At 44.0% G+C, this 53675-nt stretch overlaps 1 protein-coding gene across 2 annotated transcripts; it reads right to left on the reverse strand.

The window, feature by feature from the left end:
* Window positions 1-8956: 8956 nt before the first annotated feature.
* Window positions 8957-52311, reverse strand: SLC22A4 (solute carrier family 22 member 4). 2 transcript variants are annotated; one of them, XR_011567584.1, is made up of 10 exons: window positions 51228-52311; window positions 36694-36797; window positions 35011-35165; window positions 27347-27518; window positions 23123-23249; window positions 19053-19153; window positions 16540-16656; window positions 15117-15299; window positions 12815-12950; window positions 8957-9340 (listed from the first exon to the last, which is right to left on the reverse strand). XR_011567584.1 is itself a non-coding variant. In XM_070793201.1 (10 exons), the coding sequence occupies exons 1-10, from the start codon at window positions 51618-51620 to the stop codon at window positions 9265-9267; spliced, it is 1662 nt and encodes a 553-aa protein (XP_070649302.1). In that variant the 5' UTR covers window positions 51621-52306; the 3' UTR covers window positions 8957-9264. The 2 variants fall into 2 exon arrangements, 1 of the variants encoding a protein (XP_070649302.1); XM_070793201.1 differs by having other exon boundaries at window positions 16540-16754; window positions 51228-52306.
* Between the last annotated feature and the right edge of the window lie 1364 nt (window positions 52312-53675).

Here is a 53675-nt window from a genome sequence, read left to right on the forward strand (position 1 = left end):
GTTGCCTTTTTGTTCTGGTGTATCCTTTGACACTCGGAAGTTTTAAATTATGATGCAATCCCGTCTGTCTGTTTTTGCTTTTGTTGCCAGTGCTTCAATGTCATAGCCAAGAAATCATTGACAAATTCAAAGTCCTGAAGCTTTTCTTCTCAGAGTTTATAGTTTTAGGTCTTACAGTTAAGTCTGTTTTGAGCTCATTTTTATATATGATGTAAGGTATGGGTCCAATTTCATTGTTTTGCACATGAATGTACAGTTTTTTTAAAAAATACGTTGATGGGATTGTCCTTTTACCATTGTGAGGTCATGGCATGCTTGTGAAAATCGTTTGGCTGTATGTGCAAGAGTTTGTTTCTGGTATCTCTACTCTGTTCCATTGGTTCATGCTTCCATGTATCTTGCTTTATTCCAGTATCAAACTATCTTGATTGCTGTTGCTCTTTAGTATTACTTTTGAAAATGGGAAGTGAGAGGCCTATAATTCTTTTCTTCTGTTTCAAAATTGTTTTGGCTCTTCAGAGTTCCTTAAGATTCCACATGAATTTTAGGATGATTCTTTTTCCTAGTTCTGCAAAAATGCCATTGAGATTATGATAATGATGACATTGAATCTGTAGATCAGTTTGGTTAGTATGGACATTTCACTGGTATCTGAGACTTCCAGTCCATATGCACAGCATGTCTTTCCGTCTGTTTCTAACTTCTCTTAGCAGTGCTTCATATTTTCAGTGCACAAGTCTTTTACCTCCTTTGCTAGGCCATGTTGTTGCTATTTAGTCACTAAATCGTGTCTGACACTCTTGCGACCTCATGAACTGTAGCCTGCCAGGCTCCTCTATCCATGGGATTTCCCAGGCAAGAATACTGGCATGGGTTGCCATGTCCTTCTTCAGGGGATCTTCCCAACCCGGAAACTGAACCTATATCTCCCACATTGGCAGGCCGATTCCTTACCACTGAGCCACCAGGAAAGTCCCTTATTAGGCCATACTCAATTTTTTAAGATTGCAAATAATGCTTTGATAAACATCTATGTTCATAAATATTTCATGTATCTCTGATTATTTCTTAGTTGTTGAGTTACTATATAAAAAAAAAACAGGCATTTTAAGACTCGATACACTTTGCCATTTTCTTTCTAGAAAAAATAAACCAGTTTACATTTCCACCAGAAGAGTATGAATGTGTATCTCATCATACTCAATATTGACACAGTCGTTTTGTAATCTTTGTTAAAGTGTTACATGGAAAATGGAATCACATTGTCACTTCACTTGTGAAGCAGGAACACCTTTTTTTTTTCTTTAAGGCATATGAAATCTTAGTTCCCCAATCAGGGATTGAACCTGGCCCCTGGGCAGTGAAAGCTCAGAATCCTAACCACAAGACCACTGGATCAGTGGGGAATTCCCAAGCACACTTTTTTTTTTTTTTTGGTATATTTATTGGCCAGCCAATGTTTTCTTCTTTGAAAATTAATAATTTCTTTTATCCATTTAACTATAATAATGATAACAGTAACACATGCATTCACAAACATTTATTGAGCACTACTCTTTGGAAGGAATGATGCTAAAGCTGAAACTCCAGTACTTTGGCCACCTCATGCAAAGAGTTGACTCATTGGAAAAGACTCTGATGCTGGGAGGGATTGGGGGCAGGAGGAGAAGGGGATGACAGAGGATGAGATGGCTGGATGGCATCACCGACTCGATGGACATGAGTCTGGGTGAACTCTGGGAGTTGGTGATGGACAGGGAGGCCTGGCGTGCTGGGATTCATGGGGTTGCAGAGTCGGACACAACTGAGCAACTGAACTGAACTATGTGCTAAGCACTATTTTAACTGCTGAGGAGACAAATGTATTCCTCATGGGATGTAAGTTCCATGAGAAAAGAGAAGAATGCAAAGTGAAGAAGAAGTAAATAGTTAGGATGTCAGGGAGTGATATGGAGAAACATGAAGCAGGAACAGATAAGTTTAGGTGAAGAGAGAACAGGCTATAATTTTAAATAGGGTCTTCAAGGAAGGATTGATTAGGCAGGTGACATTTGAGCAAAGACATAAAGGAAATAGGGACCCAGCCACGTAGATACCTGGGAAGAGCATTCCCAAGAAGAGGGAATATGCAGAAGCACACGTTATAAACAACAAGGTCCTACTGTACAGCACAGGGAACTAGAATCAGTATCCTGTGAGAAACCACAATGGAAAAGAACATGAAAAAGGGTGCGTATATATACACAACTGAGTCACTTTGCTGTATAGCAGAGATTAAACATAACATTGTAAATTAACTATATTTCAGTAAAATGAAGAAGCATGTTCAAAGAAGAACAAGGCCTGAGTAACCTGAATAAAGACAGCAAAGGAGAGAGTAATAGGAGATGAAGTCGGGGAACTGAAGTGGGGACACATGGAGGAGGGTCCTACAATTTGCGTGACCATATACAATTTATTATCCAAGTTGGGACATTTTTAGAGGGAAAGGTGGGAGGTATTAGTAGGTATTGCTAAGTGTGTGAAAGTGTTAGTCGCTCAGTTGTGTTTGACTCTTTGCAACCCCATGGACTGTAGCCCACCAGGCTCCTCTGTCCATGGGATCTTCCAGGTAAGAATACTGTAGTGGGTTGCCATTTCCTTCTCCAGGGAATCTTCCTGACCCAGGCATCAAGCCTGGGTCTCTTGCATTGCAGGCAGATTCTTTACTGTCTGAGCCACCGGGGAGGGCTATTAATAGGTATTACACTTCTATAGATAGAAGCTGCAAGTGTCCTGGGAAAACTGGGACATGGGATCATCCTACTTATAGACTACTGTAAAGACTTTAGCTTTTAAGAACTCTGACTGAGGTGGAAATCTACAGAAAGATTTTGAGCAGAAACAAGATATGATCTGATTTAGATAACTCATATTGCTATGCTAAGAACAGACTGAGGGAAAGCAGGAGCAGGATTAAGGAGGGGGGACCAGTTAGGAAGCTAACAGAAGCTAGATTCTAGGTCTTAAAACTCAGCATTCAAAAAACTAAGATCACAGCATCCGGTCCCATCACTTCATGGCAAATAGATGGGGAAACAATGAAAACAGTGAGAGTCTTTATTTTCTTGGGGTTCCAGAATCATGGCAGATGGTGACTGCAGCCATGAAATTAAAAGATGCTTGCTTTTTGGAAGAAAAGCTATGAGAAACCTAGACAGCATAGTAACAAGTAGAGACATTACTTTGCCAACAACGGTCTGAATCGTTAAAGCTATGGTTTTTCCAGTGGTCATGTATGGATGTGAGAGTTGGACCGTAAAGAAAGCTGAGTGCCCGAAGAATTGATGCTTTTGAACTGTGGTGTTGGAGAAGACTCCTGAAAGTCCCTTGGACTGCAAGGAGATCAAACCAATCAATCCTAAAGGAAATCAGTCCTGAATATTTATTGGAATGACTTGATGCTGAAACTGAAGCTCCAATTCTTTGGACACCTGATGCGAAGAACTGACTCACGGAAAAGACCCTGATGCTGGGAAAGATTGAAGGCAGGAGAAGAAGCAGACGACAGAGGATGAGATGTTCAGATGGCATCACTGACTGGATGGACATGAGACTCCCGAGCAAGCTCTGGGAGTTGGTAGAAAAGACAGGGAGGCCTTGTGTGCTGCAGTCCATGGGGTTGCAGAGAGTCAGACACGACTGAGCGACTAAACTGAACTGAACTGTGTAGGGAGTTTTGACCATAATAGTAATTAGGCAAGAAGAAGAAATAAAAAGTAACCAAATTGAGAAGAATAAAATGAAGCTACAGTAATGAAAACACTGTGGTACTGGCAGAAAGACAGATATACAGACCAATGAGACAGAACAGGAAAAGCAGATTTGGGACGGAAGTGGGGGAGAGTAAGAGTACAAAATAAACGGGCGTGTTGAGTTTAAGATTCCCGTTAGACGTCTGTGAGGATAGAGAATTGGTGTGTGAGCCTGACGTTAAGTTCCCTCTGTGTTTGGTGGTTGTTAATATAGAAGTGGTATTTAAAACTGTAAGACTGGTTTTTTAGAAAAGGAAGAAGACCAAAGACTAAGTTCTGGGCGCAATAATGGTTAGCAGTAGAGGAGATGAGAAAGGACCAGTGAAGGAAATGGTGAAGGAACAGTCAACAAAGCAAGAGGAAAACCAAGCAAATGTGATATCCAGAAAACGTTTCACGGAGAGAGAAATCAGTTTGTCTGATCCCTTCAGAGGGGCGATAAGATAAGGACTATGAATTGACCATTCAGTTCAGAAACATATAGGCCATTGGGGACCTTGAAGGTTGCTCTGGTGAAGAGGTGGGGGCTAAAACTTAACTGTAGTGGGCTCAAGAGAAAACTGGAAGGAAAAACCTGGAAGTAGCAAATATAGAGCTATCTATATCTACTGAGAAGTTATGCTGTAAAGGGATAGGGAGAGACAGGGCAGTAGTTGAAGGCAGAAGTGGGGTCAAGGGAGAGCTTTTTCAGTATCGTAGAAATAATAACGTTTGCATGCTGAATGATAAAGATCCAGTAGGGAGAGAAAAGATTGATAGATCAATCATAGAGCAGACAGGATAATTAACTGCTGGAGCAATGTCCTTGAGTAGGTAAGGAGGGGATGGGGGCACCAGGTACAGAAACACACGCATACAGAGGGAGAGAGAGAGAGAGAGAATTCTCCGCTAGGAGCAGAGACCATTTATCTCAAATAATAGAAAAGACAGAGTGTGTGGATACAAATGCAGTTAGATTGGTAGATTAAGACATAAGAGCTTAAGTGAAATAGGAAGAAAAGGCACAGCTGAGGGTGAGCATGGGGGAGGAGATATTAGAGTTCCGAAGACAAAGGTCACTGAGGATAGAGAATGGACCAGGGCAGTGGAGCATGACTGTCAGTCAGCATTAAAGTTCCTCTTGATGACTGATGATTAATTTTAAATGAAACCAGTCAGCATGTTTGCATATTTTTTTCCCCAGCGCTGTCTAGCTGTGCAGGTGCTGGTGGAAGGAGGAGGGGGGCTGGATTTAACCAGATTGCAGTTTGCCCAGGAGAGTAAGGTGGATTAAGAAAGGGGCAAGGAAGTTGATTATAATGATTAACTGTTGAGTACAGTGAGATGTGAGATAGAGGAAAACATCTAAGTTTGCTAGGTAAGGGGCTAAATATGTGCATTATCTCATGTACTCCTCAGAGTCACCCCATGGAACTGCTTGGCTTCCTTCAGAGATGAAGAGGCTGAGATTTAGGAAGACTCAAGAATATCAGAGATACCAAGCATATCTCAGAGATACTGCAAGTCCAGTTCCAGACCACCATCATATCACAATAAAGTGAGCCACATGAATCTTTTAGTTTCCCAGTGCACATAAAAATTATGTTTACACCATACCACAGTCTGTTAAGTGTGTAATAGCATGGTGTCTTAAAAAAATGTTCAAACCTTAATTTAAAAATACTTTATTGCTAAAAAATGCTAACCATCATCTGAAAATGTAAGGTTGCACAAAACTTTGTAAAAAAAAAATGCAGTATCAGTGAAGCACAATAAAGCAAAGCACAATAAAATGAGGTGTTCCTGTATAACTTGCTCAAGGCTACCCAACCAGTAAATGACAGACCCTGCGCTAGGCCCAGGAACACCAGTCTCCAAAGATGCACTTAACCTTCCTACTATTTGCTTCAACTAGAGTATTAGCTGGTGCTTTTAAATTGATGAATAAACAGAAAGGACTTTGTCCAATATATTTTTGTTAACATTTTTCAAATTTGAGTTAATTTAAAAATTTTTGGTGTACAGAAAATTTTTAAAGTTTATAGCAAAATCTGTTTATTTTACCTTATTTTTAATTCCTTATCCATCCTGAGAGTAAACAATCACCTGTATTTTCTTTCATCTTATTTATTACTTTTGAATCTTTAATCCGTCAAGAATTAATTTGGTATGTGTTTTATGGTAAGATGCTGTTTTTCCCACAGCTTATCTGTTGTCTCAGAACTAGTTTTGAATAGTTTATCTTTTTCTTGATAGTTTGTAATGCACTTTATCATATGTTATAATTTTTAAACATTTGGGTCTGTTTCTGGCCTTCCTATTTATCTTTGTATTTTTAAATCTGAAGAATGTTTTACTTTACAACTCTTCTTTCCCTAAAATTTCTTAGTCTTGCCTATTGTTCTTTCAGATGCCCTTTAAAATTATTTTTTGAGTTCCTAAAATCTGTCACTGAAATATTAATTTTAGTGAGTTAATTTGGTAAGAATGGTAGGTCCACAACATTCATTTTACACACAGCATGTCTCTACTCAACTCTTAATAAAATGGAATAATTTTTTCACTTAGACTTTATATGTTTGTTTAGAGATTATTTGTAGGTATTTTATGTTTTTATGACTATTAAGAATGGAATTTGTTTTTTTCTAGCATATTTTCTAGCTGATTATTTCTAGTACATAAATAGTTACTGATTTTGGAACACTTCTTATATGCCTCCACTTAAGCTGAAACTCCTAAATATTAGAATTTTTAGTTAATTCTCTTGGATTTTAAAAATAAAATAGAATATGACTTTAGAATCCTTGTAATATTGACAATTTTGCCTATTTTCTAATAGTTTTTTTTTTTTTAACCTATATTTTATACTATGACTATAGTTACTAAAACCCAAAAATGTTGAAAAGGTGCTAAAACACATATCCATAAAATTACTGTTAATGGGATGTCTCCAATATTTCATTCTAACATACAGTGTAATACTGGCGGTCAGTCTGAGACTGATATTCATAAGCCAGTTCAGGTCATTGCCTTGTAGGCCTAATTTTAAAAGTTGTTTTTAAAAATCAGGAATACATCTATTTTGGCATGTATTGATCTATTTGGGCTTTGAACTACCAAAGAGATAATGCATTTGTGTACTCGTTGCTTTTTTATAAATAGATTTTAAAAAGTCATGTTTTTACAGTTATAAAATATAATTATAAAGCACCCGTATAATCTGCATATAATCATTGCAGTAAAAGGCAGTGATCATATCCTTTGTTTTTACATTAAAAAGAAAAGCTTTAAGAGCATTTTATACTTCAGCATTTAAAAATTTGAATGTCTATGTTTCAAACATTTTCACCAAGCTAGCATTACAAAGTATTTTAATTGAAAGGAATATCATCAAATGCCTGTTACATGCTAGAAAGCACTACAGTAGGGATAAAAAGATAAGCAAGGTGAGGTCCCTGGCCTCCCAGAGGCTTATAGACATGTAGGGTAGGGGAAGGGTGTGGGCAACTAGACAAGAACCCAACAGAGGCAAGGTATAAAATCAAGTACCAAAAGAGCACAGAGGAGTGAACACCATTGCTGGTGGGAAGGAAGTTGAAGGGGCGTTTCCTGGAAGGCAGCAGGACCTGCTCTTTGCATGACAGGCAGCTAGTATCCAGCAGGGTAGGTAGAAAGGCGATCCAGACAGGTCGTACCAGTGGGGGAGATAAAGGTGCCAGGTAGATGAAGCTGTGTACCTGAGTCCCCAGTGAGAAAGTGTAAACTATCTCAAGAATTCTAGTGGGTTTTAAGGTAACACTCACATGTGGGATCAGTGTGTCAGTAGGGATATAAATATGTGTTAGAAATATGGCAATATAAAGAAAAACTTCTGAGATAATCTGAAAAGTTCAAGATAAGGGTCTTGAAGCAATAAGGATTGTTTACCAAGATGTTTCATCAAAGGTTCCTTTGAAAAATATTTAGATAGTGAATATTTATATTTGGGGATAATTAATTTTAGGAGATGATGCCAATGAGCAGCATGTTAAAAACCAGAGGCTGCCTGTACTGTAAGCACACCATTGCCCTGGTAGTGTTAAAGGGTTAGTAGCTTGTCTCTCGGAGAAGGCAATGGCACCCCACTCCAGTACTTTGCCTGGAAAATCCCATGGATAGAGGAGCCTGGTAGGCTGCAGTCCACGGGGTCGCTAAGAGTCGGACTCGACTGAGTGACTTCACTTTCACTTTTCACTTTCATGCATTGGAGAAGGAAATGGCAACCCAGTCCAGTGTTCTTGCCTGGAGAATCCCAGGGACAGGGGAGCCTGGTGGCTGCCGTCTATGGGGTCACACAGAGTCGGACACGACTGAAGTGACTTAGCAGCAGCAGCAGCAGCAGCTTGTCTCTTGCTGCTCAGAAAGGAGCTGCTCCTGGTGAGAGTATGGGGCCCAGGTCTTCGAGAGGAACTGTTCACTATGTTATCATCTCAGCATGCCTCAAATGTGGTGAGACACAGAGCTGACATTTATCTTCTGAGCTTATGTCAATACATTATCCCATTTGTGGTTTTTACCTTGCTCATTCCTGGAACTGAGATTCCGCTATTGCTGACCAAATGCACCCGTGGTTAAAGAGGCTACAACTGCGTATTGTATTTAGGGAGGTATGTATTAAGGGAAAGAACTGGTTTAAAAGGATCTCCAGATAGTTAGCTTGGATAGTCTTTTTCTGTGGTGCTGATTTCTCTTCGTTATGGGGCACACAAACCACCTCTACCAATCTAACTAGTTTGTGGTTTTCCTGATTTTTTTTTAACCTAAAAAAAAAAAAAAAAAGGCCCCTTAAGCCAGTCTTAGGGAACAGAAAGCTTAGTCAAGTGCTCACAAACAGCACAACAAATGTGAATCACTCGATAGCCTGTGAGCCATAGCCTCTGAAATTGTAGCCAGGAGCTGCCTTGTTTCCTTCTTGAATGCTGACAGGCCATAGAGCCAGGCTGTCTGATCTCTTGATACATTTCACTTGTAAATGCTATTAGTATCTGCCATCAATTCTTCTCAAAGGAGCGTATAAAATTTGCTGGGTAGGAATACTGCATATAATTGGTCATTTTGAATGAGCTGGTTTACTTATACACACACACACACACAAGCCTGACAGTTGAGTTAATTCAATGAATTTTTAAAAAATTTGGATAGTCTTTGTATTTGGAAATGAGTTTAATCTTTATATATGGGTTTTCCAGTCCTTGACCAACACGTTTTCTAAAAATCCGACAAACTCAATTCATCGAATTAATTAGGAAAAGTCTCTAGAAATGGTTTGTTTTTAAAAATAAGGAGTTATCTGTAAGTCTGGTCCAGAGTTTGCCATACGGCAAGCATTTCTTAATAGCAAGGTCCATTTTAGTGTTTTTTCTCCTAGTCAGTCCTTTTCATCAGGAACAGCTTTAGTTTCTTCACAGGCTTATGGATGTTTTTCAATTCACCAAATAGGATGGGAATTTTATTAGAATGAAGTTATTATAACTTTGGAATTTTCTTCTTTCTCCATTGAACCTTTTGTTTTTTTCCCATATCTGAACCTGAAAATAAGAAAAATGCCAAAGAAAATTAAATGAAAAAAAAAATGCCAAATTGACACAGAAAAACATTTCTCTAGTCAATGAACAAGTAATTACTTTAAAAAGAACCTCATGAGTATAGCTAGCACTAGTATTCACAATTTTATAGTTTCACTGAGGAAAGAATAGAGTGGTAAGCATGAAGTTCTTGGTAAGGTAAAGTTGATATTGAAGTAGTTTCATCATTAGGAGAAACAGCCTATCAAAACTGGGCATCTTTTGCTATATACATCCAGTCTGGATCACAACCCATTCACATATGGACTTATTTTTATCATGGCTCTGCACTGCAAAACCAATACAATATTGTAAAGTAAAAAAAAAATAATAATAATAAAATAAAAAAAAGTAAACAACAACAACAAAAAACACATTATCTTATATAACATCACAAAAGCCATATGAACTATTCCCATATAACAGATGGGAATACTGAGGTCTAGTGAAAACTAAGCGAATTGCCCAAGTTTGCAGTAGATTTGGGTTTTGAAGCCAGGCAGTTTCCCTCTAGAATCTAAACTTCTCTTGGACTTCCCTGGTGGCCCGGTGGTTGAGAATCCCCCTAACAATTCAGGGGACATGGATTCACCCCCTGGCTGGGGAAGCTCCCATGTGCTGCAGCGCCAATAAGTTCTAGAGCCACCACTGCTGAGCCAGCACTCTAGAGCCTGCGAGCCCCAGCTCCTGAAGCCCGCGTGCCTAGAGCCATGCTCCGCAACAAGAGAAACCACTGCAACGAGAAACCTGCATGCCACAGCGAAGAGGAGCCCTTGCTTGCCACATCTAGAGAAACCCTGCAGCCACGGAGACCCGGTGCGGACAAAAATAAATAAATAAAAATAAATGAACCTTAAACTTCTACTACCATACCACTGATCTTTTAAATGTTTGCCAGTCTGTGTTGTCATAGAAAGATATTTGATTTTTGTCCCTGGTTTCTGAATAGAGCTCCTAAAATCCCTTGTAATTTTCTGAGTGACAAGGGTAACAAGAATGTCTTGCCTCTTATTCTAATGAGGTGACTCTTGGTGAGTCCCTAGATAGCTTCACGATGGAGGCTGGTTTCCAGAAAGATCAAGCCTTGACTAGAAGCCTGGAACTTTCAGCCCACCCTCCAGCCCCCAGAGAAGGGAGAAGGGCTGAGGTTAAATTAATATTGATGATGCCGATGTGATGAAAAACCTCCATAAAATCTCCTAAACGTTTACTGGGGTCTGGAGAGCGTCTGAATTGGCAAACATATCCACGTGCCAGGATGGTGATGCTCCCCAACTCCACAGGACAGAGACTCCTGTGCTCTGGGCCCTTCCGGACCTCACGTTTTCCCCTGGCTGTTCATTTGTGTTGCTTATAACAAATGGGTAATAGTAAGTAAAATGTTTTCCTGAGTTCTGTGCATCATTCTAGCAAATTCCTGAACTTGAGGAGGGGCGTTGTGGAAACACCAGACTTTGTAGTCACGTTGGACATGTTGGAGCTCAGGGCAGGCTGCCCCCAAATATGCCACAATAGCATGTTGATTATTTTGCTTTTTGATTTTGTTTTTGCTTTTGGTCACACAGCATGTGGGATCTTAGTTCCCCAACCAGGGACTGAACCTGGGCCCTCAGCAGTGAAGGCACTGAATCCTAACCCCTGGACTGCTAGGGAAGTCCCCATTTTGATTATTTTGAATTCAAGTTGCTTGTGAAGGAGCTGATGCAGAAAGAAGCTCTGGCCTCCTCTGTGCCCCCGAAAGCAGGAAATAAATCCCTCTTGGAAAATGCTCACTCCCCACATACGGAGGTAGAAGGACACCCTTATCACCAGAGATGGAGAATTCAGGGCAGGACCAAAAAATCTGTATAAATAAACCTTGTTGCTTCTTTATAAATTACCACCCAGGCCCACACTTTATTTAAATTCCTTACTAATTAAGTACCCAAGTTCATGTCTTCGGCAAACTCTGGAAGATGGTGAGGGACAGGGAAGCCTGGCTTGCTGAAGTCCATGGGGTCGCAGAGTCTGACACTACTTGGCGACTGAACAACAGCAATTAAGCACTCAAACCTAAGTTTCTTTGTCCTATCAATTCCTCTCAGTTTTATTGTTTCTTTGTCTAAAAAGTGTAAAAGCTGCCTGCTTTGGCCATGTCTGCAGTCCTCTTTCTGAGAGATCTCTGTATGCATGAATTCAAATGTGTTTTTCTGCTCTTGACTTGACTTGTGTCAATTTTATTATTAGTTCAGCCACAAGAACTTAAAGGGGTAAGGGAGTAAATTTCCCCCTCCCCAACAGCCAGAAATGTGGATAACCTTGGGGACCCATTACTTTACTTGTGACTGGCAGCTGAAGAGTAAGCTGTCTTATGGGACTGAGCCTTTAACCTGTAGAGGATGATACTAGTCCTGGGTAATTAGTGTCATAATTGAATGTCATTACAGGACACTTCATTGGTGTCAGAATTGGTTGATATCAAGAAGAAAACTCTCACACAATCTCATAGGCCAAAAAATGATATTGCATTAAAAATTCTTTTTATTAATGTGGACAGGTATTTCCTTTTCATAAATATATTTGCCCCTGAAATGTTCTTTTCTATAAACTGCTTGTTCATGACCTTTACCAGTTTTCTTACTGAGTTGTTGGTCTTTTTCCCACTGACCTCTAAGAGCTTCTTGTATCTTAAGTTTATTAACTCTGTCTGGTGTGTTGCAAATATTTTCCCCCTGGTTTGTCGACCTTTGTTCTAATTTATGGTTTCACTTTTGCTCTACTGACAATATCTAAACTTGCTTAATCAAATATGTTGATCTTTTCCTTTATGTCTTTTTGTTTTTCATATCATGCTCAGAAAGGCCTTCTTTAAGGTTATAAAATATTTATGTTTTCTTCTGGTGCATTTATGACTTTATATTTTTAGGCCTCAATTTTTAATCTTCCTGGAATTTATCATGATATATTTTGAAGTAGGATTTCAGCTTTTGATGTAGCCAAAATGACTAGTTGAATATTCTACCACTTTTTACTGAATAATCTAACTTTTCCCCACTGATTTTGAAGTGCTACTTATTATCTCACACCAAATTCTCTTATTTTATTCAGTTTAATTTTGAACCCTATCCCATCCCGGTAATTTATTTTTCTATACTGTTATCATACTGTTTTAATTGCCGTTGCTTAATAATATGCTTTATTATCTGATAGTGCTACTCTCCACTGTTACTCTTCCTTTTCAGAAGCTTCCTATTTATTCTATCATGTTTATTCTTTTTTTATACATATAATTTGGGATGACCCAGAGGGATGGTATGGGGAGGCAGGTGGGAGGAGGGGGTTAGGATTGGGAACATGTGTACACCCGTGGCGGATGCATGTTGATATATGGCAAAACCAATACAATATTGCAAAGTAAAAAAAAATAATAATAATAAAAAAAAATAAAGTTCCACTTACCCTTTCACTTTCTGCATCTGCTCTAGGGTCTCTGGTAGAGTTCTCCCAAAACTTTCAGGGAAAAAAAGAGTGATGATTCCGATCAGGACCGTCAGGCTACCCATGAGGATGTAGGGCAGAACTCTGTTGTAAGCACCTGTAAGACACAGGACGTAAGGACATCAGTTAGATAGAGGGACTCTCCAGATGCTCTTGAGAATCACTTTGTAATGGTGGCACACAGTTTTAAATCTGAATACTTACAGAAGAAAAAAGTGTGCAAAATACACAGTTTCTGTTTGGCAGATGTCATTGCCTCTGAATTTCCATAATTATTCACCCTTGATCTTGCATTATCAAAAAGTCTTTCATGTCAACTGGTATTCTCTCAGCTGCTACTTAATCAGGTGTGATAGATGTTCTTTTGATAGAAATCTTTGCCTACCAAAGTTCTCTTAAGGTAAAAGTCACTGGAGATGGGGGATGGGAGGACACCACAGGGAAAGAGGTGGACCAGGATGTTGCAGGGACAGGTACTGGCTGTGATGACTGATATGATCTTTGCACTTGCCCAGACCAGTAGGCTGCTGTAGAAAGCTAGGTCCACAGAGCTGTGAGACTCTCAAAGAAAATCTAAGTAATATATTCAATCCAATTTAAATCAATAAATGTCAGGCACTGTGGTTTCTTTCTGCAGTATTTATATGTCTTGGTTTTATATGTAATTGGAAGAACCACTCCACCTCTTCTTTATCTGGTGTTACTTGGACAGGAGAATAATAGATCTTCATCTTGCTTCCCTTCTACATACAGAGATTACAGAGGAATAACACAACAAAGAATTTTATTTGACAAAAAAAATATAAATCTTGAAGCTTCTCTAAGGCCTCTGTTGTCAACAACAGGAGCTGCTACTGTGGAACAGAAAGCTCTTTCTCAGACTCCTGCATTTCTTATGTAAGTGGTCCCCCATTAGACCACATGAGCATGGTTTGAAAGTATAGGGAAGATGAAAAGACACCATTCTACATAATAATGTATTTCTCAGGTATTCAGGGCAGCTGTGTGGAAAATGTCTCTCTTTCTCTGTAAGGTTTTAGAGTGTACCTTGTCTGAGAATTCACATATGTCTTTGGGGATGTATTTGTGTGTGTTTGAACCAGTAGGTAACCAATGAATAACTAGGAAGAATAAGGAACTGTGTCTCCATCTCTCACCAGTAAAGTTCTTATGAGGTTTAGGCTTCGAGTGCTAGCTCCTACATACATGGAACATCTCATGAAAGCCCTTCTGATGAATAAATATGATCACATAAAAGCTAAAGTTCCTGCACTGCAAAAAAAGTCATGAAGTCAAAAGGGAAATGATAAACTAGGAAAAAATATTTACAATATATATATAGAGGGCTAATTTTTTCAATTACAAAAAGCTCCCCCCTCAAAATATAAAGTTGAATAAACCATTAGAAAGATGGGAAAAGACATGGACAGTCAGATATCTTAAAAATAAATAGAATGTCAGTAAATACATGAAAAAATGTTCAACCTCATTCATAGTTGAAAAAGAAATGAAAGCAACAATGATATCCATTTTTCACACAACAGATTATCAATAATTAAAAAATTGGATGATTCCCATTGTTGTGAGGATGTGGAGAAACAGACACTCTCATATATTGATAGTTGGATTGTAAACTGGTATAGTATTCAGAAGTCAATTTGGCAATATCTATGAAATTTTTAAATTGCTCCAGCAATCCATTGATCCATATATACAAAGGCTGTGGGGGTGTAGGGGAATGTTCACTGTAATGTTATTTGCAATAACAAAAACTTGGAAATGGCCTAAATATCCATCCATGAACCTAGTTAAATAAATTATGTGTACACATATATTAGAAGTCTATGTACTAACTAAATAGAAGATAAAAGAACTACATATATACCAATTAGACCACATGAGCATGGTATGAAAGTATAGGGAAGATGAAAGGCAAAGATGAAAACTATATATATACCAATCAGGAAAGATATTCTGATACAATGTTAAGTTTAAAAAAAGTCATGAAACAATATTTATGATATAATTTTGTGTATTTAAAAATGTGTGTGTGTGTTGTACAAAACGAAATGTCTGGAGGGCTACTCACCAAAGGTTAGTGTTAGTTTCTCTGAGAGCTGTGATTTGAGGAACTGAGAGAGTACAGGTGACCTTGTACAGGAGTCTAGCACTTGCTGTGCTGTTTGCATTTTTCACAACAGAAAGTCTATTACTTATAGATATATTAAAAAAAAAAAGGATAGACTGATAAGATGCATCTCACCTAGGTAAACAAAGTAGGGAGCGATGATGCTGCCCACTCTGGAGGCCATGGAGGCAACCCCCACTGCCATGTTCCTGACCAGGGTTGGGTAGAGTTCTGCAGTGAAGACATACAGCATGGCAAAGGCAGACGTGATCCCAAACTTTCCCAACATGGCCAGACCAATGGACAAGAAGTTGTAACCTGGAGAAGACACCCAGTGTAAACAGAGGTGCTTGTAGAAACAATACTTTCTTAATAGTTGCTTGTTTTGTCCCTATTGCTTGTATAGGAATGTTTTATGTTTCATATATAAATATTTTCTACTATAAAGATATTCCCCAAATTACACTTCTTCTTCAAAGGCTTACTAATTGGACGTAGAAAAAGATGGAGAGTGAAGGGTGCTTTGAGCTTCACTCTTCTGTCATTCTAGATCATTTATGCATTCCGTGACCTTATCTACACTTTAATTACAACAGTTTCATAGTCAATTGTTAGCTTGTTAATGCAGTTAAGTTTAATCTTTGAACAGAAGAACCAATCCTTTTATCCTACTTATTATTCTTGAGATATATACTTCTATATATAATACTATATATCAATAATCTGTTGACTTAATGTTGTAACAATATGAGAAACTTGGACATAAGAGGAAAAGAGAAGCATGTATCTTTTCATGTGCTTTCTAACTACTTAAAGATTACAGACGATAAAAATCACTGAATTTATACTGGAACTGGCATGTACTACCAACTCTTAACACTTGTATATATACATCAATCAGAGAGAAGGTTTGAAAGTACCAAGAAATTAGCACTCAGGTTTATGCCTCAAAGGTTTGAGGGATTAGGTGAAAGCTTCTATGAAGGGGATGCACTGGGAGTGTTACTCTTCTTCTGGTGGTGATTTCTGACTCCGATACTAACCCTTCTGTTTGAAGGGACTAATTTTGAACAAAGGAAATCACAGAGTTAGCTATCTCTTGTGTAACTGACTTATGAATGGTTTATTATGTAAAAGCTACATAAATAGGGAAGTGACTAATAATTAGGGCTTCCCTCAGTGTTCTTGCCTGGAGAATCCCAGAGACGGGGGAGCCTGATGGGCTGCCGTCTATGGGGTCGCACAGAGTCAGACACGACTGAAGCGACTTGCAGCAGCAGCAGCAGCAGCAGTAACTCTGATGGTAAAGCACATGCCTGCAATGCAGGAGACCCAGGTTTGATCCCTGGGTCAGGAAGACCCCCTGGAGAAGGGAATGGCCACCCACTCCAGTATTCTTGTCCATCCTTGCCATGGACAGAGGAGCCTGGTGGGCTACAGTCTATGGGGTCGCAAAGAATCGGACACGACTGAACGACTAAGCACACACGACTAATAACTAGCCTGGTCGAGGTGTGGATCTTTTCTGGTAAGTTGCTAATACTGGCTAGCTTCTTACCTGCAGGTACCAACTGAATTAAGAGAAGCACACTTCCTCCAAAGAACAGTACTCCAGCTATGACATAACGTCTGGGTAGGGTTCGAAGTAGCAGCCAGGCTGCAATGTAAGCTGGAACTTCAATCAAAGCAGAGAAGAAACAGTTCAGGTAGGGATCTCCATGTAAATTAGGAGTGTTGAGAGACAGAGCAAAGTAACCCACTGAGGTCAACATCCTGGAAATCGAAAGACAGAAACGACAAAAGGATGGCTTGAGTCACTTTACAATTTCACGATGGATAGGAAGTTGTCCATATCTTGGTACCTTACAAGTAGTGACTAGCCACATAGGGTTATTTAAAAGTAAAAAGTAAAGTTAAGTAAAACTTAAAATTTCATCCCTCACTTTGGCACTAGCCACACTTCAATTCCTTAGTAGCCACATGGAGCTAGTGGCTACTATAATGGACAACAGAGATGTGAAATGTTTTTATCATTGCAGAAAGTGGACAGCACTAAGTCTAAATATACAAATATTCAACAATTACCTATCCTAAGCTAGCTAATTTCAGGTTTCAGTAGAATAGCTTGTACAACACATTCTCATCCCCTTAGAGGTATTATTTGAAGAAAGACTGTCACATCAGTGAACATAAAATCCATATTTCATTCTCCTCCCCTCCCCCCAAAAAGAAAAAGATACATAGGTAATACTGTGGGATCCACTTACAGTAAATTCCAATTGACTTAGTAAAACTCACTTTAGGGGAAAAAAATGAGTCTCATAATGCTTCAGGGTATCACAGAATGCACATTGCATATCCCGCCATTATAGTTAACTTCCACATAAAAGCTTTTCTGTGGAAAAAACACTAAGTTATATATAACACTATGCAGACTCCTCTGTGGAGAAACTTGCTTATTATCAACATGACTGAAAAGCAGAGAACATCTGAAAAATATTTTCAGGAACACTGTTGGATCTTTTTTACACATACTGTACTAGGTTGGAGGAGAAGGCAATGGCACCCCACTCCAGTACTCTTGCCTGGAAAATCCCATGGATGGAGGAGCCTGGTGGGCTATAGTCCATGGGGTCGCTAAGAGTCGGACACGACTGAGCGACTTCCTTTTCACTTTTCACTTTCATGCACTGGAGAAGGAAATGGCAACCCACTCCAGTGTTCTTGCCTGGAGAATCCCAGGGACGGGGGAGCCTGGTGGGCTGCCGTCTATGGGGTCGCACAGAGTCGGACAAGACTGAAACGACTTAGCAGCAGCTACTAGGTTGGATAGCACAAGGGCTAATTCAAAACAAAACAAAAAATGAAACTTTATTCCTCTAGGATCTTAGTGATTTTCACATTTGATAATAAGAGCAGCATGAATAAAACTAACGACTACTTTATTGTTAGCCCAGGAGTGCCCCTTCTCAAGATTCATTTGCATCAGTGATACCTGCTGACATTTAAGAACTAAGTAGGTCCATTGTGCGGGAAAGCCACGTGTCCAGGACACACTTGCTTAATTCAGGGGCATAAACTCTGTTATTGATGACTTCTAATTTAATACAAGGCGGCTCTAAAATTAGACTAGCTGCAGCGTGAGCCTGGTAGTTCTGATTACCATCGTTTTTTGTGCTGCCATCATGGAGTAGGCATGTTCTTTCCTTTCTGTCTTCTTCCTAATTTCTTGGCAGATATATTATTAAATCTTGCCTACAAAGTCAGTTCATTATTTATGTGTCTTAAAAATCACTCAGTAAATTGCTATTCACAAGAATAATAAGCTTGTCAAAACTCCAAGTCAGGCAGTGGGGACTCAGCATATTCTAAGCTCACTGATTAATTGCCTGTACAACTTCTGGAAGCAGGAGGTGAGTTAGCATCTCAGCTTTGGGCATCCAGGATATCATTAGTTTTAATCCCAGTAACTTTAGGAGGGGCAGGGGACCCTTTCCATGTGGGTCAAAGTTCTCTTTGACATTTTTTTCAGTATCCAGTTCCATAAATTAAGTTGAAAGTGCAAGTCGCTCAGTTGTGTCCAACTCTTTGCCACCCCATGGACTATACAGTTTATGGAATTCTCCAGGGCAGAATACTTGAATGGGTAGCCTTTCCCTTCTCCAGGGGATCTTCCCAACCCAGGGATCAAACCCAGGTCTCCCGCATTGCAGGTGGATTCTTTACCAGCTGAGCCACAAGGGAAGTCCAAGAATACTGGAGTGGGTAGCTTATCCCTTCTCCAGGGGATCTTCCCAATCCAGGACTTGAACCTGCGTCTCCTCCATTGCAGGCCGAGAGCAATGCAGTTTTACCAACTGAGCTATCAGGGAAGCCCTTAAATTAAGTTAAGGGCTTTCCAAATAACTTAGATTCTAAACTTTTAATTTTGTCTCAGGAGGACCCAGGCCTTGACCCTGTCCCTTGAATACAATATTGTAAAGTTAAATAAAATAAAATAAAATAAAAAAAAGAAAATCAGCTCTATATTTACATGCTATATGTCACATTTCCAGATCTGTTATTACTTACCATAGCAGCAAAGACATAATAGTTATTGTAGCAATGTTCCGAGTCCTAAACAGGTCCAAAATGAAAACTTTCTGCTGCTTCAGGGGGAGTTGCTCCTGTTGCTAAAGTAATGTACACAACTATGAGATTAAGAAACGATGAGGAAGTATCTTTGGCTACGATAGTATATTCTTATGCATGTAACTCACTTCACTTTGAATATGCTTAGAAGTCTGGAATTTGCTATATAGTCCATGGAATTCTCCAGGCCAGGATACTGAAGTGGGTAGCCATTCCCTTCTCCAGGGCATCTTCCCAATGCAGGGATAGAACCCAGGTCTCCCTCATTGCAGGCAGACGCTTTACCCTCTGAGCCACCAGGGAAGCCCTTGCATACAATAAGGGCATCTAAATAAAGGATGCTTATTCTAACATTTAAAAATGTTTGTGGCCCATTTTAGACAGAAACCTTTAAAATATAAAAATTGGCTTCACTATCTCTTTATGTAAAGCCTGACTGCTAACATAGATTTGCCTTGACTCATGGGCATCACCATGGGTGACCTTAATCACACTGAACCTTAGGGCCTTTTGAGTGGGTAGGGCCATATAGCCCCAAACTACCTTGAGGTTCATATCTGCTTTTTATACTTTTCCTGTTTTTGTCTCAGTGTCAGAACACACTTGGGTTAACCAGGGGACCTTGAAAATGTTACTATTTATCCTCTGTGAGCCTCAGTTTATCTCTCTGTAAAATGGGTCTAATAATTAAGCATTGAGAAGTTTAAGTGAGGTCATATATATAAATCTTAACATAGTATTTGAACCATTGTTAACACCCCATACATTTTAACTCTTATTTTAATTATTGCACCATTGAGGAAAACACGTAAGCTGTCAATGGTTGGTGGTATTCTTACTACTGTTAATGGGCTTCCTCCCTTTACTTTTAATTTACTGAAGTTAACTTTTCATGTGTTAGGAATCTAGATAATCAAGCTTATTAGAATTGAAACTATACTATTTACATTAGCCAAGACATTAGCCAAGACAACAACCCAAGTGACAATCATCAACAAATGATTGGCTCAAGATACTATGGTATATACACAATGGAATGTTGGTCGTAAGAAAGAATGAAATATTGCCATTTGCAACAGGAGAATATTTCACTTAGTGAAGTAAGTCAGAGGGAGAAAGACAAATATTATAAGTCATTTATATATGTAATACAAATGCAAATGAATCTATATAAAAAACAGAAATAGATTCACAGACATAGAAAACAAACATGGTTATCAAAGGCAAGAGGAAGGAGGGTCGGAGGGATAAACTAGATGTATGGGATTAACAGATACAAGCCACTATACATAAAATAGATAAGCAACAGGGATTATTTACTATACAGCATAGGGAAATATATTCAATATCTTTTCATAACCTATAATGGAAAATAATCTGAAAGAATAACTGAATCACTTTCTTGTACACCTGAAACTAATACAATATTATAAATCAACTATACTTCAATTAAAAAAAAAGGAATTGAAACTAAAAAAGCTACAAGGCTCTGAGGTGGAGAATCTCTTCAGGATAAAGTTAAACTCTGTGACTCTGTGCGTGTATTCAGTAAGAGGCCAAGGAAAGAATTTCCACAATGAAGGAAGGAAGAGTGCCAGACCCGGCCTTGTAGCTGCTTCCCAAATATTAGCATCTTTCTTTTTGAGAACAATCAGGCACCTCCTCATGCAACTCACAGTCATGTTACCTTTCTGCTTCTGCACTATCTGGAGTGAAAACCTCCAGAACATGCCTCTGGCAGTATTACCCAATTATCACAAGGAAGAAAGTCCCTGCGTAAACTGCTGGGACTAGCAGTCCTTCTGAAAGTTTTATGGGCATGGGACCAAGCACAGACAGGACCTGGGGATCAGGCCTATGCTGACAATTGGCACTTCCACAGGGTCCTTGTGAAAATGCAGATTTCCAGGTCCCACCTTGGGTTTGCTTAGTCTGAATCTTTCCTAGGACTCAAGGGCCTGGGAATCTGTAATTTTTAAAAGCTCTTTGGGTGGTGGTGATAAGCAGCCAGATTTGGAAACCTCAGGACAAGAACATTTCCGTATCCAGTGCTTATCTCTGGCTTGTATGGAGCCGCCGAAATGCCTTTGGACTGGGCACCATGAGAAGGCTGAAGGTGCTTCAGAAAGGAAGCCGCAGAAGCCCAAGATTGTGTTTGAAGATGGTATGACATGGTTTTTCTTCCTGTCCAAGTTAATGCCACTGCCCTTAACATGAGGCACCAGAGTGAGACGTTTATCTGTGTAATCCTGGGCAAATAATTTAACTTTTAAACTAAGAAGAACTGTGCCTGTTAGCCCTCCTGTGAAAAGGCCTATAATAATATGTACTAGCAACGATTGGCATGAGCATCAGATGAGCTGAACAATGTGCCTGGCATCTGGTGGGCTCTTTATTACCATTCCGAGCAGTTTGCATTTGTTGGCACAGGGCCCTATATATCCTCCTTCAGAGGACCCTACCTGGGAGGTGAATAGGGAGAGATGACTTGGCCTCAGGAAAGCACAAGCTCCCTTTTCCTCCTCGGGTTTGTTCAGCTGAGGTTCAGTATGCCTCATGGCAGGAAGAAAGCATGTGTTTTGACATTGGACTTTGTTCTCATTTGTCTATATAACTATGTATCTCTGAAATGTTTTATGATTGCTTTCATCCACATAAGCTTTATCTCTACTACTAGACTCTAAGGTCCTCAAAACAGAAGTCAGACCATTTATCCATTAAACATCAAAAAAAAAAAACAAAACATTCAGCACAGCTCTGAGATCCAGAAGTGTTAGACACTCCCAATGTTATTTTTGCATCCAGTTAAATTGACCAAGGCTGGGAACGGAATTCTTGATCCGAAGAGCAAAGGATTAAGACATATTTTTCTTGGCAGCTCTCTGAAAGCTTGGGTTCATGGCCACTGTAATTAAACCTCCAGCCATCACCAAGGTATCTGCTTCTGTAAAAGGTTCCAAAGGCCAAGAAGGATAGAGTACTGGCACACTCGTCACCATCCAAAGTCCTGGGGTGGCCAGGGGCACAGATGTGAGCGTGGAGGCAAGCATACAGACTAAGAAGTATATAGTCTTCTTGGGGTGTCCTGAGCAGTCCCTGACCCTTCTGGCCATGAATGCCCTTGCCCTATCAGTTAAGCCTCCTCACTGGTTTGGACCAGCCCTGAATCACTTTGCTGTCTTTGCTGGCTCACCCTGTTTGCTCCTTGGGGACTTCCTCACCTCATCACTTATCTTCCATCTAATTCTCTTAACACTCTGGGTTATATTCTATGCTCCTCATGTGTCTAATTTTTCTTGTTTTCTCTGGGAGTTGGCATGAGGTATGGCCAAGGACACGGTGAGTCCTTACTGACTGTCAGGAAGTGAGTATGCCTCCACTAAATATTTGCTTTTTCCCATGGCCTCCTTCCTGCAGGTGTGAATCCACCAGCCTATGCTCTCAGGCCTTAGGGTCCTAGACACGATATAGCAAGACTAAAGACAGGTACAGCTTCCCCAGCAGACTTTGGTAAGGTTCAGAATACAGTGGGGAACCCATGGGTGGAATATCTCTCAAACACATTTTTTTCCCACTTAATATAGATATTAAAAAATCACCAGTATGTAGCTGCATCCGTGGTACAGAGCAAGAACTAATATTTAATCTACACTTGCTGTATGCTCCCTGGAGAAAGGAATGGCTACCCACTCCAGTATTCTTGCCTAGAGAATTCCATGGACAGAGGAGCCTGGTGGGCTGCAGTCCGTGGAGTTGCAAAAAGTCGGACATGACTGAGCAACTAACACTTTCACTGCTATTTGCTAAGCAATTTATATATATTATTATATTTAATTGGTCCACAGCCCTTTGAGATGGGTTTTATCTCAGAACTTCATCATCATTTTGTCTCTAAGGTCTTGAACAGTGCCTGGTACATAGTAGGCACTCAAAAATCTATTGAATCAAATTAAATTCCATAATCAAGAATGCACAGCTGATCTCAAGAGAAAACATTTGCAAATCCTTACCTCCACAGGATCAAAAACTACCACTGGGGCAGTTACGTTGTTTATTTTTGCAGCTTTTTGGATAATATCTTCAGCTTCTTTAAATCTTCTCTGGGATATCAGCCATCGGGGAGATTCAGGAATAAACCTAAAATTCATTTTGGATGTTTCATAATTTTTCACAGTAGCAAGTTTTGATGCTATCAACTGTTAAGTTGCCCCCGAATGATTTTTATTTTGTAAAATTCTAGTTTGTCTTTTTAAAGAACATCAGGAGGGAGGCTTCATAAGAACTCAGTTATTTGTAGGAATAAGTAAAAGTACCTTCACATTTGAAGGTTCTGATCAAATCATAAGACCAATCGTTAGTTGTACTTGAAGCCAGGGCCCGCCTACAAGGAGTAACATTAACTATGGGCATGTTGAAACCAGGGCAGCTGGAGAATACCACCCAAAACTTCATAGCCAGCATGGCTCATTACAGAATCAGAGTCTAGTGTCTTTTCAGTGTGTCCATCCCTAGGGGAATTCCTGGTGCCCCAGCTGGTGATGCTCACAAGTTTCCTGGGTAAAAGAAGGCACCTGTGTTCCTCGGGCTTTTCCTTAGGCAGTCAGAGGAGGAGGCGAGTGCATTGACACACCTCTGTGGGATGTCCCATGGCTTTCAACAGATTCTCAGCTCAGTGAGTACCCAAATCAGTTGTAGGGAGATAGCCAATGTGGTGTTTTTATTTTTTATTGTCTAGAAACATTTAAAATTTTTTTTATTTTATATTGGAATATAGTTGATTAACAATGTTGTGTTAGTTAGAAACTGACTTTTTATTATACAATCTACCCACATTTTTAACTGATGCTCAGACATGGCTGACTTCTATTCTTTCCTAAGTTTTCTATTTTTATTTATTTTTTATCATTCTTTCCTAATCTTTATTTCTCAGAATTGCTTAGCCATTCTTTTGCTGGCTCTTGTTTTCCTTATCTATTTGTCAGTATTAAGCTGTCCTAGAAAAGAAATTACATGTACAGATATAGTCTTCCTATAATTAACAGGCCCCTGCAAAGCCTCAACAGGAATTATCTCAGAGCAAAACACAACATATCAAATAGCTAACCCCCACCTTCCTTCCCCAGCCTACCACAAGCACACGAGTTGAAAAATGAACCCACTTGGCATTTTTTGGAATATACACTTGGTTGGTCCCTGTAGCAACTGTGATGATGTTAGGCCACTGGCCCTTGGTAATTAGAGCTGTCCTGTCCCAGGGAACTTTCTCTGGTGCTGTGTATCTGTGCTGTTCAATGCAGCAGCCACTAACCAAATGTGGTTATTGAGTTGGTGTGACTAGTGACTGAAGAATCCAATTTTATATTTACTTGTGGCCCCTGGTGGTTCATATGGTAAAGAATCTTCCTGCAATGTGGAAGACCCACGTCTGATCCCCTGGAGAAGGGACTGGCAACCCACTCCAGTATTCTTGCCTGGAGAATTCCATGGACAGAGAAGCCTGGCAGGCTACAGTCCATGGAGTGGCAAAGAGTCAGACACGACTGAGAGACTAACACTTGCACTTTCTTAATTTTCATATGTCATTGAATGTGGCTAGAGGCAACTATATTAATGAAGAACTATACAGCTTGGGCACTTCTACTTCTGAGAGGTATCTTTCCCCAACCAAGTTGTTCTTAGACATACCCTACCTTTCTTAACTATCAGCTCTGAGGGCCATCACTGGCCTCAAGTTCCAAATGCTTAGTCAGCTAGATATTGCAAAACTTCCCCCACGTTGCACCTAGGGGCTCCTCCCCCACCTACAACACTCCATTCATACTTGTGGTCACTTACTGCCAAGCCTTTTAAAGGAAACTGGGGACATTAAAAAGTCCCCAAACCACCTGCTCCAATTTTCAGCCCACTGTACTTAGGGTTGCTGCCATCTTAACTTGTGAATTGCCATGGCTTTTTGGTGCAGAAATAATCAAGTCTAGCTCATCATTTCAAGTTAGTGGAGGGCCAAATAAGGTTTACATTACAGCCTCTCTGTAGAACTTGAACAGGGGAAGAGTGTTGCTGGAGAGTCTATATCACATACTGAATAGGCAACAGAGGTCTCAGTAGCCTGAAGCCCCGTCGCCACATAATCCCAGCCCACCCCGATGGACGGGCACTGCTTCAGGAAATCCCACCCTCAAGGACGAAATGTTCAAAAGAGAGCTATTTTGTTTTTATTTTTATAGAAAACTGATAAGACTGTTAAACTTTCAGGACAAGCACTCAGCTTATTTGTCCTGGCCCCGGGCTGTGCTCTGTCTGGGGCAGTCCTGTCCTGGGTACAATGTGCCCACAGCCAGGAGCACCCATGGAGCAGCCCATGGGCAACATAGAAACAACTCTCCTCAGGGCAAGAGTAAGGCAGCTCCTTGTGGGATGGACCTTCTGTGCTAGAAACCCAAGAGGCTGACCTGTCAGAGTTGTTCCTTGCTGTGGTATTTGGTTCCGAGGCAAAGATCCAAGCCCCGCAAATTAAAATCCGTACTAATCTCTTACAGTCAGGGCCCTTCTATTTTTGTTCTCTCTCTCTGATAGAATCATATAGTACTACAGTTGACTATAACATATTTTGAAAGTACTAGTCTCTTATGCTGAAATGACAACTAGAACCAATGAACACAGATTACCAAAATCATTCAACTGAAGAGGCAGTAAGTAACCTCTGAATAATCTTGGCTTGTGACTTGAGAGACTGTCTGGTCACCAGCACCTTTTACAATAAATTCAGTTAGCAGGGCGTGTTGTGGAGAGAGGGTGTGATGCTGATGTGATGTGATGATGATGGTGATGATGGTGATTCTCATTCAAGAAAGTTGCCCTACTCTCAGACTGGGTCAGGAAATCAGAATAGTATCTAACACGCTGTTTCTCAAATTCTAGGGAAATAAGAAAAAAAAAGTGCTTTCTTTTTCCCATGCACACTCATGCCAAGGATTTGCATTGGTAAATCATAGCAGCCTTAGAGATCATAAAAGGACAGTAGTTTGGAGTGGTCTAACCACAGCTACCAGGTCTAACAAGGCCAAGAAGTACTACTGTCAGCCTCTATGGCTGCCTAACAGTTGCAGCAAGATGAAGGTCCTTCTGGGAAACTTCCTAAGGCACACTTCCTAAGTATGTCCATAGGACAGGGCAACCATGAGGGCTAGTCTAACCTGTGAGCCCCCACACATGATCAAAAATACTTTCATTGTTTGTAAGCAGAGAGAGGTCAAGCAATTCAGTAAAACCAGTCACTGCTAGGAGATTTGATTTTGATATCATGAAACTAAATCAAGACTAATCAATGAGAGAGAGAGAGGGAGAGAGAGAGTACCGAACTCAGTAATGGGAAAAATCCCCTTTGCTCTTGTTTAAATATGGAAAAACCAAAGAAATGAGAAGTCTCCCCTAAATAAAACATATGGCTGGGACCTTATTCCATTATTGTCATTCTGTTCTCTCACATAAAGTCTTCCCCATAGCTGTACTCAGTAAAATTGGGGTCAGCATCTCAACACTTTGTTATTCCCACATTAACGTGTCAAAATTTGGTTGAAGGGTTGTGGGAGGAGTGAAGAGAATATTTTCTCTAACAATTAATTAAACAGATGTGATTTTCTAGCTCTTCAAGACAAAGCAGATAAACAGTCACATCTTAGATGCTACTCATTACATGATAGGGAAGCTTGAGGAAGTTACATTAGTTGAAGCCATAAGGAGAAAGAGATTTCCTACAGAAAAGTGTCAGAAGAGCAGGGCTGCTGCTGCTGCTGCTAAGTCGCTTCAGTCGTGTCTGACTCTGTGCGACCCCATAGACGGCAGCCCACCAGGCTCCCTCGTCCCTGGGATTCTCCAGGCAAGAACACTGGAGTGGGTTGCCATTTCCTTCTCCAGAAGAGCAGAGGGGCAGAGCTAAAAATAACAAAACCCAACAGTACCGTCTCCACAAACAACAGCAACCACCCACTAACAGAGAAGAGCTGGGAGAGCCAAAGGGGGACTGGGTTTCCTGAGAATGGTGCTTTGTGGGATGGTGGGGAATCAAACCCCAGCACACATGCCTACCCCCAACAAGGGAAACGGTCTCTGGGCTTTGAGGCCTCAGCCTACTCCAGTGAGATCAGCAGGCCCACGCCAAGGTCAGCACCATACTCTGGGCTCCAGGTTGCTGGCCCGCAGTAGGGGGCTGTCTGAGACAGAGCCACACTCACCACCACAGCGGGACACACAGCACCCCCGGCACCGTCAGCGCCAGCAGCAGCATCCGCCAGTCTCTGATGAAGTAAGCAAACAGTGGCAGCAGCATGTAGCCAATTGCAAAAAATGTGCACACTCCTAACGTAGAGAATATAATACGAACTGACTTGCCAAGAATTTCTGTTCCTGTTCAAAACAAGGGAGGAGTATTAGCATTTTAACTCACTTTAATATTTGCTTTTTTGCATCATTACCTGGCAGTTAGAGTTAAAACATAACCACTTAGAAGAGGAAGGAGTTATTTACCTCCTGGCCCAGAGCAGGAGTGGTCAGTGTGGAGGAAGGTGGGACATGACCCAAGACTTACCACTTCATAGAAGGATGAGTTTTCATGAGATTTTAAAGGAGTTGTAGATTTTTTTTTAAAATGTCTCCTCATGTCATGAATATCATGCTCAGCCCTAAGAGGTAACCTCTTCTGAGAATGCCACATTTCCAAAATAAAAGCCCCAGGGTGAGGAGCAGTGAGGGTGTCCCAGGAGGCGTGGGAACTCTCCTGAGGGTGTGTGGCTCATGCGGCATTCAGCCTCTCCCACCATTCACTACTGTAAAGAAGCAGATATGGGTCTCTCGGAAACAGCGGAGAGTTCAGTTACTGAGCTGTGTTAGGACACCCTTAGCTAACCTTGAGCCCTGAGAAATGATAAAGAGGATCCAGCTGGCTCTGGAGGTCCACAGAGCAGGGCCTCAGTGCCCAGGGCTGAATTCCACTGAGGCCACACTGTGCCCAGGGATCAGCCCCAGGCAGACACAGTCTTTATAGCCCAATGAAAGACAAGAAGAAGTTGCTCTTCTGGCCTGGCAGGCGGCAGCCCTGGAGCTAGCCGCACATGGAGGGAACTCACAGAGCTTTCCCAGAACACCACAAAACCACCAGATGCTTGGCATCTGGCCCTGTTTTGGGAAAGGCTCCTGCTCTGCTCAGCGCCACAGTGGATGGCTCAGCCCCAGCTCTTCAAGAGATGTTGCTTGCTTCTTGGAGTGTGCTTGATTTGAGACAAGGAGTCTGAGAACAGGCTTCTTCTTTGTCACAAAACTCAGGCCCTTTCCACAGAGTCCACTCTTGGTCCTCTGCCCCAGGGTGGAGATGTGGCCAATGGCAATAGCTCCATCTTTTGTTTGAGATCTGCCCACCACTACTGAAAAGTAGCCCAGAAAATACAAAACAGATGATTTGAAGGTTATTCAGGCTTGGGTTTTAAGAAGGAGTTTCTTAGATGTGTTTATATGCCCTGAGCACAGGCTAAGGAATTAAGGACTAATTCCAGAGAAGCAGTAAAATGACCATTTCTGCTGGTTTCCCTTTCTCCCCTCCTTTGTGCTCCTATCCTCACCTCTCTTCTTCCTCACTCAGCATAACTGAAGATGTGTCTCAGTGGTTCTGTTTTGAACAGCCACTTCTAAAACCCAGACTGATAGAAATGGCCAGGATTGTTTATCTCTCACATCTTGGACTGCGGACAATAGCTCTAACCACCCAAGGCATTTCTTAGCCTTTAAACTCATTTCCAAGAATAGAGCTGGACTTCTTTCAGGATCATGAGCGTTGTTCCCAGATCTTTTCTTACCTCATTAATGACCTTCCTGTCACTCCATAAGAAGACTCACCATGCCATGGTTTCTAAACACTTTGGCTGTAATTATCATGATATGGGAATGAATAGTGCTTTATTCCTAAGCAGAGATTCAGAAGTGAAGCAGCAGAGGATGTGATTGTGGAAGAGAGAGAGTGCACAGGACCAAGTGAGAATCTTGTAGACTCAAGAGGCCAAGGGAACTCCCTCACACTTCCATGATCCTGATAAGAGAAGAGAAAGAAGTTACCCCACTGAATTTCTGGATAACGCTCCTCTTTAAGCTTGGGTCTCAGGCCAGGACAGAGTTGCTCTAGCTTTGCAGAGTACCCATGGAGGACAGAAGCTTCATTAATCTACCCTTCTGTCCTTATGTGGAGCTACAGGGAGGGCACAAATCTGAATAGTTCCTTGGGAGCACGACTTCCTGCTCTCTGACTTTTAGAAAATCACCTCCCTTACAGGGAGGGCACAAATCTGAATAGTTCCTTGGGAGCACGACTTCCTGCTCTCTGACTTTTAGAAAATCACCCTGCCTTGAGCATCATCATCATCATCTTCATAGTTAGTATTGTTTTGAGTAGGCACTTTGAGCCAGGTTCCAGACTGAGTGTTTACATATATTATCTCTTTGACTCTTCACAACAATCATATAACAACTAATATTACTTCTGTTTTACATATCATCAGCTGAGACTTAAAGAGTTGAAGCAAATTGCCTAAATTCACACATATGCAATAAGCGGGACAGATAGGAGTTAAGCCTGATCAGTTTAATCTATGGATACAGTCCAAAAAAAACAATTACATGGGAGCAAAGCCTTCACCCTGTCAAGCTGTCCTTCAACTGTGTTCTAGTGGAGACGTGTGTGGGAGATGGGTGGGGCCATACCTGCATTTTAGAAGTTAGGATTTGCATTGCACCCACTTGGACTGGTCTTCAAACTAACTAGAGGCCAACCAGTCCTCTCAGAGACACCGGAAGAGGAGTCTTATTTCCTGCAGACCTTTCACTGCCAGCAGGTGTCACAAACTCCATGTGTTCTGCTGGCAGTGAGAGAGGTGACTGGTGACTTCTGGCTCTGCTCACTAGGGGCTCCTTGTCCTGACCGACTTTACCCCTTAGGTGTTTGCTCCTAGAACAAAGCCTGCTTGGTCTTGATCTGGTTGGGCCTCTGAGTATCACTTGTGAGTGAGACGCTGACTTCTAAGCCAAAGAAGCATGTCTTGGCCAGGAGTGTTTGCCCACTGCCTGTCACCACCTCCAGAATCTGAGCGCTCTCCCCGAGAGTGAGTGACTCGGAGGGGGCCAGGCTTACTGTCATGTTGCTCAGGGCCCTGCTATGGTAGTCGGCTCAGGAACCACTGGATCCCTTCCACTTGGAGGCAGGATCTGCCCCTCCATGAATGACCTGCAGAGGTCTGCGGACCCCAGCCCAAGAAACATGACTGTGGTGCAGTTGCCAGGATATAGGGTAGGACCCAGGGTCCTCTACCAGCCATGTGCAGGGGCTGGGCCCCTTGATGCTCATTGGCTACTAGGGTGACTTTGATAAGTCCTACTTCATGGAGTTATTATTATGAGGACTGAGATTAATGTAGGTAAGGAGCCTTGTCAGGTGTCTGGCATGTGGCAGGTACTCAGGAATCGTTAACTCTTTTATCCTGGTCAAACAATTGAAATGTACCAGATGTCAGGGGAATGTTGGAAAACACAGTGCCTTTGACCAAGAGATCCAACAGAAGACAGCAAAAACCTCTCTTTGCTCCTGGAAAATACTCAGAATTCTCATCAAAATAGCAGATATTCCCTTGTCCTCTTTCTTCTCTATAAACGTTCATGATCATTCTGGTTAAAAGGGACCTTTCTTGTCTATGCATATATGCAGACAATTTATCTGTGCTCCCCCCACACTCCTAGACCCACAGCCCACATTCTCTGTAACAGCTGTCTTAGCTGCCTCTGCCAACCAGATTTGAGCCCTTGGAGGACAGACAGCAGTGAGTCCTACCTCCTGCCTGTGTCCCTCAATTCTTCCCTCTTGGGGCAGTGCAACAAGGGTTGCCAGCAAATCTCTGCATCTTATGTATTTATATCCCATTTCTCCCTTGAAGTAGCTTTTAATTTGAATAAAATAAAATAAGGGTAACATTAAAGTAAAATACAAAGAAAGGTGAAAAGCCATGACCTAGAGAAAAGAGCAAAAATGTGCAACAGATCGCTTTGGAAAATAGTCTGACAGTTCCTTAAATGGTAAGACCTAAAATTCCCGTGTCATCTAGCAAGTCCGCTCCTAGGTACACAGCCAAGAGACCTGAAAACATGGACCCACAAAAGACTTGTACTCAAATGCTGATAGCAACGTTCTTCAACTTGGTCAAAGAATGGTAACAACCCAGACGTCTGTCACCTGATGGAGAGATGGCCAAAACGTGGTATCTGCGCACAGTGGAGTGCTGGGCCATTCTGCAGCACAGACCGACCTTGGCAGCATTAAGTGAAGGAGTCAGTCACAAAGGCCACCTGTTGTAAAATTTTGTTTATCAGAAACGTTCAGAATATGGACAGATCCATACAGACCGAAAGTAGATTAGTGGTTGCCAGGAGCTGGGGAAAGAAGAGAATGGGGAGGTTAACTGCTGATAAGTTTCTTTTGTGAATGATGAAATGTTGAGGAGTTAGGTACCGTCGATGATTGTATGACTTTGTGAATATACTAATAACGACTGAATTTATACACAAAGCTGAAACTCCAGTACTTTGGCCACCTCATGAGAAGAGTTGACTCATTGGAAAAGACTCTGATGCTGGGAGGGATTGGGGGCAGGAGGAGAAGGGGACGACAGAGGATGAGATGGCTGGATGGCATCACTGACTTGATGGATGTGAGTCTGAGTGAACTCCTGGAGTTGGTGATGGACAGGGAGGCCTGGCGTGCTGCAATTCATGGGGTCGCAAAGAGTCAGACACGACTGAGCGACTGAACTGAACGGAACGGAACTGAAAAGAGTTAACATTATGCTATGTAAACTCAATTTTAAAACTTTTAAAAACTATGTGGCTAATAAAGGCTGCATAACAGCCTGAGCTTCCTGGTAGCCAAAGTTACAAAGAAAGAGGCCATCAGTTATGTACTCATCAAAAGGAAGAAAACATGAAGATATCAGAGGAAGCAGCATTTTAAGTAGTTCAGCGTGTTGGAACAAATATTGTTAAGAGTGCTGGGAAAATACTGAATGAATGAATCACTCAAGACAGGAGACAGTTAACTTGGCAAAATAAATTCAAGCAGCTAGTTACGAGAAATAAAGGAGGATGCCACTCGTGTTTCACCCAGAGGCTTTGGACAGCTCAAGGGTGTTACTTCTGGGAAACAGTGGGAGATTGTGAGGGGAGAGCTGGAATGTGGGTGGGGTCGGTGTCCTTGGTCCTGAGTGGTCACTTGCTGCTGAGCCAGCATCATTCTGGCAGCCTCTTCACTTTCGGGTGAACTTTCTGTTTCTTTAAGAAGCACTGTTCCTTTCTTCCCCTTTCTTGTCTCCTGTGACTCTGGCAGGCTTTATAATTGTTAAAAAGCAGAGCAAGGAGAGAATCCATTTTTGTACTGTGTGGAGAGTGGGAGTAATTCAGCTTCCTGAGTTAATGTGAGAACTCCTAAAATGGCAGATTATCACCACAGCATCTTGCCAACCCTTCCCTGGAGCCAGAGGGCAAAAGTGAAGGTGAAGGGCCAGACAGAACTCAGACCAGATCCAAAGCTTAGGTTGCTTTTAGTTAAATGAAACGCACAATTTGGCTATTTCAGTTCTAGAACACCAGAGAGCGCTGCCGCGCTGCCAGAAGCCAGAGATGGTTCTGTGTCTCGCATCCCCACCCGACTCCAGGCGCTCGCGAAGGCTTCTTTCTGGCTGCTCCAAGGGGCAGATTGACTTTCAGTGACACTGAAATGTTCAGGCCTGAGAATCCAGGACAAGGAGTTTCAAACCAGCACACAAATGTCAGCAGTTTCCTGTAGAACACAGTGGAGTAACACTATAGCCAGGGAGGCTCCCAGACCCTGCACAGCTGATGGAGAGCCTGCTACACCCAGTGCCCGCCCTCTGCTGGCTGTACATCTAAGCTCCGACTGATCTTACAGCTCTTACTTTTCCCTTGGCCTTCCCACTCGTGTCAGCATAAGGAGCAGGGAGAGAAGTTGGTTGTAGTGACAGGGTCAGCTGGGCAGAGACTTCCCTGCAGGAAGCCTGGCATGGGCTCTCCGGCCTCATCCACTCACACGGGGGAGGAGGCTCTGTGGCTTCAGAAGCACCCTGTGCCCCTGGAAAGGCAGGTCTAAGGGCTGGCGTTCAGCAGGCCCTGGGGAATGCCGTGCACGGCACAGACACCGCCTGACTTCTGATCCCAAGGACAGGGCTTCTCTGGCTTCACTACAACCTTGTGCCCTTCCATTTCAGGTGATTCTTTAGGTTCGCTTAAAGGTGCTCTGCTCACTTCAGGCAGATTCCTCTGTTTAGTCTCTAGTATGTTCTGGCCCAAGCAAAGCTACCCATCAGGCTTTCCAGGTATGGGGTGCTCACCAAAAGGAAGATGGAGTCTGTGGGATTTAAACCATGAGAACAACAAACTCTGCTGTGTCCAGGAGCCCTGTGTCCTTGGGGTCATCAGGCATTAGGAGGTTGCAACTTCTGTCCTGAATTCTTCCAGTCTCCAGTTTCTAGCCCCACTGGCTGGCAGCTGTCTGTGTCCTCTGAACGAATCCTTCCCCCTCCCCTCTTCCCCCTGCAGAAAGGAGAGAGGTCCTCTCCTGCTGAAGAGGGTGTTCTGCTGGGGCCGTGTGACTGCAGCATGCCCTCCCCACCTCCTTCTTCAGATGCCAAGGCTAGGCCTTTGGCAAGGAGCGCTTCACAAATGATTAAAGGAGTAGAATTTGAACAGTTCCAAGTTGGCAATCTGACAGGGCGTACATATCCTCAACAAAGAGAACACAGGATCTTGAAAGCCAACGAGTCATCCAGAATCTTAAAACCTATCAGAATCATCTTACTAGATTCAGACTTCTGAGATAAGAATCATCAGACTTACATTAAAGGGATGCTGTTGGTAATTACACTGTGGCAATAGGGACAAACTGGGACCGCCAACAAGGAAATATGATCATACTAGAGGTTATGGGAATGAGTATCTATTGTTCCAGAGGTGGCCCCATTGCCGCTTCTCTCACCTGAGGAGGTGGCCTCAGAGAACCTGCTGGGGACTCTCACTCCTGCAGATGACCCTTATCAACACGTCTGGAGCTTACCCTGCTGCCTCCTGGGAAAAGCTGCTGAAGGCCCTGGGGGCCTCCTCCTGACCTTTAGCTTGTGAGTCCCCCTCATGCGGCCTGATACTCCAGAAGCAAGGCTGCTGCTAGGAGATAGGACGGCTCCCAGCAGTGAGGCTTGTCCTGTATGCAGCTGATATGTTCTGGGGGGTGGGCTTTGACTTAGGGGTGAAGCCAGATCTGCCCAAAGATGGACAGCTGGCACCGGACTCCTGTCTGGCACGTGCCTCCTCCACCTGTGTACCAGCCGCACCGACCACCCTTAATCCCCCTATGGGCCAGGCCCAGCTGCCAGGAGACCATTTAGCCGTGGCCCAGGCAGAAGTCTTGAGCCCTCATAGCCCAGATCAGACACATCCCCGGACTGTCTCTCCCTCAAGAATCCCTCCTCTGTGTCCCTCCCAAGCCCTGTGCTCCTGAAATGTGTCTCAGTTATCACTCGGTTGGCTCTTACTCACTGTCACATTTCAGGGCCAGCAAAGAGCTGGCTCCCTATGAGTACCTGCCTTGCCTGTGACCTGTCAAAGAACCTGTGATCACAGCCTCCTCCCCAGCACATATGTCCCTGAAGCTGATCGTGTTTTGGAAGCACAGACCATGAATTACAGTGCTTCCTTCTGCGCTGAGTGAGAGTGCTTCCTGTGCCCTCTTCAGCAGCCCCCTCTTCCCAGGCCTCTCCGAGGACTGGAAGCAAGGGCCCTGCAGGTCAGAAGCCATTCCTACCTAGTATGAAGGCCACCACGTAGTTGGAGATCTGGCCCATGCCGACGATGACAAATAACACAGTGAACATCTCCCAGTTGATGGAAAAAACCTGCAGAAAGCTGAAGCCAGTCTGCACAGCCATGGTTGCGAAGAGGATGGTCTTTCTGCCAAATCTGTAGAGCACAGCACAACACAAGAAGTGGCCTGTGCAGGTCAGAGCAGCACCGTACTCAGGGCTTGGAGAAGGCCCGAGTCAGGCATCCCTGCAGACTATTTTTCTCAGGACCGTGACAGGCTTTTCTCCTATCACATCCTCCCAGGTTCTTCCTGGGTGAGGTCTCAGGCATCCTTCTGCCCAGGAGGTAACTTTCTGAGATTCTGAGCCTCCTGTGGAGGCAGCATATCTCAAAATCATGGAGCAGCTTATGTAAGGACCACGTGGAAATTTGCTCTTTAGAATGAGTCGTAGGTAGAAGCTGCCATCACATTTCTGGAACATGAGCACAGTACAAACTGAAGATACATCAAATGTCAGTAACATGAGAATTCTGTCAACCCAGAGCCAAGAGTCCCTCTGTGTCAATGGTCTCCAACCTAGGATGTGCTTGGAATCAAGAGAGTTAAAAAAAAATACTGTGACAGCCTTCTGAGATTCTTATTGTCTGGATGTAGACAGTTGGATGCAGTATGGGTATCAGGGCTTAAAGATATTATTTCCCAGGTGACTCTATTGTGCATCCCAAATTGGGAACCACTGCCCTGTGGAAAGTAGCTTCCAGCAACATCCATAAATGACACAACAGCTGGCTCAAGTCTTAATGTCATTTTCTGATAGTGTCCAGTAGCTCAAAGGGAACACAGGACAACACCTCCCGTCTCATCTTCCACACTCAGGTCATCTCAGGCTTTTGGGTCGGGGGTCCCATTGGGCTTCACGACTAAGGGAGGGACAGCCATTCCTCTGGAAAGCCTTCCCCAACACTGCCATTCAGCACTCCCACCTTCCTGCTCTGGTCCCTACAGAACATTCAGGGGTCAGTGTGGTCACGTCTCCCTAAGCTGCGATGCTGTCTCCTCCTGACAGTGCACTCCAGGAGGCCCCGAAGCAGCCTTGATCAGCTCTGCGGCCCCAGTGTCCAGCCAGGGGCATGACCCACAGCAGAGGCAGGTGCACAGTTGAGGAGGGGTACTCACCATCTGGCTTTGCCTCTGGCTAATGGCTGGTTGTGGATAGATCACATGGCAACAAAAAACTGAGGGCGGGGTGAGGAGGCCCTGGCGAGGTAGCAATGTATTTTTTTGAGGAGCTCAGATGGTGAAGAATCTGCCCACAATGTTGGAGACCCTGGTTCAATCCCTGGATCGGGAAGATCCAGTGGAGTAGGAAATGGCAACCCACCCTAGTATGCTTGCCTGGAGAATTCTGTGGACAGAAGAGCCTGGCAGGCTACAGTCATGATGTTGCAAAGAGTTGGGCACAACTAAGCAACTAACAGTTGGTGATATAAGGGCCCCATTTTCCAGTGGTTCCCCACAAGGGGCTGAGCACAGAGGATACAGGATACGTCATAGTTGCTCCTGTCACTCAACTTGGTGGCCTATGGGGCCTCCCTTTCTCTGGTGAAAATACCCTAAATTCAGTCCAACCCCAGGACAGGCAGTGTACTGACAATCACCTTCCCTCCCTCCCATCGTCCTTACCTGTCTGACAGCTGCCCAGACACAAAGGAGCCGAGAAGCACGCCTACAAAGAACAGGGAAGTGGTGAGGGGCGTCTTCCAATCCTCCTCACACACCAGACTCCACTGCCAGGGAAAAACACAAAGTGTGAGCCCAGCCCCCCAGCAGGTCCGGCCCCTGCCCAGCTCCAGTGTCTGGCGTATTAGCGTGGCAGCCAGGCAGGCTCTCTGTCCCGGTGCCAGGCTCACTATTGTGCAAAGGGCATAGGCTTCACAGCCCTGGGGTTGACTGCTGACTCTGTCAGTCACTGGGGCAAGTCACTGTCCTGCCTGAGGCTCACCCTCCCCTTCCGAAAGGAGGGGTGATACCTCTGGCCCTGCTTACGTTGTGTACTGAGAAGTGAGCTGTGCACGGCTAGACTGGCGACCCCTCAACTGTGAAGCAGTATGAAGCAGAGGTGCCATTTCTGCTTCAGAAGTTACTGAAGCACATCCCTCTGGCATGGAGGGACAGTGTTCTAAGTGCCTGCAGGTCAGGGTGGTGGGCATGGTCACTTGATCCAGGTAGAAAAGCTTCTTCTACCTGTTGAAAAATGCCAGTGGTCCCCAAACACCTGTGATTATATTTTCTGAGCAGAATCCTCCAGAGAACCCTGTGTTCCCTGGGCCGCATAACACCGTAGGCCATGCGTAGGGCTTGATCCGGAGCCCCACTGTGCTAGGGGTGGTGTTCCCGCCCCTCTTCAGTGCTTCTTATCTCCCCTCTACACTTCTCCACCCTTCTTTCCATGCAGCCCTCCCAGAAGTGTGGTCCCTCCCACTCCCCAGGGCCCATGGGCTGTTGTAGCTCTAACAAGTCCCTGCTTGTGGACCCACAAAATGAGCATTTCAGCTAGAGTTTGTTACCAGCTCCTGACTTAAGTCAATTCAACATAATCTCAAGGGGAGGTTGCAAAAATTTCAAAATGTGTTCAGTGAGCTTTTGTGAATTAAAAAAGAAGCAGGTACCAATAAGTATTTTGGGATAGTAGATCAGGGGATTGCTGTGTGTGGTAAGATGATAAAGTCTATAGGAAAAAACCCCTGCCTCCCACCCAATCCCAGCCCCCCACTCAGCAGTGGTACTGCACCCATGACATTCCTAAGGCAGTTTGCTTCTTAATCCTTTCAACTTCCCTGACATAGATTTAAAAGTGAATTCACATATTTGTATCATGCCCCATTTGCAGCAGAGAGAGGTGGATATAAGGATACATACAAGAAAAATGTGTACAACAAAATGCTAAGGGAATCGTGGCAAATGAAAATCTCAGAGGAGCAGGGGTTACAAAAATAACCAAGCCAGGGGTAAGACTGACCTCTGGCTGTCCTGCCCAAAGGCCTGTCAACTTGCCAGGGAAGCCCTGAAATCTGGCTTTGAATATCCCAGCAGCTCGGCTCTCAGGATCACAGTGTGCAGAGTAATAAACTCATTCTGCAAAAGCTCAGTTTGTCTGAGTACCGAGACCGGGGAGAAGCCTCTCCTCTATACTTCCTTCCACGAAGGGGCCACTCTGTGATGCTAAGGATAATGTCCTTGAGAACACCCCCATCCTGGAGACAACAGCAAGATTCCTGGGACTGCCTCGCATTGTGCTCACAGTGCTGCTCACAGGCAGGCTGCCCGAGCACAGCTCTGCAGAAGAAAAAACAACGTGAACCAGAAACTCTCTACCGTCAGGCACAGCTGAGGATAAGACTGAAACCACACCCAGAGGAAGGCTGCTTCAACTGGGGTACCTTGAATGGGCTTCAGGGGAAAAGGCACAAACCCTCCAAAACCGTACTGCCAGATTCACGTGCTCTGCCAGGCCACGGGTCAGAAGGGAGACATGTACCTGAATTAATGGCCACCAGCTTCTAAAAGTCACAGATTGAAGCCCGAAAGCCTCATGGTGTGGTTCATAACCCATTTTGCAGAAGACTAAACTTAGTCTCTGAGAATAGTGTTTGCCTGAAGTCAAAGCAAGTAAATGGGCAAGCAAGATAACAACTTTATTTTGTACCCATGTCCTGCTTTGGACAAGAACACCAAAGGCCAGATAAAATGAGTTTATTACATACCACCCCTACACTTCTTCAAGGAATGTGACATCAAGACTAGGGGCCGAAGACCTCCACCACAGCCGTTAACCTTGAACAGAACTAAGAAAATCCCAGGTTTGGTGGGGCTATTAAGTGTCCATTATCAACCATCACCATTCCATCTGCAGCCAAGCAGAAAAGCTCTTCCCAAGATAATGTGCTCTCCTTTGTGGTTTTAAAAACATTTTCCTATCAGGACGTTGCCTTTGGGCAGCATAGATAGGACTTAAGAGACAGAAAGGAAAGAGGACAGCTGTCAGATGTCAGGCCTTGCATGAGCAAAATAGTAAACAGAACGGTCTCCCTAATTTTCAGGCTCAGTGTAACCTGAAAATGTAGGACCCCTTGTTCAAAATGATTAAGAATTTCAAGATGTCAATAGCAGAGCATTAAAAATAAATGTGGGGCCCTAGGTGACTGCAGGGACTGATGCCCATCAAGCTGGCCCTGATGGTGGGTCAAGCCTGGTCTGTTTGGGGAATGCAGCAAGGAAAGGAATTGTGAACTGGGTTCTGGGAAAGGTGAGGCGAAGGCCAGCTCCCCATTGCTCTCCTACTGGAAGCCATGAGGCCAGGTTTTAGGTCCCCCTTCCCTGCCTGAAGAGGCGCCCCCGAAGCCGTCAGCATCGTGCAGCACAGAAATTGGCCACGTGCACCGCCCCAGGCCCGTGGGGGTGCTGTCTGTCTTTGGTAGAGAGCGCTGTCTCTGCTCACGTCTGGTAGAGGAGGGCAGCTGGACCTCATGCTACTTATGGTTGTTTCCAAGGCTGGGTTCCCTCTTGGGGAGTCACTGTACCCAAAGAGTCTCTTTGAAAGTTGCAAGAGGCCTGGTAACAGGATACAAAATTGGCAGATAAAATATTGGCTTCAGCTCACGGGACTGGTGTTCCAATAAATCAGCTGCCAGCCTGTAGGGGGACCGTTTTCTCCATGGGGCCATTCTTGAGAAGGCCAGGCCGTGCCTGCCCCAGCCCCTTGGGGTTTTGGGGGTGTATCTTAGGGCCTCAATTGTCAGGTCCCAGGGAACTCCCTGTGGTTGACAATGACATGGCAGGACCAGTGGGAGACGGTCTTTTCCTTAATGAGACAGAAGTGTCCTGTGGGTCTCTGCACATGTGTGTACACACACAAACATACATACACAGGGTCTGCTTAGAGACGAATGGCTGACGGCCTGGTGAGAGGCTGCCTGGCACTGGCCTGGAGCTATGCCCTCAGGTCAAACGCTACCATTTCTGAAACATAACCCACACTCCCACATGCACTCTGGACAAAGAGCGGAATGTCCCAAACTGTGCAGGGTTGAGGCACAGGATATACTCTCCTAGGATTACTGTGTCTGTCTCATCCTCCAGGTCTTAGACCAATATTCCCCATTTGACTGGGTCATTTAGCCTTAAAGAACAAAAAACCAGGTCCCAAGGTAATAGGTGACATGAGGACACTTGACCTAGAAGAACATGCATCTCATGCCCTCAACAGTAATAGAAGAAAGGACAAGTACTGTGTATCGATTGCTCACTGTGTGCCTTGCATCGTTCATGGGATCTCAACGTTGCCACCTGAAAACAGGTATTCCCTTTATCCCCATTTTACAAATGAGCAAATGAAGGCACACAGCAATGAAGTGAGTAGCCCCGGTTCTAGTGGACTGGTAAAAGGAACCACTTAATCATTTATGCAACAGTCATTGAGCACCTGCTCTGGGCCAGATTCTGAAGGGGCACAAAGCAGACATGGTCACTGCCTCCACAAACCTGAAGGTCAAGCTTGCTTTAGAGGACAGATCAGGTGTTCACATGTGCATGCATGAGCCCAGCCATCCGGGGTGGGATGTTCTCGGCCACTGTGTCCTTGCTCTCCAGCAGGAAAGGAAAAGAGGCACCCCGCCCCCAACCTGTTCAACCTCCTCCAGATAGACAGAGTTCTAAAACCTGAACACATTCATATAATCATTTTAGTTAACTAAAGTGTACAAGGCTAGGCATGTGGCAGATGCTTAACAAATCATCGGTGAACAAATGTTGAACAGTTAGGAATAATGGAAAACTAGTTTGGAAATGTGTGGTATCACACAGTCCTTTGAAAATCACCCTCAACCTTGAACTCTGCAAGTAGCCAAAGTCTAGTAATTTTAGCCTTTACCGAAGCCATAAAGGATCATAAAGATAAGAGTATCCCTGTGACTACATAGAACTGAGAACTCTGGAAGGCAGCTTGATGCTGAGCAAAGAGCACAGGCTGTCTTGGGTTCTGCCATTTCTGACTGTGTGACTTTGGGCCACTCATTCACCTCTGTTAGCCTGCTTTCTCACCTTCAAAGAGGTGACAACGGTACTCTCTCCCAAAGCTGTTGTGAGAATTGGATGGGCAACGTAAGTACAGTGTCTGACAGCGTCGGACACATTACAGACCTCGTTAAAGGGTAGTTCCCTTTCTACTAATCTCATGCCTTTTACAAACAGCATTAATGAATAAGCAAAGCAGGTTGTACTAAACCTGACTAGGCAGAAGAGATTCGTAGAAATGAGAACTTTCTATTCAATGACTAAAAACCAGAAAAGTTTTCACCACAAGGTGTAAAATCCCTTTATAAATGGACTTCAACCTCAGAGACAACTATGAATGAAAAACTAGCAATAGTTCATTTAAGAAAGGATTTCTGTGTTCTCTTATTTTTCATTCTGTGGGGGAAAAGAGGAAGTAGTAGTTAGTTAATAATAGTATATACCTCCATCCACAATGTCTTCTTTATAACTTAGTTGTAAACTTAAAGCTAGAAATTTACTGACCATGGAGTGGTGGGGGAAAGCTTACTATTTAATTATTTTCATTTATGAAAAAGCAAGAGAGTTCCAGAAAAACATCTATTTCTGCTTTATTGACTATGCCAAAGCCTTTGACTGTGTGGATCACAATAAACTGTGGAAAATTCTGAAAGAGATTGGCATACCAGACCACCTGAGCTGCCTCTTGAGAAACCTATATGCAGGTTAGGAAGCAAGTTAGAACTGGACATGGAACAACAGACTGGTTCCAAATAGGAAAAAGAGTATGTCAAGGCTGTATATTGTCACCCTGCTTATTTAACTTATATGCAGCGCACATCATGAGAAATACTGGGCTGGAGGAAGCACAAGCTGGAGTCAAGATTGCCGGGAGAAATATCAATAACCTCAGATATGCAGATGACACCACCCTTATGGCAGAAAGTGAAGAAGAACTAAAGAGCCTCTTGATGAAAGTGAAAGAGGAGAATGAAAAAGTTGGCTTAAAGTTCAACATTCAGAAAACTAAGATCATGACATCTGGGCCCATCACTTCATGGCAGATAGATGGGGAAAGAGTGGAAACAGAGGCTGACTTTATTTTTCTGGGCTTCAAAATCACTGCAGATGGCAATTGCAGCAATGAAATTAAAAGATGCTTACTCCTTGGAAGGAAAGTCATGGCCAACCTAGAAAGCATATTAAAAAGCAGAGACATTACTTTGCCAACAAAGGTCTGTCTGGTCAAGGCTATGGTTTTTCCAGTGGCCATGTATGGATGTGAGAGTTGGACTGTGAAGAAAGCTGAGCGCCGAAGAATTGATGCTTTTGAACTGTGGTGTTGTAGAAGACTCTTGAGAGTCCCTTGGACTGCAAGGAGACCCAACCAGTCCATCCTAAAGGAGATCAGTCTTGGGTGTTCATTGGAAGGACTGATGTGAAGGCTGAAACTCCAATACTTTGGCCACCTGATGCGAAGAGCTGACTCATTGGAAAAGACCCTGATGCTGGGAAAGACAGGGCAGGAGGAGAAGGGGATAACAGAGGATGAGATGGCTGGATGGCATCATCGACTCGATGGACACGGGTTTGGGTGGACTCCTGGATTTGGTGATGGATAGGGAGGCCTGGCGTGCTGCAGTTCATGGGGTCGCAAAGAGTCGGACACAACTGAGCAACTGAACTGAATTGATAAGAGCTTTATTGAGATGTAATTTACATACCATAAAATTCATTCTTCTTATGTGTAAATTCAGTATATATGTGTATAATTCATTTATAATTTACTATATTCACAGAGTTGTGCAGTCATCAGTATTATCTAATTTCAGAACAGTTTCATCACCCCTGAAAGAAACCCATGCTCATTAGCAGTCACTTTCAATTCTCTTTTCCCAGCCTGTGGCAATCACTAACATACACTCAGTGTCTTTGGATTTGCCTATTCTGGGTGTTGGGTGAACCAACACGGATTGGGAAAGAATTCATAGAAATATTAACAAGAGAAGAAAAGAGGGTTTTTATTCCCTTTCCAAGGGAGGAAAGGGCCAGATGCACAGAGTGGTTGCTGGCCCCTAATGGTGGGGGTCTGAGTCTTTTATTGAGTTCAAAGGACAAGGTGCAGGAAAGAGGTGGTGGGTTTCTTTCTTTTCTGGTCCACAGTTGTATCTGGGCTAGCTGTGCTTCAATAGGCTGTTTTTTGGTTTTGTTTTTTTCTGAGAATCTGTAACTTCTTGTCTTCAGTAATTTTCCAGTCCTTGGGTGTCTGAAAGAGACTTGATAGTGGCCCTTGACAGGTGCTACTCTATTTTGAACAATGTTAGATGGGTTTACACTGGGCATTTAATATAAGTGGAATCATACAATATGCAATCTTTTGTGACTGGCTTCTTTCAATCAGCATAATGTTTCCAAGGTTCATCCATGTTGTTCTAAGTATCAGTACTTCATTCAAGTACTAAGTATCAGTACTTTATTCCTTTTTATGGCTGAATAATATTCCACTGTTTGGATATACCACCTTTTACTTAGCCATTTAGCAGCTGGTAGACATTTGAGTTGTTTCTACTTTTTGGCTATTATGAATAAAGCTGCTATAAACTTTTTTATACAAGATATTGCAAGGATACATGTTCTCATTTCTCTTGGGTATTTCTAAAGTGGCTGCATCATTGTATAAACCCAACAGTAATGAACAAATGTTTCCATTTTTCCATATTCCTATCAACACTTGTATTGTATATCTTTTTAATTTTAACCATCCCAGGAGGTATTAAGAAGTATTTCATTATGGTTTTGACTTGATTGTGGTTGTGATTTTCCTAATGACTAATGATACTGAATATGTTTTGTGTTGAATCTGTAGATCAGTTTGGGGAGTTGCCATCTTGACAATATTACCTTCTGCTTCATGAACAGAACATGAGATATCTTTTCATTTATTTAGATCTTCATTTCTTTCAAAGATGCTTTGTAGTTTTCAGAGAATAAGTTGTGCTTTAGAAAAATAATTATTCCTGAAGAACTTTCTTTAGTATTTCTTGTAAGGTAGCACTGCTAGTCAAAAATTCTCTTACGTGTGTGTGTGTGAGAGAGAATATCTATTTTAGTTTTAAAAGGTAGTTTTGCTCGTTACATTAATAAGATTTTTGGTTGATGTGCTTTTTCTTTTAGCAGTTTAAATATGTTACCCCCCTGCTTTTGGCCTCCTTTGTTTCTTTTTAAAAATTTATTTACTTACGGCAGCGCTGGGTCTTTTTTGCTATGCACGGGCTTTGTGTAGTTGCCGCGAGCTGGGGTTACTCCAGTTGTGCTGCACAGGCTTCTCGTAGTCCTTCTCTCGTGGAGCGCAGGCTCTAGGGTGTGTGGGCTTCAGTAGCTGTGGTGCTTGGCCTCAGTTGCCCCTCAGCATGTGGAATCTTCCCAGACCAAGGATCAAGCCCATGGACCCTGCACTGGCAGGCAGATTCTTAACCACTGGACTACCTGGGAAGTCCCCTCCTTTCTTTCTTATGACAAGTCAAATGCAAATCTTATTAGGGTTCCCTTGTATGTGTCCTATTTGTCTTATTGTTTTCAAAAATTTCCCTTGGTGTTTGATTTTAAGTAATCTTACCATGATTTGTCTGTGTGCAAAAATCTTTTTGTTTCTTCTTGGAATTGAGCTGCTGAACTGTGCAGATTAATGTTTTTAATCATATTTGGCAAGTTTTCAGTCATTATTTCTGTCACTATCTTTTTTTCTGCTCATTTCTCTCTTCTCCTTCTAGTGTTCCCTTTATGCACGTTAGTCTGGTTAACAATGTTCTGCATTTCTCTAAGAACGTGTTCATTTTTATTCACTCCTTTTTTCTGTTTTTTGGATTACATAATTTCTATTTCTCTATCTTCAAATTTGCTGATTCTTTCTTCTGTCTGTTCAAAGTTACTAGAGTAAGGCTCTCTAGTGAATTTTAAAATTTCAGCTACTGTTTATTTCAATTACAGAAACTTCATTTGATTATTTTTAATATAACTTTCATTTTAAATCTTAATTGGTATTCAATATTTGATGAGACATTGTCATTGTACTTTCTTTTACTTTCTAAGCATGAATTCCTTTAGTTCTTTGAAAATACTTATAATGCTGCTTTGAAGTTTTTGTTGAATCTGACAATTAGGCCCTTTTGGGCAATTTCTGTTTCCTACTTTTTTCCTGAGTGTGGGTCATGTTTTCCTGTTTCTTTGTATGTCTTGTAATTTTTGATTAAAAACTGGACATTTCAGAAAATACATTGTAGAAACTCTGAGCACTGAATTTTCTCCCCTGCACCCCTTCTCACCCCGACACACACCAGGGGTACCTGTCTTTGTTTTTGTTTGCTTTTTTGTTTGTTTAATGACTTGGCTGGACTCTTATTAAAGACTATTTCCCCTACAGTGTGAAGCCTCTGGTGTTGCTCTTCAGAGGACACAGCTTTAGGCATGTGTGCAGTCACCCCGGGAGAACAATGGATTTAGCAGGGCTCTTTTTGACTGTCTCTTTCCCCATTTTTTCTATTAAGCTGTCTCCCTCTGCTGATATCACACCTAGCTGTTGTTCAGTCACTAAGTCGTGTCCTACTCTTTGCAACCCCATGAACTGCGGCATGCCAGGCCTCCTGTCCTTCACTATCTCCCTGAGTTTGCTTAAACTCATGTCCACTGAGTCAGTGATGCCATCCATCCTAGCTGTCAGGCTCCAGCAATTGCTATATCATTCCTTTATTGTGCACTGGGGCACAAAATATGCCACAGACTAGTTCAATTAAATTCAAGTCCCTTTGAAAGAGCAGTTTTGAGGCAAGTGTGTGAGGTTTGTTCCGACTCCAGGAGTGTTGCTCTGAGCTGTCTCTTTTTCTGGTTCTCTCCGGTAATCTAGCCGCCCTATGGGTTAGCTTGTTGCTCTAATGGAGCTACCAGTCTCCTCATAATTGTTTACCACCACAATTTTTGTTGTTTTAAAGAACACTCTCAGGCTTCAACTTCTGTACATCCTGTGCGAAATGAAGTTATTTCCTGTGGGGACTACTTCCTCCCCTGGGGAAAAATATCTGAGCCCCTGCACCAGGCTGGCGTAAGGGAAAGTACCCTCTGAATGACACTCCCTGCCTTATGAGTTAGACACTCGTTGGAGGTGGTAGCATCCTTTTTGGCTTGCCTCTTTTGGCATGGAATCTCCACTCTACAACAAACTGGGATAAGGGCACCCAGGGCCCCCATATTGTCAGCCTGTGGACACTAGAGTAGAGGTGCCACTACATGAGTGTGGACTGAGTGGAGGATGGGATCCCCCAATCTCCTGGCTACACTCACCAGGAATTAAGCCTCTGTACTTGGAGCTCAGAAGATGGGAGGCTAACTCTTAAAAATCTCAGTATCTTTCTTCTCTTATATTAGATGTAAAGAAGAAGCACCCACAGGTGGAGAGGCATTGGTGAAGAGTTCTGTGTTTATCAGAGGTAGAGCCAAAGCAAAAGACCCAGGGAGTTTAAGTGGGATGGTAGGGATGGGAATGGAGGGGCCTGAGGGAAGAAGAAGGGGCACTCAGTCCTGTTTCCAGTCCTGTAAACACAGAGCAGGAGCCACCAGCCTTGGACTGTCTGTGTCAATTGTTGGGATATGTGAGTCAACTGAGCCTTTCCCCAGAGGCTCTATTCTTTCTACTTCAAATGGCTCTGCCATTTTATTTATTTATTTATTTTTTGGACTCTAGAGATATGCTTAAAACTATACCAAGGCTTCAGATAACAAGGCAGGCCTGCATTAGCCTGGAAGAACCCACCTGCCAATGCAGGAGACATAAGAGACATGGGTTCCATCCCTGGGTCAGGAAGATCCCCTGAAGGAGGGCATGGCAACCCACTTCAGTATTCTTGCCTGGAGAATCCCATGGACAGAGGAGCCTGGTAGGCTACAGTCCATAGGATCACAAAGAGTCAGACACGACTGAAGTAACTTAGCACACACATACAGCCTGTCACAAAGAAGAAATTACAGTCCCTTCACAGGTCCAAGGCATCTACAGCTCCTCTGACCAGCTCTGCCAAGCCTTGTTTTTGTCAATATACCACCCTATCTCTTGGACAGAGCGTGAGGGGTCTGCTGCCCACCAGGAGAGATGGACAAAATCTTTATCCAGAAACTTGGCAGGAGGCTTGGGTGAAGCAGCCTCTGGACGAAGGCACATTCTGAGATCCTGGTGGCCTTTGTCAGAGGAACAGAACTTACAGGCAACAGACAAACTGTTTGGCATGAGGCAGCTGATAAACAGGGAAGCAAATTCAGGCCACAGCTAGGAAAAAGCCCCCAGTCTCCTGTATTTGTTCTCTTTCTGCAGCACTGCCTGGAAATAAAAGTCTGTTGGTGTTGGCTGGAGGCTGAGGTTCACATTTTATCCCCTTTGGAATCTGCCAGAGGGCAGGTCTGATATTTAGGCTGTCCCGACAGCCAAGCTGCCAGTCTCACACTAGCCAGCGGTATTCCAGGGCAGCCTGTAAGTCTGATGGGAAGAAAACAGCCTAACCTGCTTCATGCTCAAACTCTTCAGCTTTGGCAGAGGCCCCAAAGGAGGTACATCCCTTTGAGCTGCCATATGGAGTCCCAAGTAATTGTCAGATGCTGGGCTCATTCTGGTCTCATCGTTCCCTCTCTCACTGCTCCTAGTGCCCTGTTAGCAAAGGATAAGGCTCCTTTGTTCCTATTTTATACCTTTGAGCTGTGGGTGGGGAATCAGTGTGTCCTATTCTGTTCAAGCCCTAATCCCAGGTCCCAAGAAAGATAGCACAAGGCTAGTGCCTCCAGAGGCCCAGGCCCTTTGTCGGACATTCTATCATGGTTAAGGTCAGGAAAAGTGAAAGTGAAGTCGCTCAGTCATGTCCGACTCTTTGCAACCCCATGGACTGTAGCCTACCAGGCTCCTCCGTCCATGGGATTTTCCAGGCAAGAGTACTGGAGTGGGTTGCCATTTCCTTCTCCAAGGGATCTTCCCAACCCAGGGATCGAACCTGGGTCTCCCACATGGGTTCCTAGAGGATGCCTCCAGCTGAAGGAGAGGATAGCAATTGATATGGTGGGGCAGCAGCCCTGCCTCAGGTCACTGGAGGTCTGCCACAGAAAGCTGCTCTTTACCAAACAAGCCCCCCCTCCACCCCCGCCCAGGGCCTCTGGAGTATGGGCCCTGGTTCAGAGATGACTGCCTAGTTTTCTCAGCCCATGGACTGAAGAGGGTCAAGTCTACCTAATGATGTTCCATGGGAGAAGAAGACATGTTTGAGGCAAAGGCCAGCCCATGCCTAGACTCTGGCCAGGAGCCAGACTCACCCCTAAGGTTTGTCCAGTGGCTCTGCTCCTGAATCTAGGCCCCCTGGAGATCAGCACATTCTCTGTACTATTTTCACAACTTTTCTCTAAATGAAAATTATTTCAAAATAAAGTTTTGTTTTTTAAAGTGATTCTTAGCTCTAAACAGGACAAATAGATTGCATTTCACAAACAGTCCTTGAGGAAGGAAATTACCTTATACACCTATATACCCAGACAGATGCACTCACACAGGTCCCAACTCAGATACCAGGTTCCCGCCTCCTGGCATCCCCTGGAAAGTACTTGCATGGACATGCCCTCCTTTGGTCCTTGACCAACCTGTCTTCCCTGTGAAGGGGTCAGGGGGTCAGTTCAGGTGGGCTCCTCTGTCCCAGAGGGTATGCCCATCAGGAGATCTCATATAGAGGTATAAAGCAGAGACCATCTGAGGATGATCCCTCTGCCAGTGTGGGGCCAGAGAGGTGCAGAGAACTTGCTCAGGGTCCCCAACTTGCTCTTGTCAGGGAGATGACGGCGTTTCTCCCCCAGCAGTGGATTCAGACCTGTGTCCTATTCTTTGGCCCTAGAATTCCACCCTGGGAAAGGGGCTCTGCCCTCAGCAAGTCTCATCACCCATTGTACTGGCTGAAACCTGGCCCTTAGAACAGCTCCCCAAATGCCCATGATGCCCAGCCAGGGATGACGAGGTCCTGCCCTTACCGCTCCTCATCCACCCACCCGTGATGCCCATTTGCTGGTGCTATGGGATGTTGCATAGCACATGATCTCACTGAATCCTCTCAACAACTCAGATAAGCTGGGCGTTCTTATGATCCTCATTTTTAACAACTGTAATAAAATTCACACAACATAAAATGTACCACCTTAACAATTTTTAAGTGTACAGTTCAGTAGTATTACGTATATTCACATTATTGTGCAATCAATCTCCAGAACTCTTTTCAACTTGCAAAATGAAACTCTATATCTGTTAAATAACACCCCATTTCCCTCCCCTCCCAGCCCCTGGCAACTACCATTCTACTTTCTGTTTCCATGAGTTTGACTACTCTCCATATGGTATATAAGTGAAATCAAACAGTTTCTGTCTTTTTTTGTGACTAGGTATTTCATTTGGCATAATATCTTCAAGGTTCATTCATGTTGTAGCATGTGTCAGAATTTCCTTCCTCTTTTAAGGCTGAATACTATTCCACTGTGTGCATATACCACATTTTATTTATCCATTCATCTGTTGCTGGATATTTGAGTTGCTTTTACCTTTTGTGAATAATACTTCCATGAATATGCAAATATTTGAAGACTAGTGCTTACGGGTGGGGCCAGAACCAGTCCACCCATCTGACTCCAGAACTCTGTCCCACCACCTCTCTAGGGAGAATCACCGACCCTACTCACTTTCATGCTTCTTCCTTCCTTCCTCCCAATGACTAGTGCTCCTTTGCTTTTTATTTTACTCAAATACTACTTTTTATAGTACCCCAAAAGAAAGCAAGTAAGGGAAAAGCTGCTGAAAAAGGCAAATCCGGTTGTGTGTTTGTGAGTGTGTAATGTGCATCCTCAGATGGAGAACCATGTATTTTCCCAGAGGCCCACTTGGGCCAGGTGTAACAGGGATAGCCATGGACTTGTAAACCAGCAGCTACCTACCCACCCCTCACATCCTGAGGTGAACAGACTATTAAGGAAGGGGAAAGAGAAAGAGAGTCCTCCTCAACCCAACTGTTGAGGAGGACTGCAGTTAGTAGGGCCAGCTCTAGCCCAGATGCTGACTGCACTTCCAGGAACTGGGATGAGCTGACCCCTACTTTTAGATGCCTCAGGATCGGACTGTGGGCAGAAGGCAGGTAAGCACTACAAGCCCCAGTTAGGGGATCAAAGCCAGAGAAGCCCCTGAGCTCTATGCTTACACTGTTTCTGTGAGTCTGTCCCTTCATGAGTGCCTTGGGACCAGGGTTATACCTCCTCTAGCTTCCTGTTCAGAGAAGACAATGGCACCCCACTCCAGTACTCTTGCCTGGAAAATCCCATGGACGGAGGAGCCTGGTGGGCTGCAGTCCATGGGGTTGCTAAGAGTCAGACACGACTGAGCAACGTCACTTTCACTTTTCACTTTCATGCATTGGAGAAGGAAATGGCAACCCACTCCAGTGTTCTTGCCTGGAGAATCCCAGGGACAGGGGAGCCTGGTGGGCTGCTGTCTATGGGGTCGCACAGAGTCGGACACGACTGCAATGACTTAGCAGTTCCCTGTTCTCCACCAGTATCGGGAGGCCTCCTGCTCCTTTGTGGAGAAATTAGAGCCTCAGGAAAGGACCCAAGCCTTATCATAGTTGTATAGCAGAGCAGGAGAGCCCCTGATGCTTCCAGAAGTCTGTGATCAGGGAACAGACCAGATCTGCCCATGCCCTGACCATGCCCTGCCCAGCAATAAGACTCTTCTTTGTGTCTGCACATGGTCTCAGCAGCATCCCCACACCCCTCTTCATGCCTGCAGGAATTTGACTCAGTCTGTACATCTGGGGAGCCTGGGGTTGACAGTATCTAGGCTCTTGGGAAACAACTTCCTCTTGTGAAACTGCCAGAGAAAAAGGCAGTTGATGGCTGCCTCCCTACTCAGTTCTTCATGCCCTCCCTACTAGACAAACTGACCAGGAATGATCCTAAGCGTGTCCTGCCCTCTTGGGCTGCACACCTGTGTTAAAAGTATAACCCAGATGACTGCTAGCCAGGTCTGATGAGGAATTGGGGACGCTGAGCCAGGGACGGCTAGAATGTCTCCAGGGGGACTGATGCAGATTAAGGGTCGCTCACACACCCACCTCGGTGACGATGGTGGACATGTAGATGTCCTGGCTAAATTCCCAGCCATCCAGGCAACCCTCCTGCTCCAGCTGCTCCAGGTTCACATCGCGCCCCGGCTCCAGCCCGAGCGCCGAGAAGTTGACGATCGTAGCGAGTCGGTAGCGCCGGCAGCTCTGGGGCACCTCGCGGCCGTCCTGCAGCCGCACGGGGATACTGTGGTTGCGCCACGCGCTGCTCAGGTTCGCGGTGTCCGGCACCCGGCAGTGATGTTCTGGGGTCCCTGCCAGAAACACGACTGACATACCGTTGAAGCCGTTGGGGATGATGCTGGCGCTGAGCAGGAAGAAGATAAGGCGCTGGAAGGGCCCCCACTTGCCCAGGAAGGCGGTCACTTCGTCGTAGTCCCGCATGCTCAGCGCGGCTCTGCAGTTGGCAACGTTGGGTGATGAGAGCGCGTTCCCAGAACAGCGCCGCGCTGTGCAGGGCGTGGGCGTCAAAACGTTCTCGCGGACCCGGCAAGCTGAGGGAAGGGGGGGCACGCGGTCTGGGCCTTTCCTGGGAAACGGGCTGCGGGCGTTAGAAGGTTGCTGGGCGCTGGACGCAAAGCTGGAAGCCAATTTCTGGAAGCAGAAACTCGGGACCACACCGCCAACCCGCCCGGGGCGGGGCGGGACGGGGTCGGGTGGAGCTCCAGGGCGGCTCAGCCCGTGCTCCGCCCCCCGCCCGCCGCCACCCGGCGGCGGCTGGGAGGTCAGCTGGCCGCGGGCTTAGGAAAAAGAGGACTAGTTCCAGCGCCGCCCCTACCTTGCCCCTGCTCGCCCCGGCGCCCCCTAAGTGCTGAGCACCCAGCCCCGGGCTGCCGGGTTGGGCAGCGTGTAAGGGCAGAGTCGAGGCCGCAGAGCAAGGGCTCTGAGAGGTCGGATTTCCCTGTCGCCGTCGCCTCAGGCCTCGTCCGGGGCTGGGATCTCTCCGCTGCCGCTTCCAACTCGGGGTCTGAGCTCAGGGAGCCTCGGGCCGGGCGCGGATGGGCGAGTCCGTGGAGCCCGTGCTCCCGGGAAACCTTTGCGGGCGCAGGGGTGACAGGAGCGCGCCCGCGCCCGCCGACCCGGAGCTCCCAACCCCCAATCCTAGGCTGCCAGATTCAGTCACCTGCTGGCGGCTTCCGGACAGCCCGCAGCCTCAACTTGAATAGGGGGAAACAGGCTCAGCGCCCTGAAGAGATGATCGAGGTCACAGTTCGTCAGAGACACGCTTGGACTGAGGGGAGGTGGGGAGCAGGGACTACCGGGTGGTCCCAGGATCCTGTTGGGGCCTCTGGAGAAGATTCTACGCGGAGCTTGACCCTTTGTGAGAGCACGGTAATGGAGACCCAGCTGTCACCACTCCTGGGCTCTGATTTTGATTCTCCTGGGCTCTGATTTTGATTCCCCGGGGCTCTTCCTTGAGGATGGCTGCCAGAAGCTTCTTGGACTAGAGGCCTCTGGTTTGCAGAAGGGACCGCTCCCAGTTGGGGAACAGAGGGATGCAGGAAGGGAGGAGGAAAAGGTTTAGTTTGTTGCCCAGATTTGGCAGGGTAGCCAGAGCAGGGACCAGTCTGCTAGTGTCCAGGCCTAAGGCCCCTCTGCTGTTGTGTGAGTGAGTCTGGGACTGCAATGGGAGTCCTGGGGTTCTTGAGGTGGAAGGGATTGACAGGCTGAAGGGCCCATCTCTTGGAGATTTTGTACAAATGCATTTGCATCCAGGCCCTGATTAAGAGGTAGGAGGCATTTCTGCTCCATTTTTTATAACCTCTAGTCTTGGCTGGCTTTCTATCCACTTGGAACCTGTTTCCTTATGTGTAATAAGACCTTATGTCTGGATGTGCCAGGACAGCACTGTTTTATTAAGTGTTTTCCCTTCCTTTCAAAAGTATCCTTCTTTGAACAGTATTTCTTGCGGTCATTGTCTTAGTTAGCTTAGATTTCATCCTCCCTTCAACCCCAATAAAAATCAAAGCCTGAGATAAGAATTTATGTGGAGATCATTTATTTATAGTCGTGATCCTAGGGAAAGGAATGAAGGACCAGGGAGAGGGAACAGGAAAGGAGGTAAGGCCAACACAAGACTGTGTAGTTGAACTGGTCATTGGTAGTGACCAGGATCAGTGACAGTGCCGAGCTAAGACTCTAGAGCCTGAGGGCAAAGAAAACATCAATAATAACTGACCATATCTTTACTTAAAATTTGGAGCTTTGTTCCTCCTAGAGTCTCATACTGGTTTTGATTTTTTAAAATGCTGTGTTAAAATGTTATTTGATGATTGAATTTCCTGGCACCCTCTTAAATTTTGCACCGGAGGCAAGTGCCTCATTCATTTCACTTGCCTCAGCTTTTTCTCAACCCTAATTTCTATGGATAATTGGAGTTCAGTCCTGCTGGGATCTTCTAAAGAGCCATAGAGAATGAAGTAAAGAGCCATAGAGAAT

Source organism: Bos indicus, chromosome 7, assembly GCF_029378745.1.
Source record: "Bos indicus isolate NIAB-ARS_2022 breed Sahiwal x Tharparkar chromosome 7, NIAB-ARS_B.indTharparkar_mat_pri_1.0, whole genome shotgun sequence".
NCBI lineage: Eukaryota > Metazoa > Chordata > Mammalia > Artiodactyla > Bovidae > Bos > Bos indicus.

Bases quoted from the DNA above. Each gene is read 5' to 3' on its own strand.
- SLC22A4 (XM_070793201.1), bottom strand. From the start codon at position 51,620: ATGCGGGACTACGACGAAGTGACCGCCTTCCTGGGCAAGTGGGGGCCC. The intron at 15,300-16,539 runs GTAAGAAGCTAG...TGTCTTCTCCAG, and splicing joins AATTCAGTTGGTACCTGCAG to GTTACAACTTCTTGTCCATT. The intron at 9,341-12,814 runs GTAAGTGGAACT...TCTTATTTTCAG, and splicing joins CAGATGCAGAAAGTGAAAGG to GTTCAGATATGGGAAAAAAA.